The sequence below is a fragment of the Protomyctophum parallelum genome, assembly GCF_964188405.1.
Source record: "Protomyctophum parallelum genome assembly, chromosome: 5".
NCBI classification, from domain to species: Eukaryota; Metazoa; Chordata; class Actinopteri; order Myctophiformes; family Myctophidae; genus Protomyctophum; species Protomyctophum parallelum.
In genome coordinates this window covers 23,764,133-23,836,221 of record NC_139702.1, presented here as the reverse complement: position 1 = coordinate 23,836,221, position 72,089 = coordinate 23,764,133, and the positions used below count along the sequence as shown (strand labels likewise).

Below are 72,089 nucleotides of genomic sequence, written 5' to 3'. Positions count from 1 at the left end.
GTTAATTTTTTTTTCAAAATTTCAAAAAACGATGGGCTATAACCCATGTTTTTTGAAATTTTGAATTTTTTTCAAATCCTCAAAAATGATGAAAAACGGCGTGCTATAGTATGCCGAACGGTAGGGGCTATAGCCCATGTTCAAAAATGATGAAAAACGAGGTTAAAAAAAAATCAAATTTTCAAAAAACGATGGGCTATAACCCATGTTTTTTGAAAATTTGAATTTTTTTCAAATCCTCAAAAATGATGAAAAACGGCGTGCTATAGTATGCCGTAGGGTAGGGACTATAGCCCATGTTCAAAAATGATGAAAAACGAGGTAATTTTTTTTCTCCCAAAATTTCAAAAAACGATGGGCTATAACCCATGTTTTTTGAAATTTTTTAATTTTTTCGAATCCTCAAAAATGATGAAAAACGGCGTGCTATAGTATGCCGAACGGTAGGGGCTATAGCCCATGTTCAAAAATGCCGAAAAACGAGGCTAATTCTTTTTTCAAATTTTCAAAAAACGATGGGCTATAACCCATGTTTTTTAAAATTTAGATTTTTTTTCAAATCCTCAAAAATGATGAAAAACGGCGTGCTATAGTATGCCGAACGGTAGGGGCTATAGCCCATGTTAAAAAATTATGAAAAACGAGGTTAAAAAAAAATTCAAAATTTCAAAAAACGATGGGCTATAACCCATGTTTTTTGAAATTTTGAATTTTTTTCAAATCCTCAAAAATGATGAAAAACGGCGTGCTATAGTATGCCGAACGGTAGGGGCTATAGCCCATGTTCAAAAATGATGAAAAATGAGGTTAAAAAAGAATTCATAATTTCAAAAAACGATGGGCTATAACCCATGTTTTTTGAAATTTTGAATTTTTTTCTAATCCTCAAAAATGATGAAAAACGGTGTGCTATAGTATGCCGAACGGTAGGGGCTATAGCCCATGTTCAAAAATGATGAAAAACGAGGTTAATTTTTTTTTCAAAATTTCAAAAAACGATGGGCTATAACCCATGTTTTTGAAATTTTGAATTTTTTTCAAATCCTCAAAAATGATGAAAAACGGCGTGCTATAGTATGCCGAACGGTAGGGGCTATAGCCCATGTTAAAAAATGATGAAAAACGAGGTTAAAAAAAAAATCAAAATTTAAAAAAACGATGGGCTATAACCCATGTTTTTTGAAATTTTGAAATGTTTTCAAGTCCTCAAAAATGATGAAAAACGGCGTGCTATAGTTAGGGTTGGGATTCGTTAGGATTTTAACGGTTCCGGATCCTTCCCGGATCCCTCTTAACGGTTCCGGTTCCTAACGGTTCCCTTAACGGATCCTAATATTATTTTTTTCCCCGTTTTTCTGACATAGATTATGCTTATATTATAACTAACCTAACCAAGTACATAATAAACACAAATTAATTAATTAAATTATTGAAAATGCACTTTACAATTATGAGGTGGCACTATTATTTAAACTTCACCACCACCAGCAGCAGCAGCTAGGCACCACAACAATATCATTGTTGCAATTTGTACTGTATATTAAATATACAGTACACAATATTGATATTGTTGTAGTGACAAATGTTGTCTTTAATGTTCAAATTAATTTAATATGAAGGACCCCTTACCCTAATGGAAACAAGCCATAGTGCTTTCTTGGATTATAGCAGACCTTGTATTGAACTGTAGGCTACGTTCCTGTGCTTTTTTTCTGCAAATTGTTTATAAAGTAATCAATCTATGGCGGTATATGCACCTAAACGCTGGGCTCTCAACAGCCACGCAATTAATTTAGAGCCAAATTAAAAGCACGTTAGTAGTTTTTATTTTCCATTACGTTACTAGCCTGGGGAAAGTAAACCAGCCTTGCATCAGATCGTCCCCCGCTGGCTGTGGTGAAGCTGCGGGGAGAGCAGGCACGGCTTTCCGCATGGCTCTCAAACGCGATGTGTAGGCATATTGATTTTGAGATGTTTCCTCTATGTTCACGTGGTACAAGTTGCAACAACCTTTGCTAGCAACTCTCGCATTTATTGCACTTTGCATGCTCACTGCTCAGCCTCAGTCATTTCCCTCTCTGTTAACCACACTTTGGCGACATACTTATACTGTCCCACTCGCTCCACAGCGGTCGCTGAATGCACAGAACAGTGGGCGTATCCTCCCCGACCCCACTCACTCATGTAGGTGGGGTGACGTCACCCCAGGCTCTGCTTGCATGCAGGCACAGACACAGCGGAGCTAAATGACAACTGATGAGATCCGTTTGGGGAACCGTTAATAAAAAAACGATGGAACCGGCTCCGGATCCGCAATGTCGGAACCGGGTCTGAAATGGACCCGGTTCCGAATCCCAACCCTAGCTATAGTATGCCGAACGGTAGGGGCTATAGCCCATGTTCAAAAATTATGAAAAATGAGGTTAAATTTTTTTTTCAAAATTTCAAAAAACGATGGGCTATAACCCATGTTTTTTGAAATTTTGAATTTTTTTCAAATCCTCAAAAATGATGAAAAACGGCGTGCTATAGTATGCCGAACGGTAGGGGCTATAGCCCATGTTCAAAATGATGAAAAACTAGGTTAATTTTTTTTCAAAATTTCAAAAAAACGATGGGCTATAACCCATGTTTTTTGACATTTTGAATTTTTTTCAAATCCTCAAAAATGATGAAAAACGGCGTGCTATAGTATGCCGTATGGTAGGGGCTATAACCCATGTTCAAAAATGATGAAAAACGAGGCTAATTTTTTTTTCAAATTTTCAAAAAACGATGGGCTATAATATAACCCATGTTTTTGAAATTTTGAAATTTTTTCAAATCCTCAAAAATGATGAAAAACGGCGTGCTATAGTATGCCGAACGGTAGGGGCTATAGCCCATGTTAAAAAATGATGAAAAACGAGGTTAAAAAAAATTTCAAAATTTCAAAAAACGATGGGCTATAACCCATGTTTTTTGAAATTTTGATTTTTTTTCAAATCCTCAAAAATGATGAAAAACGGCGTGCTATAGTATGCCGAACGGTAGGGGCTATAGCCCATGTTCAAAAATGATGAAAAACGAGGTAAAAAAAATTCAAAAAAATTCAAAAAACGATGGGCTATAACCCATGTTTTTTGAAATTTTGAATTTTTTTCAAATCCTCAAAAATGATGAAAAACGGCGTGCTATAGTATGCCGAACGGTAGGGGCTATATAGCCCATGTTCAAAAATTATGAAAAATGAGGTTACATTTTTTTTTCAAAATTTCAAAAAACGATGGGCTATAACCCATGTTTTTTGAAATTTTGATTTTTTTCTAATCCTCAAAAATTATGAAAAACGGTGTGCTATAGTATGCCGAACGGTAGGGGCTATAGCCCATGTTCAAAATGATGAAAAACTAGGTTAATTTTTTTTTCAAAATTTCAAAAAACGATGGGCTATAACCCATGTTTTTTGAAATTTTGAATTTTTTTCAAATCCTCAAAAATGATAAAAAACGGCGTGCTATAGTATGCCATACGGTAGGGGCTATAGCCCATGTTCAAAAATGATGAGAAACGAGGTTAAAAAAAAAAAATCAAAATTTCAAAAAACGATGGGCTATAACCCATGTTTTTTGAAATTTTGAATTTTTTTCAAATCCTCAAAAATGATGAAAAACGGCGTGCTATAGTATGCCGAACGGTAGGGGCTATAGCCCATGTTCAAAAATGATGAAAAATGAGGTTAAAAAATAATTCAACATTTCAAAAAACGATGGGCTATAACCCATGTTTTTTTAAATTTTGAATTTTTTTCTAATCCTCAAAAATGATGAAAAACGGTGTGCTATAGTATGCCGAACGGTAGGGGCTATAGCCCATGTTCAAAAATGATGAAAAACGATGTTAATTTTTTTTTCAAAATTTCAAAAAACGATGGGCTATAACCCATGTTTTTTGAAATTTTGAATTTTTTTCAAATCCTCAAAAATGATGAAAAACGGCGTGCTATAGTATGCCGTAGGGTAGGGACTATAGCCCATGTTCAAAAATGATGAAAAACGAGGTAATTTTTTTTCTCCCAAAATTTCAAAAAACGATGGGCTATAACCCATGTTTTTTGAAATTTTTAAATTTTTTCGAATCCTCAAAAATGATGAAAAACGGCGTGCTATAGTATGCCGAACGGTAGGGGCTATAGCCCATGTTCAAAAATGCCGAAAAACGAGGCTAATTCTTTTTTCAAATTTTCAAAAAACGATGGGCTATAACCCATGTTTTTTAAATTTTTGATTTTTTTTCAAATCCTCAAAAATGATGAAAAACGGCGTGCTATAGTATGCCGAACGGTAGGGGCTATAGCCCATGTTCAAAAATGATGAAAAACGAGGCAATTTTTTTTTCAAAATTTCAAAAAACGATGGGCTATAACCCATGTTTTTTGAAATTTTGAATTTTTTTCAAATCCTCAAAAATGATGAAAAACGGCGTGCTATAGTATGCCGAACGGTAGGGGCTATATAGCCCATGTTCAAAAATTATGAAAAATGAGGTTAAATTTTTTTTTCAAAATTTCAAAAAACGATGGGCTATAACCCATGTTTTTTTAAATTTTGATTTTTTTCTAATCCTCAAAAATTATGAAAAACGGTGTGCTATAGTATGCCGAACGGTAGGGGCTATAGCCCATGTTCAAAAATGATGAAAAACGAGGCTAATTTTTTTTTCAAATTTTCAAAAAACGATGGGCTATAACCCATGTTTTTGAAATTTTGAATTTTTTTCAAATCCTCAAAAATGATGAAAAACGGCGTGCTATAGTATGCCGAACGGTAGGGGCTATAGCCCATGTTAAAAAATGATGAAAAACGAGGTTAAAAAAAATTTCAAAATTTCAAAAAACGATGGGCTATAACCCATGTTTTTTGAAATTTTGAATTTTTTTCAAATCCTCAAAAATGATGAAAAACGGCGTGCTATAGTATGCCGAACGGTAGGGGCTATAGCCCATGTTCAAAAATGATGAAAAATGAGGTTAAAAAAGAATTCATAATTTCAAAAAACGATGGGCTATAACCCATGTTTTTTGAAATTTTGAATTTTTTTCTAATCCTCAAAAATGATGAAAAACGGTGTGCTATAGTATGCCGAACGGTAGGGGCTATAGCCCATGTTCAAAAATGATGAAAAACGAGGTTAATTTTTTTTTCAAAATTTCAAAAAACGATGGGCTATAACCCATGTTTTTGAAATTTTGAATTTTTTTCAAATCCTCAAAAATGATGAAAAACGGCGTGCTATAGTATGCCGAACGGTAGGGGCTATAGCCCATGTTCAAAAATTATGAAAAATGAGGTTAAATTTTTTTTTCAAAATTTCAAAAAACGATGGGCTATAACCCATGTTTTTGAAATTTTGAATTTTTTTCAAATCCTCAAAAATGATGAAAAACGGCGTGCTATAGTATGCCGAACGGTAGGGGCTATAGCCCATGTTCAAAATGATGAAAAACTAGGTTAATTTTTTTTTCAAAATTTCAAAAAACGATGGGCTATAACCCATGTTTTTTGAAATTTTGAAATTTTTTCAAATCCTCAAAAATGATGAAAAACGGCGTGCTATAGTATGCCGAACGGTAGGGGCTATAGCCCATGTTCAAAAATGATGAAAAACGATGTAAATTTTTTTTTCAAAATTTCAAAAAACGATGGGCTATAACCCATGTTTTTTGACATTTTGAATTTTTTTCAAATCCTCAAAAATGATGAAAAACGGCGTGCTATAGTATGCCGTATGGTAGGGGCTATAACCCATGTTCAAAAATGATGAAAAACGAGGCTAATTTTTTTTTCAAATTTTCAAAAAACGATGGGCTATAATATAACCCATGTTTTTGAAATTTTGAATTTTTTTCAAATCCTCAAAAATGATGAAAAACGGCGTGCTATAGTATGCCGAACGGTAGGGGCTATAGCCCATGTTAAAAAATGATGAAAAACGAGGTTAATTTTTTTTTCAAAATTTCAAAAAACGATGGGCTATAACCCATGTTTTTTGAAATTTTGATTTTTTTTTCAAATCCTCAAAAATGATGAAAAACGGCGTGCTATAGTATGCCGAACGGTAGGGGCTATAGCCCATGTTCAAAAATGATGAAAAACGAGGTAAAATAAATTCAAAAAAATTCAAAAAACGATGGGCTATAACCCATGTTTTTTGAAATTTTGAATTTTTTTCAAATCCTCAAAAATGATGAAAAACGGCGTGCTATAGTATGCCGAACGGTAGGGGCTATATAGCCCATGTTCAAAAATTATGAAAAATGAGGTTAATTTTTTTTTTCAAAATTTCAAAAAACGATGGGCTATAACCCATGTTTTTTGAAATTTTGATTTTTTTCTAATCCTCAAAAATTATGAAAAACGGTGTGCTATAGTATGCCGAACGGTAGGGGCTATAGCCCATGTTCAAAATGATGAAAAACTAGGTTAATTTTTTTTTCAAAATTTCAAAAAACGATGGGCTATAACCCATGTTTTTTGAAATTTTGAATTTTTTTCAAATCCTCAAAAATGATAAAAAACGGCGTGCTATAGTATGCCATACGGTAGGGGCTATAGCCCATGTTCAAAAATGATGAGAAACGAGGTTAAAAAAAAAATATCAAAATTTCAAAAAACGATGGGCTATAACCCATGTTTTTTGAAATTTTGAATTTTTTTCAAATCCTCAAAAATGATGAAAAACGGCGTGCTATAGTATGCCGAACGGTAGGGGCTATAGCCCATGTTCAAAAATGATGAAAAATGAGGTTAAAAAATAATTCAACATTTCAAAAAACGATGGGCTATAACCCATGTTTTTTTAAATTTTGAAATTTTTTCTAATCCTCAAAAATGATGAAAAACGGTGTGCTATAGTATGCCGAACGGTAGGGGCTATAGCCCATGTTCAAAAATGATGAAAAACGAGGTAAAATAAATTCAAAAAAATTCAAAAAACGATGGGCTATAACCCATGTTTTTTGAAATTTTTAATTTTTTTCAAATCCTCAAAAATGATGAAAAACGGCGTGCTATAGTATGCCGAACGGTAGGGGCTATATAGCCCATGTTCAAAAATTATGAAAAATGAGGTTAAATTTTTTTTTCAAAATTTCAAAAAACGATGGGCTATAACCCATGTTTTTTGAAATTTTGATTTTTTTCTAATCCTCAAAAATTATGAAAAACGGTGTGCTATAGTATGCCGAACGGTAGGGGCTATAGCCCATGTTCAAAATGATGAAAAACTAGGTTAATTTTTTTTTCAAAATTTCAAAAAACGATGGGCTATAACCCATGTTTTTTGAAATTTTGAATTTTTTTCAAATCCTCAAAAATGATAAAAAACGGCGTGCTATAGTATGCCATACGGTAGGGGCTATAGCCCATGTTCAAAAATGATGAGAAACGAGGTTAAAAAAAAAATATCAAAATTTCAAAAAACGATGGGCTATAACCCATGTTTTTTTAAATTTTGAAATTTTTTCTAATCCTCAAAAATGATGAAAAACGGTGTGCTATAGTATGCCGAACGGTAGGGGCTATAGCCCATGTTCAAAAATGATGAAAAACGATGTTAATTTTTTTTTCAAAATTTCAAAAAACGATGGGCTATAACCCATGTTTTTTGAAATTTTGAATTTTTTTCAAATCCTCAAAAATGATGAAAAACGGCGTGCTATAGTATGCCGAACGGTAGGGGCTATAGCCCATGTTCAAAAATGATGAAAAACGAGGTTAAAAAAAAATCAGATTTTCAAAAAACGATGGGCTATAACCCATGTTTTTTGAAATTTTGAATTTTTTTCAAATCCTCAAAAATGATGAAAAACGGCGTGCTATAGTATGCCGTAGGGTAGGGACTATAGCCCATGTTCAAAAATGATGAAAAACGAGGTAATTTCTTTTCTCCCAAAATTTCAAAAAACTATGGGCTATAACCCATGTTTTTTGAAATTTTGAATTTTTTTCGAATCCTCAAAAATGATGAAAAACGGCGTGCTATAGTATGCCGAACGGTAGGGGCTATAGCCCATGTTCAAAAATGACGAAAAACGAGGCTAATTCTTTTTTCAAAATTTCAAAAAACGATGGGCTATAACCCATGTTTTTTTAAATTTTGATATTTTTTCAAATCCTCAAAAATGATGAAAAACGGCGTGCTATAGTATGCCGAACGGTAGGGGCTATAGCCCATGTTCAAAAATGATGAAAAACGAGGTTATTTTTTTTTTTTTTAATTCAAAAAACGATGGGCTATAACCCATGTTTTTTGAAATTTTGAATTTTTTTCAAATCCTCAAAAATGATGAAAAACGGCGTGCTATAGTATGCCGAACGGTAGGGGCTATAGCCCATGTTCAAAAATTATGAAAAACGAGGATTAAAAAAAAAATCAAAAAATCAAAAAACGATGGGCTATAACCCATGTTTTTTTTTTTTTTTTTTTTCATATCCTCAAAAATTATAGCCCATGTTCAAAAATGATGAAAAATGAGGTTAACTATTTTTTTCAAAAAATCAAAAAACGATGGGCTATAACCCATGATTTTTTTTCCCATTTTTTTCAAATCCTCAAAAATGATGAAAAACGGCGTGCTACAGTATGCCGTACAATATGGGCTATTAGACGAGCGTCTAAAATGGGATAAAATACGTCTAAAAATAGACGTGTTTTAGACGTCTATTTTTAGACGTTTTTTAGACGTCTATTTTCAGACGTTTTTTATCCCATTTGTAGACGCACGTCTAATAGCCGGCTATTGCTCAGTGGGATGGTCAAAAATTATGAAAAACGAGGATTAAAAAAAAAATCAAAAAATCAAAAAACGATGGGCTATAACCCATGTTTTTTTTTTCATTTATTTCAAATCCTAAAAAGTGATGAAAAACGGCGTTCTACACTATGCCGTACGATATGGGCTATTAGACGAGCATCTAAAATGGGATAAAAAACGTCTAAAAATAGACGTCTAAAATACGTCAAAAAATAGACGTGTTTTAGACGTCTATTTTTAGACGTTTTTTAGACGTCTATTTTTAGACGTTTTTTATCCCATTTGTAGACGCACGTCTAATAGCCGGCTATTGCTCAGTGGGATGGTCAAAAATTATGAAAAACGAGGATTAAAAAAAAATCAAAAAATCAAAAAACGATGGGCTATAACCCATGTTTTTTTTTTTTTTTTTTCATATCCTCAAAAATTATGAAAAACGGCGTGCTATAGTATGCCATACGATATGGGCTATAGCCCATGTTCAAAAATGATGAAAAACGAGGTTAATTATTTTTTTTTTTTAAATCAAAAAACGATGGGCTATAACCCATGATTTTTTTTTTTTTTTTTTTCAAATCCTCAAAAATATTTTTAGACGTTTTTTATCCCATTTGTAGACGCACGTCTAATAGACGACGTTGACGACGACGACGACGTTGACGACGTTGACGTCGACGACGAAGACGTTGACGACGACGACGATGACGACGACGTTGACGACGACGACGTTGACGACGACGACGTTGACGACGACGACGACGACGTTGACGACGACGTTGACGACGACGACGACGACGACGTTGACGACGACGACGTTGACGACGTAGACGACGTTGACGACGTAGACGACGTTGACGAGGACGACGTTGACGACGTAGACGACGTTGACGACGTTGACGACGACGTAGACGACGTTGACGACGACGACGACGACGACGACGTTTAAGACGACGACGACGACGACGACGTTGACGACGACGACGTTGACGACGACGACGTAGACGACGACGACGACGTTGACGACGACGACGACGACGTTGACGACGACGACGACGACGACGACGTTTAAGACGACGACGACGACGACGACGTTGACGACGACGACGTTGACGACGTTGACGACGACGACGTAGACGACGACGACGACGTTGACGACGACGACGACGACGTTGACGACGTTGACGACGTTGACGACGTTGACGACGACGACGTTGACGACGACGACGACGACGACGACGACGTTGACGACGACGACGTAGACGACGACGACGACGACGTTGACGACGACGACGACGACGTTGACGACGTTGACGACGTAGACGACGACGTAGACGACGACGACGTTGACGTTGACGTTGACGACGACGACGTTGACGACGACGACGACGACGACGTTGACGACGACGACGACGACGACGTTGACGACGTACGGTATGGGCTATAGCCCATGGTCAAAAATGATGAAAAACGAGGATAAAAATATAATTCAAAAATTCAAAAAACGATGGGCTATAACCCATGTTTTTGAAAACATGGTTGATGACGACGACGACGACGACGACGACGACGACGACGACGACGACGACGACGTTGACGACGACGACGACGTTGACGACGACGACGACGACGTTGACGACGACGACGACGTTGACGACGACGTTGACGACGACGACGTTGACGACGACGACGACGACGACGACGTAGACGACGACGTTGACGACGACGACGTAGACGACGACGTAGACGACGACGACGTAGACGACGACGTTGACGACGACGTTGACGACGACGTTGACGACGACGACGACAACGACGACGTTGACGACGACGACGACGACGTTGACGACGTACGGTATGGGCTATAGCCCATGGTCAAAAATGATGAAAAACGAGGATAAAAAAATAATTCAAAAATTCAAAGAACGATGGGCTATAACCCATGTTTTTTGGGGTTTTTTTTATTTTTTCAAATCCTCAAAAATGATGAAAAACGCCAGGCTATAGTATGCCGTACGGTAAAACGAGGTTAATTATTATTTTTTTTAAATCAAAAAACGATGGGCTATAACCCATGTTTTTGATTTTTTTTTTTTTTTTCAAATCCTCAAAAATGATGAAAAACGGCGTGCTATAGTATGCCGTACGGTATGGGCTATAGCCCATGTTCAAAAATGATGAAAAACGAGGTTAATTATTTTTTTCAAAAATTCAAAAAACGATGGGCTATAACCCATGTTTTTGAAATTTTGAATTTTTATCAAATCCTCATAAATGATGAAAAACGGCGTGCTATAGTATGCCGTATGGTATGGGCTATAGCCCATGTTCAAAAATGATGAAAAACGAGGTTAATTATTTTTTTCAAAAATTCAAAAAACGATGGGCTATAACCCATGTTTTTGAAATTTTGAATTTTTATCAAATCCTCAAAAATGATGAAAAACGGCGTGCTATAGTATGCCGTACGGTATGGGCTATAGCCCATGTTCAAAAATGTAGTATGTAGTATAAAAATGTAGTATGCCGTACGGCAGGGGTCCCCAAACTACGGCAGGGGTCCCCAAACTACGGCCCGCGGGCCGCCTACGGCCCGCCACGTCATTTTATGTGGCCCGCCTGCCTCAAGCAGCCAAAATATAGGATTTTATTTTTATTTAGCACTGGATGAGAGCAAATAATTAGAATAATAAATTAAGATTAATTTGTATTATTGCTCTTGTATTGCTATTGGAGACACTGGGGAGGCACTGGGGAGGCACTGGGGAGACACTGGGGAGACACTCAGGGGACACTGGGGAGGCACTGGGGAGGTACTGGACATTTCATATCACACTGTTCACACACACACACCATGATTCACTAGGCCCCTCAAAAAAGAAAAAACAGCTTGGCATGGCGCGATTTATTTCAAGCATGGCGCAGCGCCATGCCAACAACATTGTGCAGGAAACCCTGGCACTGCTGCATGTACAGTACATGCACTATGCAGCCCTGTAGTGCTGCATGAACAGTACGTGCACTGGTTATTAATATTTGGTTATGTGTGGCTTTCTGGAAAAAAAATAATGTTTACGTTTAGGCACCCCTGCGATCGTCACACTTTTTCTGTTACAAACTGACCCCGGCCCCCATCAGAGAAGGGAAAAGTTATGTGGCCCTCACAGGAAAAAGTTTGGCGACCCCTGCCGTACGGTATGGGCTATGGCCCATGTTCAAAAATGATGAAAAACGAGGTTAAAAAAAAAAAAAAAAAAGCGATGGGCTATAACCCATGTTTTTTTTTCTTTTTTCATTTTTTTCAAATCCTCAAAAAGGATGAAAAACGGCGTGCTATAGTATGCCGTACGGTATGGGCTATAGCCCATGTTCAAAAATGATGAAAAACGAGGTTAAAAAAATAAATAAAAAAATAAAAAAACGATGGGCTGTTTTTTTTCTTTTTCAAATCCTTAAAAATGATGAAAAACGGCGTGCTATAGTATGCCGTACGGTATGGGCCATAGCCCATGGTCAAAAATGATGAAAAACGAGGTTATAAAAAAGAATCTAAAATTCAAAAAACAATGGGCTATAACCCATGTTTTTTTTTTCTTTCATTTTTTTCAAATCCTCAAAAATGATGAAAAACGGCGTGCTATAGTATGCCGTACGGTATGGGCTATAGCCCATGTTCAAAAATGATGAAAAACGAGGTAATTTTTTTTATCAGAAATTCAAAAAACTATGGGCTATAACCTATGTTGTTTTGTTTTTTTTTATCCTCAAAAATGATGAAAAACGGCGTGCTATAGTATGCCGTACGGTATGGGCTATAGCTCATGTTCAAAAATGATGAAAAACGAGGTAGTTTTTTTTTCTCCAAAAATTAAAAAAACTATGGGCTATAACCCATGTTTTTTTTTTTTTCAAATCCTCAAAAATGATGAAAAACGGCGTGCTATAGTATGCCGTACGGTATGGGCTATAGCCCATGTTCAAAAATGATGAAAAACGAGGTAATTCTTTTAAAATAATAAATCAAAAAACGATGGGCTATAACCCATGTTTTTTTTTTTTTTTAACTTTTTTTTTCAAATCCTCAAAAATGATGAAAAACGGCGTGCTATAGTTTGCCGTACGGTATGGCCTATAGCCCATGTTCAAAAATGATGAAAAACGAGGTAAAAAGAAAATCAGAAATTCAAAAAACTATGGGCTATGACCTATGTTTTTATTTTTTTTCAAATCCTCAAAAATGATGAAAAACGGCGTGCTATAGTATGCCGTACGGTATGGGCTATAGCCCATGTTCAAAAATGATGAAAAACGAGGTTTAAAAAATAAATCAAAAAATCAAAAAACGATGGGCTGTTTTTTTATTTTTTCAAATCCTCAAAAATGATGAAAAACGGCATGCTATAGTATGCCGTACGGTATGGGATATAGCCCATGTTAAAAAATGATGAAAAACGAGGTTAATTTATTTTTTTAATCAAAAAACGATGGGCTATAACCCATGTTTTTTTTTTTTTTCAAATCCTTAAAAATGATGAAAAACGGCGTGCTATAGTATGCCGTACGGTATGGGCCATAGCCCATGGTCAAAAATGATGAAAAACGAGGTTATAAAAAAGAATCTAAAATTCAAAAAACAATGGGCTATAACCCATGTTTTTTTTTTCTTTCATTTTTTTCAAATCCTCAAAAATGATGAAAAACGGCGTGTTATAGTATGCCGTACGGTATGGGCTATAGCCCATGTTCAAAAATGATGAAAAACGAGGTAATTTTTTTTATCAGAAATTCAAAAAACTATGGGCTATAACCTATGTTGTTTTTTTTTTTCAAATCCTCAAAAATGATGAAAAACGGCGTGCTATAGTATGCCGTACGGTATGGGCTATAGCTCATGTTCAAAAATGATGAAAAACGAGGTAGTTTTTTTTTCTCCAAAAATTTAAAAAACTATGGGCTATAACCCATGTTTTTTTTTTCTTCAAATCCTCAAAAATGATGAAAAACGGTGTGCTATAGTATGCCGTACGGTATGGGCTATAGCCCATGTTAAAAAATGATGAAAAACGAGGTAATTCTTTTTAAATAATAAATCAAAAAACGATGGGCTATAACCCATGTTTTTTTTTTGTTTTTGTTTTTTTCAAATCCTCAAAAATGATGAAAAACGAGGTTAAAAAAAAAAAAAAAAAAAAAAAAAAACGATGGGCTGTTTTTTTTCTTTTTCAAATCCTTAAAAATGATGAAAAACGGCGTGCTATAGTATGCCGTACGGTATGGGCCATAGCCCATGGTCAAAAATGATGAAAAACGAGGTTATAAAAAAGAATCTAAAATTCAAAAAACAATGGGCTATAACCCATGTTTTTTTTTTCTTTCATTTTTTTCAAATCCTCAAAAATGATGAAAAACGGCGTGCTATAGTATGCCGTACGGTATGGGCTATAGCCCATGTTCAAAAATGATGAAAAACGAGGTAATTTTTTTTATCAGAAATTCAAAAAACTATGGGCTATAACCTATGTTGTTTTTTTTTTTTTTAATCCTCAAAAATGATGAAAAACGGCGTGCTATAGTATGCCGTACGGTATGGGCTATAGCTCATGTTCAAAAATGATGAAAAACGAGGTAGTTTTTTTTTCTCCAAAAATTAAAAAAACTATGGGCTATAACCCATGTTTTGTTTTTTTTCAAATCCTCAAAAATGATGAAAAACGGCGTGCTATAGTATGCCGTACGGTATGGGCTATAGCCCATGTTCAAAAATGATGAAAAACGAGGTAATTCTTTTAAAATAATAAATCAAAAAACGATGGGCTATAACCCATGTTTTTTTTTTTTTAACTTTTTTTTTCAAATCCTCAAAAATGATGAAAAACGGCGTGCTATAGTTTGCCGTACGGTATGGCCTATAGCCCATGTTCAAAAATGATGAAAAACGAGGTAAAAAAAAAATCAGAAATTCAAAAAACTATGGGCTATGACCTATGTTTTTATTTTTTTTCAAATCCTCAAAAATGATGAAAAACGGCGTGCTATAGTATGCCGTACGGTATGGGCTATAGCCCATGTTCAAAAATGATGAAAAACGAGGTTTAAAAAATAAATCAAAAAATCAAAAAACGATGGGCTGTTTTTTTATTTTTTCAAATCCTCAAAAATGATGAAAAACGGCATGCTATAGTATGCCGTACGGTATGGGATATAGCCCATGTTAAAAAATGATGAAAAACGAGGTTAATTTATTTTTTTAATCAAAAAACGATGGGCTATAACCCATGTTTTTTTTTTTTTCAAATCCTTAAAAATGATGAAAAACGGCGTGCTATAGTATGCCGTACGGTATGGGCCATAGCCCATGGTCAAAAATGATGAAAAACGAGGTTATAAAAAAGAATCTAAAATTCAAAAAACAATGGGCTATAACCCATGTTTTTTTTTTCTTTCATTTTTTTCAAATCCTCAAAAATGATGAAAAACGGCGTGTTATAGTATGCCGTACGGTATGGGCTATAGCCCATGTTCAAAAATGATGAAAAACGAGGTAATTTTTTTTATCAGAAATTCAAAAAACTATGGGCTATAACCTATGTTGTTTTTTTTTTTCAAATCCTCAAAAATGATGAAAAACGGCGTGCTATAGTATGCCGTACGGTATGGGCTATAGCTCATGTTCAAAAATGATGAAAAACGAGGTAGTTTTTTTTTCTCCAAAAATTTAAAAAACTATGGGCTATAACCCATGTTTTTTTTTTCTTCAAATCCTCAAAAATGATGAAAAACGGCGTGCTATAGTATGCCGTACGGTATGGGCTATAGCCCATGTTAAAAAATGATGAAAAACGAGGTAATTCTTTTTAAATAATAAATCAAAAAACGATGGGCTATAACCCATGTTTTATTTTTGTTTTTGTTTTTTTCAAATCCTCAAAAATGATGAAAAACGAGGTTAAAAAAATAAATAAAAAAATCAAAAAACGATGGGCTGTTTTTTTTCTTTTTCAAATCCTTAAAAATGATGAAAAACGGCGTGATATAGTATGCCGTACGGTATGGGCCATAGCCCATGGTCAAAAATGATGAAAAACGAGGTTATAAAAAAGAATCTAAAATTCAAAAAACAATGGGCTATAACCCATGTTTTTTTTTTCTTTCATTTTTTTCAAATCCTCAAAAATGATGAAAAACGGCGTGCTATAGTATGCCGTACGGTATGGGCTATAGCCCATGTTCAAAAATGATGAAAAACGAGGTAATTTTTTTTATCAGAAATTCAAAAAACTATGGGCTATAACCTATGTTGTTTTTTTTTTTTTAATCCTCAAAAATGATGAAAAACGGCGTGCTATAGTATGCCGTACGGTATGGGCTATAGCCCATGTTCAAAAATGATGAAAAACGAGGTTTAAAAAATAAATCAAAAAATCAAAAAACGATGGGCTGTTTTTTTATTTTTTCAAATCCTCAAAAATGATGAAAAACGGCATGCTATAGTATGCCGTACGGTATGGGATATAGCCCATGTTAAAAAATGATGAAAAACGAGGTTAATTTATTTTTTTAATCAAAAAACGATGGGCTATAACCCATGTTTTTTTTTTTTTTCAAATCCTTAAAAATGATGAAAAACGGCGTGCTATAGTATGCCGTACGGTATGGGCCATAGCCCATGGTCAAAAATGATGAAAAACGAGGTTATAAAAAAGAATCTAAAATTCAAAAAACAATGGGCTAGCCTATAACCCATGTTTTTTTTTTCTTTCATTTTTTTCAAATCCTCAAAAATGATGAAAAACGGCGTGTTATAGTATGCCGTACGGTATGGGCTATAGCCCATGTTCAAAAATGATGAAAAACGAGGTAATTTTTTTTATCAGAAATTCAAAAAACTATGGGCTATAACCTATGTTGTTTTTTTTTTTCAAATCCTCAAAAATGATGAAAAACGGCGTGCTATAGTATGCCGTACGGTATGGGCTATAGCTCATGTTCAAAAATGATGAAAAACGAGGTAGTTTTTTTTTCTCCAAAAATTTTAAAAACTATGGGCTATAACCCATGTTTTTTTTTTCTTCAAATCCTCAAAAATGATGAAAAACGGCGTGCTATAGTATGCCGTACGGTATGGGCTATAGCCCATGTTAAAAAATGATGAAAAACGAGGTAATTCTTTTTAAATAATAAATCAAAAAACGATGGGCTATAACCCATGTTTTTTTTTTGTTTTTGTTTTTTTCAAATCCTCAAAAATGATGAAAAACGGCGTGCTATAGTTTATGGCCTATAGCCCATGTTAAAAAATGATGAAAAACGAGGTAAAAAAAAAATCTAAAATTCAAAAAACAATGGGCTATAACCCATGTTTTTTTTTTTTTTCATTTTTTTCAAATCCTTAAAAATGATGAAAAACTGCGTGCTATAGTATGCCGTATGGTATGGGCCATAGCCCATGGTCAAAAATGATGAAAAACGAGGTTATAAAAAAAAATCTAAAATTCAAAAAACAATGGGCTATAACCCATGTTTTGTTTCTTTTCATTTTTTTCAAATCCTCAAAAATGATGAAAAACGGCGTGCTATAGTATGCCGTACGATATGGGCTATAGCCCATGTTCAAAAATGATAAAAAACAAGGTTAAATCTTTCTAAAATTCAAAAAACGCTGGGCTATAACCCATGTTTTTTTTTTTTTTATCCTCAAAAATGATGAAAAATGGCGTGCTATTGTATGCCGTACGGTAAAAAATGATGAAAAACGAGGATAAAAAAAAAAAAAAAAAAAACGATGGGCTAGCTATAACCCATGTTTTTTTTTGATGACGCCTCACAATCAAAGTGTGTGTGTGTGTGTGTGTGTGTGTGTGTGTGTGTGTGTGTGTGTGTGTGTGTGTGTGTGTGTGTGTGTGTACAGGTGTAGAATTACAAAGTACAAGCACAAACTCAATACAAAGACTGTTAACTGTGAGTGGACGACCCAATTAAGCATTACACTTGTGTACAACAGGGTCCACATTGTTCAATTCATCAAATTGACACACGCTCAGAACCCCTACTGCAAAGACGCGCACACGCACAAGCATACGCACAAGCACTTATTATTTTAATTGAATTTATATATTGAATGCCTATAATATAGGCCTTCAATGCAGCCGGATAACGTCAGTTATTATTGAGTCATATTATTATGACTATGTATGCAAAAAGTAGAAAAGTAGCAAAAAGTGCTGGGAGTCTGGTGCAACGCACACTCGCACAGGTCCTGCGCTGAACCTGGTCCTGGTGAGAGCAGGAGTGGACCTGGTGAGAGGAGTCGTCAACCCTTGAACCCACAGAGCCTAGTCCTTCCACGCGCCAGATAAGACCTCCCAGTCCCAGCAGAGTAGTTCTGGAGCGGCGGTCCCTAATGGCACTGATCGTGGGTAGCTACTGGAACGTATTAAAGTCGGGACTTGATCACCCCGGCTGGGTCACTTCACTCACCTGACCTGAGTGAGGGCACTGAGGGGTATGCTGTTGCCAGACCCATACATCACTGAGGATACGTCCCAGGTGCATACATGCGATGTTTTTTAGTTCACTAGTACTACACTACACTATCTATCAGGCAGTCACAGGTCATGTCTCTAAAGTACTCTGAAAGTGTTCTTCTCATTGAATTGAATATAGGACAGGGGTTTGAACTTGAATCCCTGTGCTTAAAGGGGAATAGCCTACCACTCATTTTCAACATTTTACTATGTCATATACCTTAGTTGTGTGGAAATAATTAAAAAAAAAGTCCCCCCCCATTCTGTGTTGCCTAGAACTGGAGGTCTGGAAAAATATCAGTAACATTATGAAGTACATATTTGTGATGTCACCGAGATGTACTTCATGTTACTGATTTTTTTCAGACCTCCAACTGAAAGCATAATGATTAGACCACTACACCACCACTCAGCCTCACTTTGCTGTGTTTTACCGTTGAAGCATATTTTTGTATGTTAGCCTTTAGATTAAGCTTCATTTAAATACTGATTTGTACATGGAATGTATATGATCATTAGACTACCACATCATCATCCAGTCACTCTTATCAGATATATTACTGTTGAAGAAATGCTCATTTAAAGCTGCATTATGTGACTTCTACACTGGATTTACTAGTTGATTTAGGGGGAAAGTATCCAAGCACTATATCACTAGAAAAAAATAAAAATAATAAAAAATAAAAACACAAAGTGAATCCTACTGAAAACCACCTGTTTTTTTTTATTTCATAACGGACACACAAAAAATAATCTACAAAAGACCAAATTAAGTAACCAGTTATTGTGAAATGTAATTTGTACCCCCCCCCTCAAGAAAAGCACAATTAACTGCTCCAGTCTAATGACAAAATAGGGTTTTCTTCACAATGACACTCTGAAAGACCACAGAGACATGAACACTCATGGATTAGATTTGGAGAATATCCGTTTAACACACACGGTCTGACCAATAACACCCCATCTACATTAACTACGGAACAATCTTTGGCGCCATTCTTGGTGCAGTTGGTCAGTCCACAACACATGGAGGATAAGAGAACTGGTCGATGGCCATTCTTTTACTAGGAAAAGCAGGTTATAAGAAGGTAAAAACGGTATCGTTAACAGAGGTATTCAGCGCAAAGGGGAAGGTTATTTCTAAGAAAAGTAGTGTCCCGTTTGACATACATACACATTCACAACTCCCAGAAATGCACCGACAGTCGAGGAGAGGTTCAAAGCCAAGCGACAACTTGCACTTTTGCATTGAAGCGTTTTACAGTCCTGCATAGATCTTTTCAAACTTTTATTTTTTTTATACAAACTAAGGCGCTGTGTTATATTGAGTTTTGAGTCTGTTGAGTTGACATAAGCAGAGAAAAGTAAAATAAAATAAAAATCTGAATTCACAAAAAAAATTCAAGTAGGCTACAGTCTCACATTTCTCCCCTCTCTTGTAACTTACTCCCCTAACCAGAAGAGGAGTAGTACTTTGCAATTCAAGTTTTTCGTTTTCGTTTTCGTTTTAATCCCCCCCCACCCCCTCCCTCCCCCCCAGGAAAAGTCCAGTGTGATACAGCACCAAAGACACGCAGAGCAAGAGAGGACACGGACACACACACACACACACACACACACACACACACACACACACACACAGAAGTGGGTATGCCATCTCAACCACTGGTACAAAGTAACCTGGAAAATACAGTATATCATCTATATATGCACACCCACACACATTCAAATCAATACCTGCTCTTTCACGCGCAGATACTTTTTTTTGTCCCTGTGTAAAATCACAAATAATTTATCAATATTAATATAAGCTACTACTTAACAGTCATTTGTGGGAGCAGAGGTGAACTCCAACAATAAAATTCTATGGACAACGATTCCCACATCGGAGGACAGGAAAAAAAAATAAGAAATGAATTTCTTTAAATCTTGTTTTTTCATGTTTGTACTAAGAGAACAAAAGAGTTCCACTATTCCACATATGCTTAAATACAAAATCATATTAAGTAGCGTACGACTACCGTCTTGTACCGCCATCTAGCTTGCACTCATTCCACAGTGATCAAGGTCGTCGTATGTAAACATGTTGACATAAAATTAAAAAAGAAAATTATAAAAAATAAGCAGAACAAAAATAAATGTTTCATCATTCACCCCAATGACTTATTCTAATACCCAGTAATTAGAAAATACATTTAAATGAATTCATCTTCTGTCATAGTGAGGGTACATTAATTAATATAATTATTATTTTTTTGTTCTCCCGTTTTATTTATCCATATGTCCATTTTTAGGTCCTGTATTACATAAGCATGATTCATGTTAGTCCATCAAAGTGAAGATTCCTATTGGTGGGGTGTCTTGAGGAAGCGCTGATGTCACCTATCAGGTCGCGGCATCTCCTGCCCTTATTGGTCAGTGGGACTTTCGCTTCATGTCTCCACCCTGGCTTTGGTTCGCATCTGATTGGAAGAGAGGACACCATCATTAAAACAGAAACGGGTTTCTGAAAAACATATCGTCCAGCTGAAACCAGCCAACTCCATTTCTCAGGTTATTAAAGTATTAAAAAGCGCTTCGGCAAAAACATCCCAACTCCATTGGATAGTCAAACTGTCTGCCAAACCAGGTCTCTACACAAGTCTCTTTTTGAAATCGGCTGTCATAACATCTTATACACACTATACGATTGATCTCAGACAAGGAATCACACTGCAAGAGTTCACCAAGATGCGATCCAGATTCCAGACCTGATACATAGGCTACATTTGTTTGTTCATTTTGACGTGACGTCTCCCGTGATACATGCGCGAGACAGCCACAGGACGCTTCTCTCTCGCCCTTACACACGGCAAAAAGTATGTGACAGCCTACGCGCGCTAGAGCGAGACAGGATGCGAATGATTTTCATTAAATAATTCCACAGCCAAATACATATAATTTTGGGGACCTTGATATGAATAAGAACCCCCAATAAAGAAAGTTTTCAGAAAACTCGTAGGATTTAGAAGAATATTGTAGAATCGTGTCCTCAGGTCGTAATGGCTTATGGTGAAATTGTATGCCATTCAGACGGTGGATATGATTGTGTAACTATAACCATATCATGTGAAAAATTGAAATAAATGCTTCTATCATGCTATGGTACAGCAAAGGAAACACAGGCATGCCAAACAAGCACCCAAAAACGCAAGCCGCTTGTACCAACAGGTCAATTTGACATACTGAAGGGAACGGTGACAGGACAGATGGAGAGGGTGGGAAGGAGGAACTGGGTAGGAAGGAACTTCTAAAGGAGGAGGAGTGAGGATTACCTGAGAAAGCAAGCTGCAAGTGAGGAGGTAGGGCAGCCTGCGCCCCCGACTGGAGACTCTTATATAGATCTGAGGAGAGATGGAGGGAGGAAGGCACAGATGAGAGGGGGTGGCGAGAAAAGGCGGTATAATGTGAACATGAGGAATGAATGTATAAGAGTGAGATGGTTGCGAATACAAAGGGAGAGGTCACCAGGATGGGCACAAAAGAGAGATGAAAGGAACTGGGAAAAATGGTGGTCACAGTGAGAATTCCAGAGCGCCACAGTGGAAGGTAGTGCTGTTATACTTCAGTAACGGTGTGGGACACAGATACACGGAACTCATTGAGTTGCAATGAGTTGACTTGGTGTGGTCTAACTTAAAAACACTTTTGTCCCAACCAGACCCTTTAGTGTGGTTTGGGCTTAAGGGTCTAAATGCTAGGCCGCTAGCATCTGCTAGAGCAAAAAAGAACAGAAAAGTGACAATGAGTGTGCGTGTGGTACTGATACAATTGTAAACAGCAGAAGTTTTGAAGTGAAATAAAAGGAAACAAATAAAAATCTAAATAAGCAGGGTTCAATCTGTAAATGGTGAATGGTGCATTCATATAGCGCCTTTATCCAAGGCACTTCACATTGTGCATTACATTCACGCATTCACACACACATTCATACACCGATTGCGGCGGAAGCCATGCAAGGAACCAACCAGCACATCGGGAGCAATTTAGGGTTCAGTTTCTTGGCCTGAGTCGTGGCATTAAAGGAAAGGTCATGGAGTTTGTTTTGTATGTTATCTGGTCACAGTAAGTCTGATTTGGACATTTTTCATTATAAAATAAATTACTATTACTAGTACTACTAAAAGTAGTGAAAATAGCAGATCTACACACTCAACACTGTGTGTAGATTTTTTGACATACATGGTGTCCACCTGCAGCAATGTTTCAGTAAGGCAACAAGCCTTAAAAAGAACAACAAAACTAAAGAAAACATTGGGAAGAGTCACGCAGTGCATTTTTCTTTAGCATAAAAGTACTGCTATTTATATCAGAGATTTGAAAATAAAATCGGCCAGTAATATCAATGCAATGTCTGTAAAAAATGCCAGGAAACAAAGAAAACACTCTAAGTTCCTCCACTGCTCCTGTCTGTGCAATATCTAATATACAATGTACTATATCTTTTTGTATTTATTTTTTACTCTCATCTGTTGTATAGTTGTCTGTTCTAATGCACAAATTCAAATTCCTCATTTTTTATACCTAGATAATAAACTGATTCCAAGTCAATTCAATGTCAATGATTCGATTAGTTTCCCTTTCCCTCCTTGTCGCAAGAGGGAAATTGTCTGTGTAACAACCAGGTGAAAGCAATGTATCATAACCCACAAAGTAACCCACAAAACCTATTCGTTTCCAGCTAATCTATTAATTATAAAACGTTGTTGTGAAGCAGTTTTAAGGGTTTCTCTGGTTTTTTACACAGACAAAGTTTTGATTTAATAAGAGCTTGAGCTTCTTTTTTTTATCTCTAAAGCTCAGGCATGAAGTAGTTCATCCCACTACACAATCGGTGCCGGAAGTTCTTCAAAATAGGAGCTCTGGGGTGCCAGAGTTGTTTGAGCGCTTTTACTCTGAAACCCACGACCCGGAAACAATCTACTAAAAAACTTTACTTTATATTGCTAGCTTACATTGCGATAATTTTAATTTATACGATATATGATCCAAAAAGCGTTCATATTTTGCGGGAGAGACGGATGAGGAGCAGAAATGAAGCGCCAGTATATCGATCCGTTCATAACCACGGAGAGCGCCCTGGATTAGGAGAGACGAGTCATTCTTTCCGCCACGGCAACGGTAAGCTAATATGAGCCCAGAGTGTAGCATACGGTAGCCGAAAGGCAAACTGAAAAAAAAAAAGGAAAAATTCTGAATATTCTTATTGCGTCGGTAGGTGGCGCTATAACGTGTGGCAACGTCGTATGTACGGAATCGGTTAAAAGACTGTTAGCATGACTGTTCCCTGTTGAGCTCTTCTTCTACCCACCCATTAGCTCATTGGGCGATAGGGAGTATCCTGAGTTGGCACTGGCGGCCGTGCCCATGGAGCCGGCCCCCGGTGCTCCGGGAGTGGTGAAGTTAAGCAGCGAGGGGAACTGGAAGGGCAGTGTGACTGGCACCAGGCCGCCCAACATCCCAAAGCTCAGTGGCAGAGCAGTGGGGTTGCCCAGGAGGGCACTGCCAGCTGACGTTACCTGGAAGAAGAATGGACGGGTTATGCTTAAAGTGGGTGTTAAGTGATATTATTTTGCTAAAGAAAACAGTGTTAAAAAGGTAGTGATGGTAGTCCCCGGACCACTCACTGGTTGAAAACCACTGTCCTAGTGGAAAAGAGCCAAAAACATAAAACGGCATGCTAAACTTCATATTGTCCACCACTACAACATGCCATCTCACCTGTGAGAGGTGTGAGGCTACAGAGGATGTTGTGGACAGGGTACCGGACGACGACACTCGCCCGCCACCTCCCGCCTTGGACCCCTGGCCTGCCCCGCCCGTGGCGGCCCTCTGCCTCTGACCGTGATTGGCCGACGAGACCAACGAGGAAGGGGAGGTGGTGAGCTCTTGGCGACTGCTGGCACAGGACACGACTCCTCCTCCCATGCTGTGATTGCTGGAGCTGCTGCTGCCGTTGTTGACGCTGCTGCTGCTGGCGACTGACTGAGCTTTCTGGCCTCCTGCGAATAGGCCCGTCACAATTATTACATCGCCTAATCACAATTATTTGAGATAATCACAATTATAATCGTCAATCATTTCCATGTAGACAAATATCCATACATTTTCAAACATTTCTCAAAAATAGCAGAAATAGCTACAAGCTTACAACATATCACTTTGTGACGTGCTGTAAGCTTGTAGATCAACTATTTCGGCTATTTTGTAAATTATTTGGAAAGAAAAATATATATTAAAAATGATTAAATGATTGTCAGTGATTTCTTTGTATATTATACTATTATATTGTGATTTGTCATATCATTTCAAATTGTAACTTTGTAACAATGTTCAATGCAAAAAAACTTTAAATCGTTAATCGCAATTATTATTATTTTTGTGATAATTAAGCGTCAAGGACAACTTTAGTTTTATCCAAACCAAGGCTCATGTTTTAGGTTGTTATTAGAGAAAGTAAAAGGTGAGTGTAATTTCTTTTTCATTTGCTGCTTTCTTTCGTTTTAGGGATTTTAGCTGTTTTTTGACAGGGGGCGGGGGCATTCGAGCATGGGGCTAAATATGTATTTCTTTACAAAATGTTAAAGCGATTTATTTTTTTATTCTTTACTATAGTCCTAAGGCCTAACAAAAAAAAACTTTGGTTTCCGGTTGCCGACCGACTCTATTAAATATGCGCGACTCATATTATTTTATTGGCATTTGGTGGGAAAAAAAAAAAAAAAAAAAAAAAGCTCAGAATACGACCGAGTCCGAGTCCGACCGAGTCTTTGATCATTAAAATTATCTTTGATGAGACCATCGGGACGCGCAAAGTCAAAATAAAGTTTTCTTTCGTCTAAAATATCACGTGCGCAAATGTTTTGGAATGCGTCATCGCGAGGTGCATGGTAGGCTACTTGAGGTTGTAACTCACGTTCCATTTCCAACATTCTAATGGTTTCCAGCGATTTCCAGGGGTGAGTAAACATCTTTGAATCAAAGTAGCAGCGATCCTCTGAAGTGACGGAGCATGTCCAATACTGTCCTCGTTAACAAAGTGCAACTTTTTCATCATTCACCGTTGGCTAACGTTGTGCAACAGTCCAGAACAGAGCTATACAATATTATGAAAACTGTCAACTTGGCTATAATCTACTAGGCTACTGTAGGCCTACATTAATCATTGCCTCTCAAACCCACATACCACGCGTAATGTGCGTTGCCTAACCAAAATAACAGACATACAAACTATCAACATGCCGCTCGATTGCGTGTCGACAGCTTGCAGATCTGTTCTTTTGGGCACACATGAGGCGCGCTGCGCTGCGATGCGGAAATTAGATTGCTGTAGTCTACAGCGCTACGATTTGGAAACCAAATAGCTGTAGCCTACAGTGGACTGTAACATTGCTTGGTCAACTATATTACGTGTATGCAGTGAACATTAACATTAGCGCTTTCATAGTTATATGGAGCATTTACCGTGGTGACGTTGATTTAGGTTATTCACCCAGCTGGGTACAACGAGACAGCAGTGTCTCGTTAAGCCCCGACGCTTCCAAAACGAGCTATTGCTGATTAATCGATGGGCGTATAGAACATTTAAGCATATGGCAAGTTAACTTAAGTTATATACTTTGATGCTGAACACTATTCGCAAACCAGAGGCCAGACAGCGGTAGCAAGTTCAACAACCAACTTCTAATCTGTTTGACCAACCACCGTTCTAACACTATTCACTTTTAAGCTGCATACTGTATATCAGTATTTAGAATGGACTTAATAGTTAAAGCTCCTCATTCTGAATTGAGCTCATCTCATACCCTGGGGTAAAATGTTTTATTATTTTCAAATCCTGGTATAATTCATTCACCAGTCAGTATTCTTTGTTTTCCAACTCCTCATGCCATTGGTTGGTTTAAGTTAATTTGTTTGATCCAGGGATAGCCAGTAGCTCTCTGCTTCAAAACACAAGTTCATGTTTCAGCTTTATTACTTGAAGATTTTTTTTACATTTGTATTTATTTTTGGTATGTGAGTGATGCAGCACTTTACTTTGGTTTGGAGCTAAATGTTTAGCTGTAGGCATACAGTGTTATGTGTACTTGAACCATTCATTATTTAAAAGATGGTATTTCAGGCAAATATTGAAGTTATTAAAAAAGAAGCCTATCCATCATTGCCGTAGGAAAAAAAATAAAAAAATCCCATCCTTCCCACGAAAAAAAAAAAAAAAAAAAAAAAAAAAAAAATTCCTTGCTACCCATCCTTCCCACGAAAAATAAAATAAAAAAATAAAATAAAATAAAATCCCTACCTACTCAGCCCAAAAATGACAGCCAATCGGAAACCAAAGTTTTTTTTTTTTAGGCCTAATAGACCCCAAGAAATTACATTTGGCCACCAAAGATCACGGGATCTACTGAATGTGTCAAACTGGCATATTGAGCCTATGACACACAGGGTGCCATTTTGAAGATCCGTTTTACAATGCGGTAATACATAAATTGCCCTCGCTCTGCGCACAATCGTATAATGAAAGGCATATCGGCTCGTGTTGAACGCACACACATATGGCATACGGCGTTCCTGAATATTTTAGCATTGTGGGAGTGTCCATATGTTAATTATTTTCGCTTTGCGCAATTTGCTATTAAGCCCCTTGACCTAAAAACACTCAGCGCATAACGATTAGACGTGGGTCTGACCACCTCATAAACGCAAAAAGCACTGTTTGATTTTACACTTGAGCGGCTCTGGGAGTCTGCTGGTGTGTTGCCATGTCTGTTTATTATAAGCGGCTTCTTTTTCTGTAAAGTTGCTTGTAAATATTGGTAGTTGTAGCCTACTAGTTGTGGTTGCTTTTCTTGTTTCTAAAGTGGTTATTTGGGCTTTTCTCCTAATGTTGTTTAAACCAGTGATCCTCACACAGCACATACCCATGTCCCAGATGAATGCATTTGCACAACTAAGGATGGCTAATCCAAAAATTTAATAAAAAATTTCCAAGATTACTTTTGAAAATAGCAGATCTATACCAGCTCATAATGCATCACATTCATTCATTAAAACTATGAACTCTGACTGCAGGGGGATATATATAATGATCATTATAACAATGTGCAAGAACATATTTAAAAAGAAGGAAGAACTTTATATTTGTGGACAATCAAAATATGTTTTTTTATTTTAATGTGGTGTCATTAAAATTAATCTGGATATGGCACTCACTATCTAGAAAATAAAAACATGGCACTTCATTTAAAATAGGTTACAGTCAGACCCCTGTTATATGCGCTTATTTTTATAGACCTATTTATTTGTTTCTATGAGACATGGCAACAGCCTCTTTTTGCGTCTTTTTTTTGTAAAATGTTGAGATTAGAAACGGCCATAATTCTTTCATTTCTCAACCTTAAAAATAAATAAAAACATCTCCATAATCCGTGGGAAGTTTGCTTTCATATGCTGTATCACACCCGATTCAAGTCTTCTTCAATAAAATGCTAAGAGCGAAGACCATATACCATCGGGGCCACAGGCACAGCATTAAGCAGCAGCATTCAACTCATTCCTTCATCATGACTTGAATGAAATCAAATATAATAAACGTTATTTTACTGGTGTTTTTCAATAGAAACAAATTATTTTGAGGCATAAAGGTGACAGCATGCAGTGCAATAGGAATAATTAACCCAAATGTGACAAAGTCATGTCATGTCTTCTATGGTGCCAGCCTGAAGAAATGTAATACCACGATCCCCAAAGTGCGCATTCCGTATGTGACATCAGCTGACTGGTAAAGAGAATAGTACGGACATGTTGATTGGGTACGTCTCAAACACTCCTTAAACACACCCATGACTAATTCAAGGCCGTTTTGCGCAATCCACGGGGTGTCGAAAGCGCTTCTTAACATGCCCAAAATTGCAATATGACATACCACACGCCCCCAGCTCATAAAACTGTAATATGATTAGTAATATTATTTGAACTGCTTAATGGAGCCCACAGTGTGGCTACCCCCCAGTTGGCTACCATCACATTCAGTAGATCCTGTGATCTTCTATGGCCAGATGTAATTTCTTGGGGTCTAGTAGGACTATAGTAAATAAAAAAATAAATCGCTATAACATTTTGTAAAGAAATACATATTTAGCCCCATGCTCGAATGCCCCCGCCCCCCTGTCAAAAACAGCTCAAATCCCTAAAACGAAAGAAAGCAGCAAATGAAAAAGAATTAACACTCATCTTTTACTTTCTCTAATAACAACCTAAAACATGAGCCTTGGTTGAAAAAAACTAAAGTTTTCCTTTAAATTTGTAATGGTGACACAGCCATACCTGCAAAGCTGTAGTTGCCCTGGCTCTGCTGCTTCCCTCCCTGGCTGAACGGAGGCCGGAAGCCGCCGGGGGATTTGGCGGAAGAGGAGTACTGGTGGGAGAGTGAGTGAGAGGGCGAGGAGCCCGGGGAGGGCGAAGAGGACGAGGACGAGGGGGGCGTTGGGGTGGCGGCGGGAGGCCGTGGGGTGAGCTTGATGATGGGCGAGGCGTTGCTGCTGTGGGACGACTTGGTGAGCGTGGCCTGCATGGGGGTGATGAAGTTGGCCTGGTGGAGCTGGTGATGGTGCTGTTGGTGCTGGGGGGTCTGCTGCTGCTGACCGGGCAGAGGAGGGTGAGCTTTACCCTGCGGGGACGAGTGGGAGTGGGCTGCCACCGGGGAGAACGTCTGCAAGCACGGGTGGGAGTGGGAGTTGGAGCGGGCGGAGGATGTGGGGACGCCGCAGCTCATGGCGCCGCCGTTGATGCTGCTGATGACACCGGCTTTATTGGCACCGTTCTTGGTCAGTCCGTGGGGGTTGTTGCTCGCCACCTGAGAGCTGGCGAAGCCCTTCTGGTGGGGGGGCAGGAGAGGGGAAGAGGTGGGAGGAGGGCGCTGTTTGGGGGGCGACGGGGAGGGCTGCGGGTGTAGTCTGTTGCTCCCTCCCGGCAGCGCGGAGCCCTGCCGGTGGGTGGGCGTCACCATGGTGATGTGTCTCTGATTTTGGCCGGCGCCGGCAGGTCCCTTGACGAGCCCATAGCTGACGTCCATGGGCCTGGAGGACAGTGACGACAAGCCCGCCATCTGCAGGCGAGCCATGGAGGCCGAGGTGGAAGCAGTGGAGGAGGAGGGGGAGGAGGTAGAAACGGCGGAAGGTGGAGTGGGACCCGCCGGGGGAACGCTCTCCGTCTTGAAGAGGGAATGTTGCACCGAGGAAGTGGCCGAGGAGGCAGACGGCTGTGTGCTCAAGGAAGAGTAGTGGGGGGCAACGGAGGGAGGGGACGAGGCGGGCATCTGGAGGGGTGGGGGGGACAGGGGGCTGTCCGAGTGGCCCATGCCCTTGGAGGAGCCGCCGCCGCCAAACAGGGCTAAGGCGTGGGAGATGGAGTCCAGCGAGGGAGCGGTCAGGTCCTCGTCCAGGGAGTCCGACAGACAGATGGGCTCCGAGGGGGAGGAGGAGGGCCGGTGTGGCATGGAGGTTCCCATGGAGAGAGGCCTCTGGATCCACAGGCCATCCTGGGGAACAGGAGGCAGCACGCGTTTAGATATGCAAGGAACAGACCCAGCATTATCCCATTGATTTGATTGAATATTTATGTACCTGCGCATAATACAGTATATTCAGTCTGTTTTAAAGATGTCAAAAGCATACAAGATGAAAAGACAAGTCCTTCTCCGACCCAAACTATTAACCATTAACCCATTTAAAGAAAGGCTTGGCGCGTGTAATCTAAGGAGGAGGAGGATATACAAAGCTCTTCATTTCTGACTTCAACATGCCTCTCGTTCAAAATATGAAGCGAGCAATGATCTCTAGAGTAAACCAAATCCATTGAAAAACTAGTCATTTGCACATTAAAACTATTAATTAAGCATTTTTAAATGATGCTCTACAACACACATTGTTTGTGTAACAAATAAATACAAAATTACATGAAAACTGTATCTAATGCTATTCACTGGAGTGCATGGCCTTTACAAATTTAGATTGTAAATGATGATTTTTTGATGAAGCCTTATGATAGGAAGTAGAAAGGAACTGGTTCTTGTACATTGGTGCCTGGTCTATCTGGCAGTCCATCACCGCCACCTAGCGACCTGGCATGACATGTACACTACAGCGTATGCAGCGTTTACTACATGTAAAATAAAATAAAAGAGATCGCAACAGGACTTTGCCGTTTTATCTGGAGACCGTTGCCGTCTAAAAGTGGCTATAGTGCAGGGTTACATGGTTAAAAATTCCATCCTCATAATGTTGTGGTAGTATGACACGGTAGATAACAATATGAGAACATGTAAATGGACTTTGATAGTTTGCCCATCTATATTGCATCTGAGGAAGAGGACACTGAATGAGGAACCTACTAAGTTAGTACTCACCTTGGCTTTAGCCTTTGGCCCTGGCACCATTCTCCTCTTGACTCTGGGTGGAGAAATATAAGCTGGGTATTTAGCTACCTAAACTATAGTTTAAACCATATTCCATCACTCTCTTCATAAAGAAGCAACTTAAGACTTATTAGACATAGATAGAAAGAGAAGTCCCACAGCTCAACAGATCAGAAAGAATAAGATCTGGGCACTTCAGGAGAGAATACCCAAATAAAACACTGGAGCACTCGACTGGTCTGCAGTCTGCCCATATCCATTCTTTTTGCAGGGGTGACTCACGCTTCGACTCGTGTGGTTTGACTGAGCAAGATGCAAGTCAAAACATCTCTCTTGAAGTGCCCAGGCCTGTCACAATTATTACATAACCGCTAGAGGTCTGGTTAGGATGTCCCACCCTTCCCTCGTTTATCCTTTTATCTTTTTAACCCTGTACTGTTGTTGTATCTGTTATGTTTTTCTTTTTTTTTCTTAATAAAGTCTGTTCCTAGTGTTCCTATGTAAAGTGCTTTGGGGATTTAGAAAAGCGCTATATAAATTTGAGCTATTATTATTATTATTTTGTCAATTTGGAAAGAAAAGAATATACACAAATATTAAATGTGTCCGTGATCTTTGTATATTTAAGTTATCTGCCCTATGCAATTTGTGATTATACAAACAGAAATACAAATTGTAACGTTCCATTGTTCAATGCAAAAAAAATAAACCATTTAATCATTCATCTCAATTATTAGTTTGACATGTATAATCGTTGACTGCCCTAGAAGTGCCCAGGTGTTATTCTTACGGACTCAGACCTTAACCCATTCAAAACGGGAACCCCTTTTGGTGTTTCAAGCATTATGTTATACTTTAGCTGTTGAAAAATAGCAGATCTGCAAGCTCATAAAAGCTTGTAGATCTGAAATGTCGTGAAAATGTGGCGCAAATCTTTGAATGTTTTTAACTCAAATATTTTCTTCTGGGGGGGTTCCTGGAACAACATATTTTCCAATGGGGGTCCACGGCCAAATACAGATAATTATGTGGGTCCTTGACATGAAAAAGGTTGAGCACCACTTACATAGAAACATAGTTTAAGAAAACTGTCATTTTTTCGGCCTCAAAATGGGTTAAATTTAGGAAGTTCATTTAGGAAGGTGAATACTTACAGGTTTCCAGTGAGGTGAGCGTGTACCATACGACTCTCCTTCAACAGGATCCTGAGGAGAGAGGAGGGGGGCACAGAATGATGAGAATGAATGAAACTTTATTGACAGCCGTAGCCAGTAGAAGACAAACAACAATTAAAAAACATACAAAACAGTTACAAACTAGAAAAAGTGCCCTTCCGGGCACAGGTCTCCACCAGGTTATCCACAGATCCGTGCAGTTAGAGGTAAAAACACTTTTCGGCCAGTTATAGCGCCACCTTGAGGCTGAGTTGAAATTGTTCATGTGGCATTTCGTCCTCGGCCTAGTGGGAATGTGGGTGCACAATTTCACGGAAATCACGCGATGTGTTCATGATTTGCAGCATTTTGTTTGAAACTGAGCACTCCTGTGAACTTTGGAAGCCAATCTTAACCAATCAGGATGGAGTCTGATAAATCTGAAAGACCCGTTTCGTTGAATGGCTCTAGAGAGACTGTGTACCAATTTGCGTGATGTTTGGACAAAATGTGTAGGTGTACTGTGCAAAAACTTGTTTTGCACAAAGCGGCCTCCTGGTGGCGCTATAACAGGCCGTTCTGGAAAGTTTGGGGCAGAGGTTCATGGTTGGCATCCAGGGAGTGTGTGTGCAAAATATGGCATCGACCGGGTTAATGGTGGCCGAGATTAGCTGTTCACGGACACACGGACACACGGACGGACGGACGGACGGACGGACACGCGGACGGACGGAGTGCAAAACATACTCTCCCCACATGCCTTCGGCCTGGTGGAGACAATAAATACATTGGTTCATAAAACTCTAAAAACTCTCTTGTAAAAAAATAAGAAAATCTATAAGAGGCACTCGTACCAATGTTTCCACATCAGGGAGCGGTATCTAACAGTGCTAAACCTAGGATTAGTCAACACCTTAATCAGAGATCATCATAAGAGATCATGGATCAGACATTTCTTGATTTCAGGTTAAAAATGGAATGGAAAAAATGCAAACATATTATCATAATGTCTGGAGTTTTATTTTTTATTTTTACAAGCTTCTAATAATTGTTTTCTTTAAGTTTGTATAATTTTTATGGAAATATTATTTGCTGAACTAGATTTCATAAAAGCCTGGCAGAAATATAGCTTTAACATAGGAAAAAGCTGTATCACAGATTTTATCTTGTAGTTTAAAGGCCTCTACACCCAAAGGCTTTTGATGGCATTCTGTGCAATGTGTCCGGTGCCTTTGGGGGTAGTCAGGCATTAGCAGGGCCCGATCAAGTAATGTTTAATATTTCCCGGATCATTGGAAGGAGAACATCTCAATCGGCAGGCAGCACTAAGACAGCACAGAATGGCCGACACAGTCAGCCATTTATTTGTAAAGGTTGAATTTTGTGCTCCCTATATGATCTGGATCAGCAGCGGGAAAGGAGTCAGGAAAGCTCAAAGCAGACCACCATGTTTAAGTCTTCACTTTCGCAGTTTAACACGTTGAATCCAAACCCCCAGTAAGGCTATCCAACGAAATGTGGAATTGCGTCACATACGTAAGCCCGGACCTCAATTTAGGCTAGGCTAAACTTCCCAATGCAGGGATGTGTTAAAAAACTCAAAGAGCTTCATTCATTACATAATCAGTAGCCTTATTGTGAGGCATATAAATTATGTTAGAATATAATGCTCTGCGAAAATGGGCTACAATACGTCTCATTGTGACATGATCAGCTATTTTCGAAATTGCTTTGTCAAAAATGTTTTAATTACATGTGCACACACACACACACACACCTGGCCTGCATCCATCCCTTGGGCCACAGTGGTTTGACTTCATTCTCCATGAAGGCCTTGAGGTATTCCTCCACAGTGAGAGAGCACTGGTTAATCTCCAGTTCATAGCAGCTCAGTTTCACTCGCACCAAGCTGCACAGAAGACTCCTACACACACACACACACACACACACACACACGTCATACGATGGTGTCCCGTAGCAGATCTACAAGCTCACAGCATATCACATTGTGATGCATTATGAGCTTGTAGATTGGCTATTTTGTTTGACTAAATCAGGGCTTTACTACACGTTGCCTGTGATGCTGAACATAGACCATAATTTGTTAAACAAATTATGGTCTATGTTGCCGATGACTGAAAAACATTAAGATATTCTGCTAGCTGTAATGCTCCAATCAATGCACACAAACATTTAAAAATCCCCATGTTTTTGAAAGTGTAAATCTTTCTAATGTGTGGCTAAAAAAGGATTCATGAAAAGGTCATAAATTGGACGCAAACATGACGCTATGAGCAAACAGCACATGATGCCTGAACCTGCTGATGGGGGTAATTGAGTGATTACGGTACCTCAGTTTGTCATCCCAGACAAACTTCTTCCGTGGGCCCATCACCCTCTTCCCTGGTTTCTCCTCATCATCTTCCTCTGATCCATTCTTCTCACCTTCCTCTGACTGCTGCCTGCAAGACAAACACACAACACACACAAACAATGAATTAGTGTTAGATTTTGACAGCAAATTTGGATTTAGTTTTAGTCTTAGTATTTTGAATAAAATAAAATTTAGTTTTAGTCATATTTTAGTCACCTGAAGAGTTTTAGTCAACTAAATAATTAAATATACGATTTTGGTCGACTAAAATGTATTTTGGTGGGCCTTGATGCCATCATTATTCCCTAAATTGTACTATTGGTTGCATGAAAATAGCCGTGCATTTTGAGGTGTACATCTTCTATTTTCAGTATGCAACCAAACATAAAATGATTTGTAATTCAGTTCACTTCAACTGGATCTTTTCTCCACTAGTAGTCCCTCCCAAACATTTTAGTCTAGTTTTTATTTATTGACAAAATTGTCAGTATATTTAGTCTTAGTTTTAGTCATCATAGCTTAGTTTTTATGTAGTTTTCATAAGATAGTCGATTTTTTTGTGTCATATTATTAGTTGACGAAATCAACACTACACTTATCCCATGCTCTGCAGTCAATCCAAACGTATTATCATGCACAGAGCATTCTATTGGTAGTCAGCAGTGAAAGTGAGATGATGATGTAGGCTTGGGATGTAACAACTATGAGTCACAGTACGCGGGCCAAGGATTAAAGCAAAAAAAGAATACATAATAATCTCAAGATATACACTATATACATGATATACAATATACTGTATGTCAGGGTAAGTCCCAATTTGTGAAACAGCGTGTCTGGCACTCAAGTTTCATAAACTATTAGACAATAAAATTATATTTCAGTATTACCTAATTTACCATTACAACCTTAAGTTACCATAGTTCTAGATACAGGTTGTTGCACCAAGACAACTGTATATAGGGTTCAAGACAAGTGTAACCTGGTGACTGGGTTCTGTCATCATGGAAAAGCATGTTTTTGCCGATATTTGTGTTTGTTTGTTACTGCACAGAGAAAGAAGGAGGAAGTTTCCTACTTGGCAGCCTTGGCCAGGCAGTCCATGTTGTAGCGGGCTATCTGCTCCGGCATCACGCTGCAAACTGCCAACTTCAGCTTCAACAGCGGCGTCCGCAGACGGTCATCCTGAAACACAGGTACAAAGAGTCAAGACAAGAGGGCGAAAGAGAGAGAGGAAAGGAGCGAGAGAAGGAACAAGGACACATTAACCCATTAAGACCTGAGGATGATTCTACAAAAGTCTTCTAAAATCCTAAACGTTTTGTGGTTTCCATATCAGTGGTGCTCAAACCTTTTCATGTCATGGACCCACCCACAATGATATGTATTTGTCCACAGACGACCATCTCAAAATATCTTTTTTCAAAAAAATTGAAAATATTCTGAAGCAAAGATTGAGTTAAAATGGATTTAAAAAAATCTTGCTATTTTTTAATAGCCAAAGGATAAAATAATGGTTTAAGTGGTTAAAGTCTTAAGTGACAGTTTCCTTCCCGGTCTTGATGGGTTAAGAGAGAGGAGAGTGAGCGAGAGAGAGGAGAGCGAGAGCGAGAGAGATGAGTTTTCTTTTTTTTTTTTTTAAAGAAGAAATATCCAGGGCAGAGGGACAGGAGAGATAGAAGAAGATACATTTGGTACATGTAGAGAACAGGAAGAAGAGAAGGACAGAGTGAGAGAGGACATAAGGAGAGAGAAGTGTAGACATAACAGAGGAAGAGGAAGGTTATGTGGATGAATTGAATGTGATTGAATGTCACCGTAGTGGCCCATGATCAAAGACATTTTGGTTCATACATATTTTGTCAGCAGACCTACTACGTACATGTAGACACCGAAGCACTAGTATCGAGGCAGAGAGTTTGTGTGTGAATTCACCGAAGGAACTCGTGCAACCAGCAATCATCCCGACTAACAATGACAAAGCGTGTAACCGAGTCATGAGACTGGCAATTCCTGCTGCACGCACTTCCCTTGACCTTTCCAAATTTAGTTTGTTCTATTAAATGCCCTCTGAGAGAAAGGCTTACGGTCAACCCAGTAAAAACAGAAAAGAAACTCCACAACAAGGGTTGCACATGTCATTTTCCCTTGGCTGAGCAGGACTGACCTGGATGTTGAGGCTCAACTTCTTGAGGCGTTTGAGGAGGGCCTCCTTGTTGCAGGGCACAAAGGCCTCCAAGTGGGAGTAGATGGCAGAACGCACCTCCTGTGGTTGTTCCTGCACCTGCAGCTCAATGCTGGTGACAGAGCGGGACAAGGCATCACTTATTTAAAGGGATATAGAGAGGAAAATGTGACATTTCAGGGGTCACAGAGGGATAGGCCTCTCACAATTATTGCATAATCGCGAAATTGCAATTATTTTTCGCATTATCGCTAATCGTTTTCCATGTTGAAAAATGTCCATAAATTTGCAGAAATAGCAGATTTACAAGCTTACAGCACGTAACAAAGTGACGTGTTGCAAGTTTGTAGATCAACTGTTTTCGCTATTTTATAATTTTTTTGGAAAAGGAATGGAATGGTTCAGTGATTGTTTTGTATATTCAAGTTATTTGTCATATCTGCCCTGTGCAATTTGTGGAATTTGTGATTACAAAGCCTAAAAAGGCAAACGGAAATATAAATTGTAACGTTCCAATGTTCAATGCATGCAATGCATTGGACAGCCCTACAGAGGGACAGTGGAAAAATAAGTATAACTGATAAATGCATGTCCAAGATTATGATAGGGGCATGAGAGAATGAGGATGAAATGAGAATCAAATGCACGACATCCAAAACGGAACCAAATATTAAGCCAAGGAAAACAAAACTGTCTCAAGCGACATCAACAGACGGCAAAAGAGCAGGAGAAAGAGAGAGCGAGAGGAGAGAGAGAAAGAGCAGAGAACTTGGCTAATAGTGCTTTAAAGGCTGTCACACTCACTCCAGTAAGATGTTATTCATGTCCAGGGTGAAGAATTTCTTCCTGCCCTCTTGATCAAACTGACGGGAGGCCTGCGGGAGAACAAGCTGAGTCAGCAACCATTCCATACATCCACGCATACAGTGGCATATACACTACACACACATAACCCCAACATTCTGTTATCTCACAGGGGCAACCAGATCTAGCCCCCCACCCACTCCTCTGCAAGACAGCAATAAGACAAATCACACAAGAGATCCATGTTAAACATATCATGCTGAAATTCAGCCATACACCCTTTTCTACCCCCGTCTTTCCAAATGTATTCCTCAGTTCCTTATCCGCGTTTGCTTCGTGCCTTACATTTGCACTACTTTCCTTTTTATAAAAAAAGGTCTTCAAAGTCATGGTTCCCTGGCAAGGGGCCAATTAGAAAGCAGAGGAAAATCGATTGTTGTGCATTGTGAGCTTGTAGATCAGCTATGTATTTTTAAGCCTTTGCAATAGGGAGACGCAGCCAGAGATAAAGGCTATTAGGGGGTCTTTGGTGTGGAAAGGTCTCACTGGGAACCCCTGACTTAAAGTGGAATCCATGGAGTCTTTTCAACTCCGACAGTTGAACATAAAAACACAAGGTTTCTCTTGTGCCACAGAATTGAGGAACACATTTACTGACTGGATCAATTTTAACTGCAGCCATATGACTAATAAAACAGGACCACATGATTTCACAAACTCAAGTCTAGAAATAAGCAACAGTCGACTCACCGTGCGTAGGTCCTCGATGCGTTTGATAAGAGGAGCGGGCAGTCCATCAGGCAGTGGAGTGAAATGACCACTGGAAGCCCCCAGACCCCGTGCCTGGCCACCACCTCCTGCTGCTGCTGCTGCCGCTTTGTTTGCTGGGACTCCAACTCCCAGAAGGCCGTTCTCCCTAGCCGTTGCTATAACGTGCTGCGGGGCAGAGTGAGAGTCCAGCAAGCTGAAGTCCAGATCGCCTAGCAGGTCCTGCAGTTCCTTCTCGTTGGCCGATCCCAGCAGTGACACCATGGCGGGGTCCGAGGTGAGGTCGGCCAAAGAGATGTCGCTGTTGGCCACGTTGCCATGGAGATGAGAGGAGTTGGACGCCAGCGGGTTGGTGGAAGCGACCGAGTGTGGGTTGTTGACCAGGCTCGTGTGCAACGCGTTGGGGTTCCTCTTCCTCATCTCCTCCTTCTCCCGCGTGAAGCGACGGAGCATGGCCGCCAGGCACAGCGAGTCCTTCATCAGCTTCTTCCTCTTCTTCTTCTCCGGCCGGTGGAGGCTGAGGGGCAGTAGTAGTACTCTGTTGAAGAAAAGGGTAAATATTAATGACATTTCGCTCAACACAAGACACGGCCCGGGACTCTGGGAGCACTTTGATCGTATCGGGGATTGTCACCTCGGATGAGGAACAATAAATGAAAACATGCAACTATACTGTTGAAACCTGCGACAGGCTGCCGTCTCATGGTACGGCTCCAATTGCTTTGTTATTGTTTGGCGACAAGGTGCCTGTACAGTTTTGAAAACAGCAACATTGATTTCGTTTTTGAACAAGCCATTACAAAAATATATACCAGTATATATTAAAAACGAAAAAAAAAAAAAAAACTATTTTTGAGTCGAGAAACTCGAGATGAGTATGAGTCGAAAATCGACTTTATATCACATCCCTAGTGAGGGCACAGATCATAAGAACATAGTATCGCAAAGATGTACTGCACATGGTAGGGCATTATTACTGTGTCAAAGATGGAGAAATATTATGTTAACAAATAAGTCATCTAAAATGTTCTGTTCCAGGAACAGAACAATTTTGTCAGAGAAACCTTGAGCATTTTCACCGGGAACGGCAGCTAAAGACAACAATATAGCTGATCTGTTTTTAGTTCTCCCCAACAAATGTTTTCCAATTTGTGAAGCTTTTGTTTGTTTCAACTTTCAAGTAGATAAAGATGCTACTTATCTGGTGTAATAAGAAAATAATAGAGGAAACAAACATACAGAATGCATTTGCATTGTTCTCTATATTGATTATGGATATCATAATCTTTTATAGAGAGAGAAAAAAGATCTGTTGATGCTGGCTTATCTGTCTTCCTGTGCTCCAAAATATTGAAATTTTTATTGGCCTAGCAAAATACAGTATCGGAGGGCCTATGATATAGTCAAACAAAAATGTATACCGCCAAATTATTAAACGTTTTAACCGACAGAACATACTCCATTATTAGAGGCATTCAACCAAAGCCCTCAGTGCTCTGCTCACCCTTGTTTAGGTACTCTATTCTTCCTGGGTTTCTTCTCTTCCAAACTGTTCACTTCTTTCTTCTTCCTCCTTTTAATCACCACCCCATCATCATCATTATCATCGTCATCTTCACCAATGAGAATCTGAAATAAGAACACAGAACAGAACAGCCTTTGTCAACTCCAGCAAGTAGCAAAACAAAAGAACGTCACAGTGGGTTATGTACAGTTCCTTACAGAATAGGCCAAACTTTGTGTGTAGGCCAGCATTTCTGTAGAGTCTCTTGGCATGATGCTTCGGCCCTGTCAGCCATCTTTAGACCATTAACTATCTGCTGCCTGTAACCAACACAAATTACATTTTGGCCATGTGGTTGTTCATACAGTGGGCTAAGCCCACCAAACCAAAGAAGTAGGAAGGGGATACACACAGTTTTTTGTGTGTGTGCATATGTACATGGGTAGGGTTCCAACATATTTCTGCCAACCTTATTTCATTACGTTTGCCTGACTTGTGTGAAGTGCAGTACAATTTCACAAGGCCAAATTTATTGCCATATATTTTCAAAGGAGTCTTTTTTTCTTTCTAAAGTAACATAAGTCGATTTAATGATCACATGCTTTCTTTTGACCAGCTACAACTATGACTTGGCAATAAGTACATTTGTGATGTGTGTATAATTATTTGAACATCGCTGAAAAGACCAAATCTACCCCATAATGATATTGAAGAGGCTTTGATATTGAAGAGGCTTTGGATGTATAGTGGTTAATTGGAGTAGTCAGCTGTGGGGTGGGGGTAGGGAACTGTGCATTTGTTTGTTTAACTGTATGTAATGTGTTTTGTTTAACTGTATGTAATGTGTTTTATTTTCGTTTTAGTTTTGTCATTATTATTTTTGTTCTGTATTTATTGTCAAATCATTTTGTGATAAGATTTTGTTTGTATTTGTGCTGCCATGGGGATGTGGGGGGGAAAAATATATGTAAATTGTTTTGAAAATAATTCTTTGTACTTCTTTGTCAATAAAAATTCTGTGGCTGGAAACGCTTTTCCATGATAGCAGAAAGAAACACATTAATTTTCTTAGTGTTAGTGTCTAGTCTCACCTTGGCCCCCTCTTCTCCCTCGGTGTCAGAGGAGGGTCTGAACTGCAGTGTGCCTGTATTGATGTAGAATCCTCCTAACTTAGTGGTCAGAGAGGCAGGCACAAGCTCATCATACTGAAAAAACAAGTGCATATAAGAACATGTGTTTTATGCAAAGATTTAGTCAATATTACAGGGGAAAATCAACAAAATAAGAAATCCTTAAATAACAGAACAACCTTAACACCTTTCGAAGTCATTCCACCATCAATGAAGACAGGCATGGCAATATATCATAATTACTTATCAAATGCTTTATAATGCCATTTCCCACATCAAACTGAAGAATAACCAAACATGTTGCAAAATGACTATTTTGTTGTTTAACTGTAATCCGAACAACAAAAAGCAACATGCTTTCGTAGATTGGAAAATACACAAAATAAATGATGACGGGGAGGCAGGAATATCTTAATAGGCATCAAAACACAACATTAAAACAAAACTAGTTTTGGAGGAATTTGGGTCCGACAGACAGTATTCAAAGACAAATTGTAAATGAAAGAAATAAAAAAAGTCTAAATCCATACAAAGAAACAAATTGCAGCAGCTACAAAGTTTTAAACCCTGAATACTGAACAACCATCAAATGAAAAACAATAACACATTCCAGGGTAGATATGAGGAAGACAAATTTATGACGTGGCGGTTATGATTTATGTCGTGATTTCAGACTGGCACATTCAGTTCAGCCAACATGCACATGAAGTTTCAAATGTAACTGAAAAAATCACACACGTGTGAACTGAGTGGTGCAATTCCCCCCCCCCCCCCCTCTCTCTCTCTCTCTCTCTCTCTCTCTCTCTCTCTCTCACTCTCTCTCATTAGAGTCACTACCCCTCTCACTGTTTCTGGCGCCCCCTACTGCTATTATTAAGTCACATACTCATGCTCACACAGACAGACACACACACAAACAAACAAACAAGTACAAGGACATTGCAAGCTGGTTGTAGGAGTGGTTTGCACCACTCAAAAACAAATCCAATCACAGAAATAAGCTACAAATGGCATCCGGACGGAATTCCGACAAAGTATTAATCCGACATGCGGGAAGAACGGTCGGACTACCGCTCGAACATGCGCTGCTCCCGTGCTTATGGTTAGGTTAGGGATAGAGCTAGGTTGTCTGTCTAATGACTGTCGGACCAAAACGCGTGTCGGAACTTAGTACTGCATCTGCACCCATATAAAAAGACTTATGTCGGCCCAGGCCGTAGCGTAACGGTCTGGGCACCGGACTGGTAATCCAGTCGCAGTGTGCCGCGGGTTCGACTCCCGGACCCGACACGGCCTTTACTGCATGTCATCCCCCCATCTCTCTCCCGTTTCCTGTCAGCCTACTGTCTGTCCCTTCAAAAATCAATAAAAGGTGTAAGCCGCAAAAAAATATCTTAAAAAAAAAGAAAAAAAAGACTTATGTCAATACATTTATTATAATTAAATGTATAATATTCCAACTTATTGGACATTTTTGATTGAAACAATAATCATGATCAGGTCGAAATCAGGTCTGGTGATTCTCACCCTTTAGAGTTAAGCCTAATTTGAGTGTTTTTCACGATGGTGTGAACTGCTGGAAATAACCAATTTTCAGGAAATCGTATCGTAAAACATATTTTTTTAATTTTATTTTGGGCCTTTAATGCCTATATAGTACAGTAGGCTGACATGAAATGGGGAGAAAGAGATGGGGAGTCACACAGCAAAGGCCGCCAGGAGTGGGACTCGAACCTGCGACGTGCTGTCAGGCTACATTGTAAGCTTAGGAGTCCGGACGGCTACACAAGCAGTCCGAGCCAACATCACGTTTTATAACCATGCATATTAGGTTTTAGCTGTCAAAAATATATTACAATTTGAACATGAAGGAGAATGGCATGGATGTTGATGGAGTAGGAGATACTCACAGCTTCTGAGTTGTCAATAAATGGGTCAGTCTCATCATAACCAAAGCCTATATCAACCAGGTCTTGCATTCTGTCTTTCTTCTTCCCCCCTGTGTTGCTCTACAAAATGAAAATGTCAAAACACAGTACAAATATTGAAACAGACATTCCATTAAGATGACGAGGTAAACAATCCTTGAAGAATAGAAAATAGAATTTACAATTTAGCAGACGCTCTTAATCCAGAACGATTTACAGTAAGCAAGAACAACACATGGTAAAAAATCAAATACATAAAGAAATAGTCATCCAGAATCATATTGGCCTGAGGCCGATTCTAAATATCCTTCTAAATCCTGACCTAAGTTCTCTGAAAAACTTCTAATATTTATATAGCAGCATCAATTCTTTGTAATTTTTGAATACTGTACATACTGTACAGACCCCCAAAATGGGTTCCCGGCCTGAAGGGGTAAAACACCAAAAGGGGTTCCCGCCCAGAATGGGTTAAAGGAAGCTAAGAACCTAGCATCTGTCTAACAGTAGAAAATCTGTACAGTAAAGCTATGAGTATACACTATGACTTCACTATAGAGTGCTATATCTACATAAAATGCTATCTAACTTATATAAGTTTAGCCTTTGCATACGCCTGTAAGGTCGTCGAGGCTAGTGCAAGTGCTACGGGCTAAAAATAGATTTCCATTCATAAGAATAAGTCATGAATTTAAAGATATAATGCATACAATGGAACATAAGAATACAATAACGTTATTGATTGCAACCTCAACATAATGGTTCGTTTTTAAAGTAAGTGAACACTGAAAATATTTTCGGGAACCCCTATAGGTCTGTCTTATTAAGGGCATCTGATTGAATATATAAATAAGACTAGAACTGCACTCTGTCGAGTGCATACTTGCTTGTTGCACAAACGTAGGCCATAAATGGCCTACCAGTGCGCAAGCAGAGCGCGCAAGTACTTTCGACCGCTATACAAACTGTCAAATCTCAGTTTCTCTGTGAAGGAACGTTTGAAATGTTGATTAGGTTTCACTATTTGCTACCTACCTACTTTATGCATGTTACGTAATGACTACTACATAATGACTACCTGATATGGCAGTGGTGCCAGATTACATACATGAGAGCATTACCTTTAATTCTCCCAACACTAAAACATATCGTCATTACGTCACCATCGAAAACCAATTACACTCTGGCAATGGGTCTTTAATCCACATCTTTAATACGTCATCATTGAGAGCTAGTTATACATATACTATGTATATATATGTAATTTGTAAGTTGATTTGCGGTATATTTTATGTTTACGTCATCATTGAGAGCTAGTTATACATATATATGTAATTTGTAAGTTGATTAGCGGTATACTGTGGTTACTTTGCGCCAAAAACAGTCCCAGCCAACCCGCCACTTTTGATGCGTATGCAAATAAAACAGCAAGTTGTGCCTGATTTGCTGGGACCAGATTACATACATGACCATATTTCTTACGTCATCATTGAGAGCTAGTCATACATATACTATATATATGTGATTTGTAAGTTGATTAGCGGTATACTGTGGTTACTTTGCGCCAAAAACCGTCCCAGCCAACCCGCCACTTTTGATGCGTATGCAAATAAAACAGCAAATTGTGCCTGATTTGCTGGGACCAGAATACAAACATGACCATATTTCTTACGTCATCATTGAGAGCTAGTCATACATATACTATATATATGTAATTTGTAAGTTGATTAGCGGTATACTGTGGTTACTTTGCGCCAAAATCCGTCCCAGCCAACCAGCCACTTTTGATGCGTATGCAAATAAAACAGCAAATTGTGCCTGATTTGCTGGGACCAGGTTACATACATGTATACACAGGAACATTACCTTTAATCCTCCCAACACTAAAACATATTGTCATTACGTCACAATCGAAGACCAATTACACTCTGGCATTGGGTCCTTTAATCCACATATTTCTTACGTCATCATTGAGAGCTAGTTATACATATACACACCATGTACTCTGGTCCCAGCAAATCAGGCACAATTTGCTATTTTATTTTACAAATTACATATATATAGTATATGTACAGTATGACTAGCTCTCAATGATGACGTAAGACATATGGTCATGTATGTAATCTGGTCCCATCAAATCAGGCACAATTTGCCGTTTTATTTGCATACGCATCAAAAGTGGCGGGTTGGCTGGGACGGTGCATACGGACCGGGCGAAACTATTACTTGCGCGCTCTGCTTGCGCAAGTAATAATAATTAAACCATAAAAGAACAATCAACACAATATTTTACCCACATTCCCACAACATAATTGGCTAACAAATCTAACAAAAACGAGACGCATAAAGCATACACGTTGAATGCCATAAACATAATAATATACATAGAATTGGTCAATTTGTGGTTGGTTGTATAACAGACAGATCACAGATTATAAAGTTCATGAATAAATAAATAACTTACATATTTGTCTTCAAACTTTTTTGCCAAGGCCTCAACCTGCAGTCTCTCTCTCTCGTCATCATTGAAGGGGTCACTGGAATTAAGGCCTGGATTCTGAATTGGAGGGTCCTGAATTGGAGGTTTGGGCCTATTCTTTTTCTGTAATAAAGACAAGACCATTAATGAATACCACTTAATGTCAGTTGAAAACTTAAAACGTCATATAAGTCATATAAAACCCTTTACGAACAAAGTGCAAATAATGGTTGAAATTAAACACAAAATGCTTTAACATGTGAGGACCACATTCCTCTGCATCTAAATATATACATAATGTTAACTCAACTCAAATGCATAAAATGTGTGTACATATCCAAGTTTTGCCAAATAAAAATGCCCACTGTGGAAACACATTAATTGCTTTAAAAACCAGTATTATCTATAACTGAACTGTGCAAACAAAACACTGTCATTATCTGATAGCACAGCAGCAGTGACATTTGCCTTGGCTCCTACATCCTGGTACTTCTTCCATCAGCAATGCTCTCTCTAATCTATCACCCGCAGCCAGAGGGCCAAACTGCATGTGGCATTTTCAAGAGCTGTAATGGCTGTATGACTAGGCTGTTGCTGGGCAAGTGTGTAGGACACAGACACAGGTAGCAGGGCGAGATAAGCATGACAGTGTCATGTGCGGTGTGGAGGACGAGGTCTGTGTAACAACTGAACTAACTAAAGCACAATGTCTGTACACAAGCTGAAGTTGCAACTACACTCTGAGGGTGGACGGGGCTCGGATGGATGAATGGTGAAACTGGTGTCCTTTTGTGTGAAGTCCATGAATGGACATTTCCACCACCACGCTAGTTCATGGAAGGACAAGGTGCACTTCCCCCCCTCTCTAAAGCCATGACAAGTCACTCGCACTTCGCCTTGCATTAAAATGAACTCCAGACTCCCAGTCAGATCCCTGGCCCTAAAAAGAGAGCTCATACCTGGATGTTTTTGACGAGTTCGCCGTAATTAAACTCGGCGGACGCGTGATCGCTGGGCTCGCGGAGAGAGAGGTTCAGCCGCATCGTAATCTTCCTCGCCTCAGCCTTGTTGTCCCTGTCGAGGCGACCATTTCCAACAGCTACTCCTGCTCCTGCCCCGGCGGTCGCTGTCGCGTCGACCTCCTCCTCCTCCTCCCCGTCGTCTTCTTCATCAAAGTTGACGTCGTCGTCGGCCTCCTCCTCCTCCAGCCGGCGTTTCCTAGATTCCGTGGCTGATCCAGCTGCGAAGGCCGAGAGGGTGACAAATTGTACTTTTCTCGGCTCGGCCATTTGGACGAGCTCTCTGCCTCCTGCTCCGGACAGACAGCGACAGCGAAGAGCTGCTGCTGCTACTTCAGCCGAAACTAGTCCGAATGTTGTGGACTTGGGGGTGTGGGGGGGGTGTTTTCGGCTACTTTGGTGCCTAGATGGATGTCACGGACGCTTCCGCGCCACGCGAGGCGAATTCCACGGGGTGTGATGGTCGGGGAAAAGTTGTTTTTTCGTTGGCTGCTTGCATCCTCCAAATTTTGCTATGATGGGACCTCAGACATTCACAGGAGCCATCTTGGATTTTCGGGAGTAAATAAAATATCTAGTGAGGTCACACTGGGCCTGCGCGTGTACGGCCCCCGAACGGAAACGGCGTAACGCGAATGCGCGTGTCCAATCACCACCCGCCCCCTCCGTCCCTAAACCCCGCCCCTATCACAACACAAGATAAGACAATCACAAGATGGGACCATTATTATTATTATCACCACCTTTTACGAATGTGCGTCTGGGTGAAGGCCACGCAGTCGAAGCAAAGTCTATTCAGCACAATCTGCAGTGCTGATCAAATATGTATTTGTAATCTAGATTACATACTTTAGACTGCAGACCCCCATTTGAAAGGTTTTGTGCTAGTAGTGACCCCCATAAAGTGAGTTTTTTTAGAAGAGATCTAGACTAAATACACAGGTCTAAAATGATGTACTAAATCATTTAGTACATAATTTTACACCTGTAGGTGGAGAGATAACAGTGGGTGCAGGTGGATAGTCAAACCTATGTTCGGAGTACCGTATATTCGGTGAAATAATAGTGAACTGTTTCTCATTCCCTCAAGGACCCCTGGTGGTCCCCAGACCCCACTTTGAGAATCACTGGTCTATACCGCACACGTATAGACAGAGACACAGGCCTAGTGTTTGTTTTGGACTGCAGAACAGGGGCTGGCTTTGATGCCATGCTTATCCCATCTATTCAGGGAAATGCTGAATTGTGCATTTTCCTGCAAAGGCCCACACATTAAATCCCAAACGGAAGCACACAAGACAAACGACCAACTTTCTCAGTGTACCACCCAGATCCAACTGATTTGCATACATTGAAGATCACCTGTTGGTATGGACGTTTTAGTCCAATGTTGACCTACAAATGTTTTAAAAAGCTAATCGGAAATAACCATAAAAGCAATACAAAAATGCAATTAAATTCTTCATATTCAGTCATATTTTCATTACAAATATACTTTATTTATGCAAATGCGATAAAAAATGACACATTTTAATACAAAACAGTACAATAGATTGACCATAGATAATTAATCATACCTCTTTTTAACATCTTTGTTAAAACATAATTACAGCTCAATTTTACTGTGCTTCAGTCAGCATTGAGATATAATTGCAATTCATGTGACAAATGACCTAACAGACTCTAATGCATATTTATACAGGTAGGCTAACTGTTATTTTTGAAAGGGCTAATTTCATAAGAGGCGTGCTATTATGAGAGAAGAACTCTGTTATCTTTGGCCCATTTCCGCAGAGCTCTGATGATGTACTCCACCTGAGGGTTTCCAGAGCTCCGCAAGAGGGGCAGCACTTCTTTCAGTGTCTCCCTAGGAAGCGAAAAGGACAAGGGAACAAAGCGAAGAACTTCTTTCATAATATTGCAATTGTTTTGATATCACACAAACAAACCAAAAGAACAAGGTTCAGAATTTTGTGATTTACAACTATGAAAAAGGATATTTCAAACAAGTGTATGAACCAACATCAAAAACCCAAATAACAACAAAGAAATAACATACTTGGACTCTCTGCCTGCCAATATGAGCTGGAAGATTCCGACACAGGCCCCTCGCTTGCCCTCCCAGTAGTTGGAACCTGGGTCCAGTTTCTCCAGTGCGTCAAATGCTTTGGCTGCATAGTAGAACTGACCCATCTGAAACCATAGGATGTCATTCAACAATAGGGAATTAAGCCTCAAATGTCCTTCTCAAATATCAAATTATTGTATATTGTAATAGCTTGATGCACAATGTAAATTTGTTTTATTGTTTAAGTGAAAAAGGATATGATCCTAAGCCGTCTCAATTTTGAGTCTCAGAGGAACATGAAAGTTTCTGAAAACTTGGGTTACTGTATGAGTCTAATGTAGAACTACACAGGTCACAAAGACCATGGTGGTGAGTTACTGTATGAGCCTAATGTAGAACTACACAGGTCACAAAGACCATGGTGGTGAGTGAGTATTGCATGCATGCGATTCCGTTACATTATAACAGGGACATCACAGAAACAACCAAGTTTAGCTCAGCTATAATTTCCATGTTAATGACGAAATGACAGAATTTACGCTTTCATGACAGATATGCCCAAAAGATGACAGGTGACTCAGCAAACACAGGATGACATCACCTTGTAGCAATAGATAAATGTTTTGTTACAATGCCCTCCAACTCCTCTCTCTGGTGTGATATCCTCTAGTCTAGAGACCAATAACATTTATAAAAGTGATGGGTTGCGCTCATCAGAATGGCAAGAGTGAGTTAACGTTTTACTTCTTATCCACGTCTTTACAATGAAGGACAGAAGTTTTGGCTATCCAGCCTTCGTCACCTTGTAGCAGTCATTGGCAATGAGTTGCAGCAGACTGAAGGAATCTGAAGAGGTGCCCATGGTCAGGTACAGCTCCCAGGCTAGTCGGCCCTTCTGGTTCATTATGTCTGAAAAACAAGTGGAAAGATCTGTAAATAACCACTTGAGCCGTGGCAGTCAAATAGTAAACTCAGCAAGGCAGATGGCTTCTTGGTTAGAGTGGGTGACAATATTATCACACGAAAAGATCAAATTACCTACCTAGGTTCCATCCTGGAGGCCAATCTTTCCGGTGATAAAATGGCCACCAACGTAATCAAAAAAGTCAATCAAAGAACAAGATTCCTTTACAGGATCTCCTCACTGGTCAGCAAAAACACCTTGAAGACCTTAACAGGAGCCCTCGTATAAGGTTTCTTTGACTATGCATCCACCTCTTGGTACCACAGCACCTCAAAGGCCCTTAAAACAAGGCTCCAGACCTCCCAAAACAAACTGGTCAGGCTCCTACTTGGCCTCACCCCCCGAACCCACCTCACCCCTGCCCACTTTGACAGGCTGGGATGGCTTAGGGTCGTCGACAGAGTACAGCATCTTGCAATGGGTCTGGTCCACAAGATTCGATACACCACCAAGATACCCATGTACCTGTCTAAATACTTCCTTAATGTAAACGAAGTCCACACCCACAACACCAGAGGGAGTGCAACAAACCATGTACAACCCAGATTCGGCACAAACAAGGGACTAAATTATTTTCGCTCCTATGCCACCAAAATGTGGAACGCCCTACCAACAGTCATTAAGACATGTGAATCCCTTGACTCCTTCAAAACCAAAGTCGTTCTTCGATTTAAAAAGAATAGCAGACCTCAAGCTCATAGCGTGCCACCGAGTGGCGCGCTATGAGCTTGTAGATCTGCTATTTTTCAATAGCTAAAGCAAAACATAATGCTAACACCAAAAGGGGTTCCCGCCCCAAAATGGGTAAGATTTTATACTTCATTGTACAATGTTGTCCTGTGTCAAAAATGTCAGATCTACAAGCACAAAACGGATAGATATTGCTGCTATTTACAACAATAAAAAATAAATAAAACTTTTGAATAATTCAGAATTCAGAAGGATGTTAATCAATAGCAAATTGTTAATACAATACATTGAAATTTTAGAATGCATGCAGATGCTGCATGTATTCCATAAATATGGATGATGCAAGTAGAAATCTCTCTCAGTAAATATTCCAATTCTCTACTGCTTTTTAGTCTAAAGCCTGATTTTGTAGCTTGTAGATCTACTATTTTCAGTGTGTGACACAGCTTCGTATGAATGAAGGCTTTAGACTAGGCAGAATCCATGTGGTCCTGAATTCTTTATGAGCTTGCAGCCACTAATCTGAGGTTGACATCTGATTCGTATCTCAGTATTGATGGACAAGTAAGCGTGCGCATAATTTACTATTGCTGCGCTGTTGCCGTTTTGTTTTATCATTATTTAGCTGACCTTGAGATGTCTATCAATGATTTTAGCTTCACTGCCCAAACAGTAAAATCTATGTTTTCACATAAATCCCAGAAACAAAATTATATACAAAATGCGGAAACAATCCTGTAGTTATTTTTTACACCATTCGGAAAGCAACTCTCAACTATCTGTATCATTTCAGAACTGATTTGAACAATTCACTCATTAATTTGGAGACAGAGCTACCATATGATCCTTCTAACATCAGACCTTTTGTTTTAACCTATAAGGTATGATGCTCAGGCAGGCCCTCCTCCCTGCTGCAACACGGTAACTTTGTATTTTCTCTACCTTTTCGGACACGGGAAGGCTCACCGGAACAGGGCCACCCGCCTGGGCATGTTCCTGGGGGTCTGGATGTTCCTGGGACCCCTTTGGGACTGCCACGTGGTAACGGTCATTTCTCGACAATTTCGGACGTGGGAAGACTCACCGGAACCGGGCCGGCCCCCTGGGTGCGTTTTGGTCATTTTATAACCTTACTTTACCTAACTGTGTATATATTTTAAGTCTCTAATTATAAGTTAACTAGTGTTATTATTATCATAATGAACTACTTTAAACCTGGCAGCCATCTTTTGGGCATGTATAGATTAAGCTAAAAAAATTAATAAAAAGAAAAAAAGAAATCAGGACATTCAAATCAATTAATTCAAATCTTCACAACTAGCAAAAATGGACTATCTACAATGCTGTAGGTTGGCTATTTTCACTATTTGTGAAACTGAGTGATTAATATTGTTGAAGTGTATTAATGTATTATACATACAGCAGCGTGCCAGCCAGCTGAGGTACACATAGTCACTTTTAATCTTCTCACTCTGGATCAGCAGAAAAACCTTTAAACAGACATGAACAATGAGCATCAAAACACCAGCAACACTGTTCAAAACACTGTTAATAATTTATTTATCCATTAATTTTTTCCAAAACACATATGGGCATTACCTCCTCTGCCTCTTTGTAATTGCCAAGTGCTGCTTTAGCCTGAGCATAGTTGAAATTGAATGTGTCGTCGTTATAGAAATAGCTCTGCAAAAAGATTGAAAATAAGGGCCAGTACATCCACAACAAGAGCACACACAGAAAGTCTGTTTAGTTTTTGGTAATTGAAAACTAGAAAAATATGGTTTTTGAAAATGAAATAACCCATGCACTGTGGAATACACTGTGCCCACCATGCACCACTCTAGAGATATGAATAGATCCTTTTCGAGCAGTGTGTGGGAGTGCTTATTACACTTCTTTGTACTCAATTCCGTCTCACTTAGACATAATATAAGTCAGTAATATCTCAGCAGCTCTTCAATGGATGTGCAGTACAATGTAAGCATGTTCTGTAGCGAGCAAGGCCAACCTTGACAGAGTTTAGATATATCAGCACATCTTCAAACTGTCGCAATAAGAAGAAACAGGCAGCCATGCACTGTCGGCCAGGTATTGTATCTGAAAAGTGAAAGACATAGTGTTACGCATGTGAACACGGCAACACGCGCACACAGTATCTGAAATTGAAGGACCCTCTTTATATTCAGCCTACCACATTCACTTGCTGAGCCACCGACCAACTGGAAGAATTGCTGAGCAATTTTCAGGTGGTCCCTCTGAAAGGGGTGAACACAGTACACACATTAGTAGTGCACTCAACTCAATTAGGGCCACAATGTAAAATCCTCAGGGTTCGTTTAATTCTGAGAGTGTAATTATTTTAAACTTTATTCAGGGTTAAATTAACACGAAGGACTTTGTTCATTTTCAGTTACCTCCTGATTTGCATGCAATACTCACTGATCCAATGTCTTGTCCCAATGCAGCATTTACCACGCCTTTCAAAATATATTCCTGAAAATGTAAGAAATAATTAACTAGGCTCTAAATCTAGTCAATGTTTTAGTTGAGAATTTCAACACGAGAAGTCTTTTTTCTGACATCTTGCTCTGGTCTAACTACAGTATAACGTCACAGAAATCCATCCCATGGGATGAGAGCAAAATGGCCACCCTGTGAATACTGGCCAGTGAAGGAAATTCTTGAGACAAACTTTAGAACTACCTGTGGTGTGGTTGGCACCAAGTCTTTGATGAGGTTATAAGCCTCTTGTACATCATCTGGAAATGAAGAATGAAGGAATTGAAGGATATGGACCACATATACATTGTGGCGATCATTGCCACTCCCACCCACTGACTATGTTTTTATCAGTTCATTCACATGTTAACGCCCAGTGTTTTTAATTTGCTGCTTGGCCGCACTCGCAGGAAATTCTATTTCATGAATGGAATGACGCAGTCACTCACTCCACCCGAGTGACTTGTCTGAGCTGAGATGGGTTTATTTGTGATGGGAGGATTTAAGTTCGCTTTGAGATCCCAAAGTGCACACAAACAGAGCAGAAAATGGCACGGGTGGATTTAAAAACACTGGGCATTAACATGTGAATGAACTGATTAAAACCTAGTCAGTGGCGATGCTCCACTACTGGGGAACCTTGACATGTAAAGGTTTGAGAACCACTGCATTAACACCACTGACTTGAATAATACAGCGTTATGGATGCACAGATAATTACATGACACAACATGCTCCATGCGAGACCTCTTTGTGTGTGTGTGGAAAAATCAAGCATAAGTACACTTTGGTAGTGGTTTGGGTTGTGTACTGTAGTTATCCGGTCATGATGTAACTACCGGTAGTCCAATTGGAAAGAAAATAAAAATCAATCAAATAAATTTGACTAAATTTTGACTGTAAAGTGAAACAACTCTCCAAATCACTTTTTTAGCACATACACAAATGGAAACAAATAAGATAATGGCAATATATAACATCACAAAACCCTGTTCTGCATTTTTATTTGTATTACAACTATTTTATGTCAACTTCCTGTTGACTATTAAGATCTGGAGTGACGGATCCTGTCCGGCTTTCCTTCCTATAGCTAAATCAACAGTAAGTGAAAAATTTATATAATAAGAGGTTTTGTGATATTATATATTGGCAAAATCAGCTTTGTTTGCAATTGTTTCTGTTTCTGTCTTTTTTTTAATGATCAATTTCTAATCAATGGAGCAAGATATCCTTCCAATTGGACTCGCAACATTATGACTTGCGAACTACGCAACGAAACCTCTAGCAAAGTCTTGTTGTGCTTTAATAACAGTTAACTACTTAGTTGACTACTTAGTTGACTGGGGTGCCCCAGTACTCTGTATTTGGCCCAGTCCTTTTCCCCACTACACCAAATGTATTCAACCACACAATAAGTTGCGTTTCTACGTGTTGTGAGCTTGCAGATCGGCCATTTTCACCAAATGGCCTATTTATGCAGAAAGTTGGCCTTTTATGCCCAGTAGAGGGGTTTTATGTGGTCAACAATATTAGCCAACAATTCATGGTGTATGGGTATTCTGCGGTCACAGACCTTGTCTGAGATAGTAGATGACGAGGTTTAGTCTGGCCTCTGGGATCACATCTATGAGTGGAGGGAGCACCTGTAAGGCCCCTTCACCCCCACGGAACACCACCTGTAGCACAGGACAGAGGACACACAGGTGTGGGACATGTCACTGTTGGTCGGAAACATTGTACGGATATGTCTAAAATGGTTGCTTTTCAGGAAATTGAACCTGTGTCCAATGTAGCTATTATTTAGTTAGTAACAATACTCTCCATTGGTTAAAATATTTATGAATAGTAATTAAATAATAATAGACAATCTACAGGCTCACAACCCATCACATTTTATTGCAAGCTTGTAGATTGGCTATTATCACTACTAATACTATTGAGATACAAGGTTCTTTTCCCAGCAGCGAACACACACACACACACACACACACACACACACACACACACACACACACACACACACACACACACACACACACACACACACACACACACACACACACACACACACACACACACAGTATTAGAGCCTGTTAAAAGCTTACCAGGTTGTGTCGGATAAGCTCCTTAGCAAACTCGAACGAGCAGGAAGAGATGTCAATGAGGTTCTTCAACTCGGCCTGAGAATGTAGAAATTACATCAAATACATAAGCCTAATGTAGAGGACATAGCGTATATTAGATACATTCAATCCCCTCCAACCAATCATTATTCTGTATTGTCATAACACTTTGTCATTTGCATAGTACTGTATGACTTTTTTGAAATCTCTGCACCAGTCAGGACCCGATGAAAGGCCAGACACTGCATACCTCCGCTGCCTTGCCATTGTAGAGCCTGAAGTGGTTGCAGGCCTTGAGATTAAGGGCGATGGTGGAGTCAGGGATGCTTTGCAGGTAGACAGCCAACACTTCTTGGGACACGTCGTAGTAGTCCAGCTTGTAGTAACATAGTGCCACATACACTTTTAGGGCCAGGAAGTCTCTGAAAGATGACATGTAAGGGGAGGAATTGAATGCCAGTTTGCCACAAAATATGTTTATATTTGATTAGGGTTCATGTCCCTTACTCTGGTGAAGTCTAACGATGGACATTATTGGTCTTTAAACAAAATTGTATGTTCTAATTTAAGTCTATATGGATCAGTGGTCTATCTAGACTCTAGTCTAGATGATTCTGCTTTCTCCTCCATCCTCCATTCCACTTAAAATTTACAATTTACATGTTAAGCATTTAGCAGACACTTTTATCCATCCACAAATGAGTGCACACAAATAAGTAGAGTGCAAAGAAAGAACACTGTAGTGCTTCAAAGAAACACCAGGTAAACATCAAACCAAGCATCTGTCTAAACACATCATGGTTTCACCAAAAATAAAAAGGTCAAAAAAAGCATTGAATAGTTGAACTTGACCCTACAACCCAGGGCAGAACTGGATCTAAAGGGTCTAAAGGGTTCCTGGGGGCATGAGTTAGCTTGCTATTACAAAGGACCTGAGAGAAGAGACACCAGGTAAGCAGTTTATAGGTGTGGAAAAGGGGGTTGACAATGGGGAAATGGCATTCGAGAACCAGTATGACCGCAAGTAGATCATACATTCCCAAAACATGAATGAACATGATGTATTTGAGCTCTTCTGCTGCAGGTTGCATTGATATGTAGATGTTTTAAGCCTCAGAGCGAGGGTAAACAAAAAGTTAATGAAATGTGCTTTTATCAACTGACGTCATGTGGCAGTCAAGTCTATGGACTTTGTCTTATTCATGCTCCCCCAAAAAACAGCACGCGCCCCAAAATCAACAGGCCCCCACTAGTGACGTCACTTAGCAGCTAGTCTCTCAAGACAGACTGTTGCCTCGCGTCAACATCAAATTTCGAGGAACAACAGGGGAGGCGCTGTTTTCCCGAATATTTGACGATGGGATTCTCAGATTGCTTAGCAGCCTATATGGCTGCTACGTCATTTAAGCAATGACGTCATGTGGCAGCCACAGTGGGCTGCCACATGATGCCACATTTGTGAGGGGCCCTAGCTCCTCCTATATTCAGCTATAGTGTCGATTTTTGTCCTAACACAAACATTAAATGCCATTGACAATGAATGGAGAATTTACATCATATGTGGACGAGCAACTCGTCTATTTTGTCCTAACACAAAGATTAAATATTTATTTTTATTTATTTTTATACAGTATGTTTGTGCAGCTTTAATGTTTGTTTTTCAACGATGCTTGTTTAATAAAACGCCATAGACAATAAAGAGAATTTTTATGTTTGTGTTGAGAACTAAAACTTTAGCACCCGTTGCTTAAACAAACATTATGTTGTAATTGAAGTTGTAAGATGATAAGATCGCCCCTCACTTCACACAGGTGTGATTTTTCTTTTTTATGTGACGGAACGTAATGTTGTTGCATGTGCACAGCCCCTATGAGATGCACTGTAATAAGTAAATAAGGACCTTGGGGGCACTCTACTATTTTACATCATTTACAAATTGGTTTGCACAAGATGCTGATGCAAGAATAGATAGTAGTACAGCTGTGACATGGTGTAGGGAGGGATGCACATAATGTACAAAATATTAGCATTATCCTTACTTAACCACTTAAACCCTATGGCCCCTATTTTGCGTGTCTTAAGTCTTATGACTTAACTTAAGACCTGGATGCGTAGCCAATGCTACTTGGATGTTTTGAGTGGCCAAACGGCATTGGCCACGCCTCCAGGTCTTAAGTTAAGACATAGAACTGGTACTTAAGACATGCAAAGTAGGGCCCTATATGCTGTAGGTGTAGGACGGTCATTGACTGGGGTCACCCAGGGGTCTGTAGTAGGGCCCTATATGCTGTAGGTGTAGGACGGTCATTGACTGGGGTCACCCAGGGGTCTGTAGTTGGCCAAATCTCTTTGTCAAAAATCAAACTTGTGTGAAGTGAGGGGAGCTAATATCATCATACATACATTACATTCTGTGCTCAAATCATCACAAATGTCATTCCGGCCAATCCCTTTTGGCGTCTTCACTTTTCTGCACTCACTTTTATCTTCAATGTGTAGTTTGCTCAACCAATCAAATCATCGCTATGGGGTGATCAGCCAATCATCAGCCAATGTTTGTGTTCAAACAGACCCACAAAGCTGGGCATAGGAGGGGCTAGCAAGGTTGTGAGTTTATAGATCTTTTATTTTTGCCGAATGTGTGCCCATAAAGTGATAACACAGACCTGTTCTGCAGGAGGATGCGTTTGTAAATGTCGATGGCCTCCTGGTAGTGCGAGCGCATGTAGTGGATGGACGCCAGGCTCAGCTGGTCCTCCGTCACGTCCTCTAGGTTCTGGTGGAAGCCCATCAGCCTCTTCTCATCGTTGAACTGAAAAGGGCAGGAGGACAAAACGGTCATTAACCTACTTGAACGCCGGCATCCCCATTCTGGGCATGTCATAACAGGCAAACGTCCTGCAGAAATATAGCAGATCTACGTCTACACACTCAAATTGCGTCGCGATGCGTAGGTTGGTTTTTTGGCAATAAACGATTGAACTTTTAATATTGAGATTCCTCATTTACATGATCTGACATTGCTATAAAATAATTGGCCTGAACAGAGATGACACTACTCTTTCTGTCTCAATGGCTCTGACGCGGAATCTAATTATGTATGTCTAATGTGAAGATCCCAGATGTCAGCGCAAATCAGCATTGTTAGGCAACAGTTTATGCTGTGTGTGAGCTCAGACCAGAGCTCGATCTGGAGCGGTGAAAGAGAAAAAGGGAGAGAGTGGGAGGAAAGCAGGGAGGGAGGGAGCTATAGGGATATGGAGGACGTAGGGAGAGAGGGAAAGGGATAGAAGAGAGGGAGAGAGGGGGATAGGAACCTGGCCAATGCTGAGCGCTGAAACCTGAACACGCTGATGACTGAATGCATGAAATGTAGATTCATTCATTACATGCTCTATGTTTGAGAAGCACAGAGGGCGGGGAGAACTTACATTATTTGTCAATTGCGACGCGTTTGTTTTGTAATAATAATAAAAGTCTACAAAGTAACTAGTAACGGTTTTTAAATAATTGTAGTGGAGTAGTTTTCAAATAATTGTAGTGGAGTAAAAGTACAATATTTGCCTCTGAGATGTAGTGGAGTAGAAGTAAAAAGTAAATGTAAATGTACTTAGTTATTTTACACCACTGGTTACACCTATATAGCAACTCAATGCTATGATTTGTGATATATGGTAGGATTTACAACCTTGTGAGCCAAATGGAATTGAAGTCGGTTCTGGAGTGCGGATGCTGGTGCTACAGGGAACAAGAAATAGGATAACAGTATTAGAAAGCAAAGCAGAGAAGGTAAAATACACTTTGCTGGCATCATCACTATATCTTTACCAAGCACAATGGATGGATGCACACTATGTCATGGTGCGCGGGAAAAGAACATCTGCTAAGTATCTGCTAAATATTACTACATAAGAAAATGTGAGTGAGTGCGTGCGTGTCTGTCTGTCTGTCTGTCTGTCTGTCTGTCTGTCTGTCTGTCTGTCTGTCTGTCTGTCTGTCTGTCTGTCTGTCTGTCTGTCTGTCTGTCTGTCTGTCTGTCTGTCTGTCTGTCTGTGTGTGTGTGTGTGTGTGTGTGTGTGTGTCTTAACAATGCATGTGAAGTTAATCAAAGCTGAACACTTGTCATTTTGAATTAATGCCGATATGGTACTTACACTTGGATGCAGCATCCTCTGCCTCTTTATATAGGCCAAGGAAAAATAAAGTACATGCCAAATAGACCCACACATCTGCTGGCGATTCAGGCTGCATGGTCAGAGCCTTGTACTCCTGTCATTATAATAAATAAAAGGGCACATACAAGGGATATGATCAGGACAGCACAAAAGCAAGTGGGTGGCCTGACCTTGAATCTTAACTAGAATAAACTGGAGCTGTGTGGTCACAATAATAGACTGAATAGAGCACTGAAGTCTGATGTCAATATCGCTAGAGGGCGCTATGTCTCATATAAGAACTGTGTTTGAAAACTAAACAAATCATCCCGGCTTCATATGGATATGAAGAATCAACTGACTGTGAAAAAACGCTAATGTAACTGCTGCCGAATTAGTTACATTTTCGCTAGAAACAGACTGTATCAAATATGACTGACTGACTGTCGTAAACGATACAGAGACACCTCCTCGACAATATCACTTATTTTGGGAAATTGGACCACAATTCATATTAACAGTTTTTCTATATGGAGAATAACATTGGGTCATCTTAAAATCGTCTCATAAGACGATTTTAAGATGACCCAATGTTATTCTCCATATAGAAAAACCTCCGCCAATCCCTTGGAACCAAGGGATGAGCGAGGACTTCGGCACTCAAATACTAAACAAAACAGATGAATGTGCACTTGAATGTTGATAGCCAATAATCTCTGTGTTGTACACAGAAAAACACCCATGCAGCAGACACAGAATAATAATAATAACTACCTCCATTGCTTTCCTGTAATCCCCCAAGTGAAAGGCACAGTAGCCGATCCAGAGGCCTGCATGCTCCTCTCTTTCACCAACATCTCTCTGGAACTGTTAATGGCAGATTCATACAATTTGGAGTAAAACAAACAAATAAAAAAATTGACAACCTCCAACATACAAACATGATCTTATCTTGCGGAGTGGTTTTCCACTGGGATGAAACATCATGAGGTCAGGAGAAACAACATTTTTCTATTAACCACTTTCACCCTGGAATCCCACTGTGAGCTTGTAGGTCTTACATTGTTAAATTCATTGTTTTTCCAGAAACCTCTCAGAACACCATACAACATAGTTTTGTTTCACAAAGTCTCGCAATGAAGTGGTACAAAATCAGAAACAGTGAACTACTGGCTGTCATCCTAGAAAAATTCCACAGATTCATCAACTAAGTGTCATCTAGCAAAGTGCTTCAGACGGATGGTTTTCAGGGTCAAAGCTCTTAACCCGCAAAACCTTGCTGTTAAGACTAAATAACTTAATTTCTTTCTTGCAAAAGGGTCATGCTACAAGCTAATAGTAAATTAAGCTTAGTCTAGTCTCTGGATTAATTCTAGTCCAAGGAAGGTACAGTAGGCTTGATTTGCAGTATAGAGTTGAATATAATACAAACATGACACTAATTAGTTAAACACATTAACAACATTATTGAGAACCACTGCCCTAGGCCTATAGGGGTCTATACTTTGTCCCTTCCTCTGTCCCCTCTACACACCAAATCTCTTTGCCCGAAAAGAGCCAATCTACAAGCTCAAAATACATCACCCATTAGGCAATTTTAAAATAGGATAGGATAAGATCACAGCCAGAGAGACAATTATGATCTAAATGTAATACAATTATGCTTTGTAGAGATCTAGTCCTAGTCAATATCTTCCATGCAAAAGAAGCAACTGTATTGTGTGTATGCATTATTACCTCTAAGAGTGTCAAGGCCCCAAGATAGTCTCTCTGTTGCAGGTATTCATCCAGACAGGGGATCTTTTTTGTCTTGTTTTTCTTCTTCTTTTCATTCAAACCGACTGGAGCCTCTCCTCCCACAGCCGGCTTTAAGCGGGAAAGGATCTGTAGAATTATAAAAAAGATTATTCAGCATCAGATCTTTACAAGAGCATTTGCTTATGGACCACTGGGATTTATGTATGTATCAATCTACATGTATATGTATATTTCGGTTATTATCTATTACCTACTATTATTGTTTTGTATTTCTGCCTATTGTGACAAATATGTCTCTGTCTCTGTCTCTCTCAATTTCAATTGATTGCTTTATTGGCATGATCAAATATGTTCTACATTGCCAAAGCACACAGAAACAACAAGTGAACAACAAACATCCCAACTATAATGAACAACAAGCAATACTGAATGAAATGAAACAAATGGAGACAATGATAACAGCAACTAATAGTGACCCTGTTCAGCCCTGGCTCTTCTGTCCACTGGCTGTCCCTGGCTCAGTTGATGACAACTCCACACGTATTTTGCTGCCAAGAATGTGCACTTGGACTGTTCTCCCAGAACATATTGAAGTGATGAGTTATTAGTGGTGGATTCAAATTCTTTATATTTTTCTTTAAATTTAGGGAAGAATGATTCTCTGATGTCTTTATATTTGTCACATTAATTTGTAACAAAGTGTAGCTCCGTCTCCACCTCCCCTTGAGAGCAGAGTGAACACTGCAGTCTGTCTTCTCTAGGCAGTGCGCAGTTCTGTTTGTGTCTGCCTGTTTCTATAGCCAGGCGGTGGTCACTGCTATGGTCACTGAGTCTAGTAGTGTACATAATAGTCAACATCTTCCTCAGTTTTGGATCAGTAACAGTGGTCAGGTAATTTGCCACTGTGTATTCTCGGCCAAAAAGCATTCCAATTTACTTTGGGTTTTTGGCGATATCATTTTCTTGTTGCATTTTGATCATTTGGTTAGCTCTCTCTCACACACACACACACACACACAGTCGCACACACATGCACACACGTTTAGACTTTGTACTGGTAATTTAAGATGTAATGAGATTAATACAATTTTGCATATGGCTGACTGAATATCAGCTTAAGTCAAATTATCTTATAGTTATATCCTACTACATTATTTCACATTACATACTGTCTGTTGCCTATAGCTCTGATTTAACGTTACTCACCATGTCGGGGATGAAGACAGTCCTCCTTGGACTTGCTGGTTTGTTTATCTCTAACCAAGGTAACGTAAATACAAGATAGATGGTAACGAAATCAAATCGAAACACTAAGTCGTACTAACGCACTAGAGTTCATTGTTGCAAACAACAAGTTATACGGCGTATTACTTAAACATTTAGAAGCCAAGGTCCAGCTCATAGCCGATCAATAACAATCCTGTTATTTTTGCTAACATGTGCAAAACAATACGTAGCTAAACAAGCTAATTCCAACTGTGTGCCACTTCCGACCATGTTTTTTCAAAATAAAGACCATGCGCATCAACACGCCACAATGTGGAGCGCTTTTAATTATAAAAAGAAAATCAAACGTTTTATGGTAAAACTATAGTGTGTCAATCAAAGTAAATCTAAAACCCAAACATAAGTAGTAATAACATCCTTGGCATTAAATAACTTTAATTGTGAAACGCTAATACATTTGACGGTCAAAGCAGAAGCAACTAAGCTTGTTGTGAGTACCTTCATGAAGTTGGGATATCAATGTATGAGCTAGGCGGACTGTTGCCTAGCAACGAACATGATGGCGATGGATGGCTGCGCTGTTGTTTTGCTAATGTCAAATAAAACATTCCACTTGAAAATGGCGTGAAGCAAAGTTTATTATCAAAAAACACTCTTAACATTGTTTTGAGTAATTCAACTGTTTTTAAGGGATGACGTCATAGAGCGTGTTTGCACAGCCCCGGTGGCCTAATGGATAAGGCACTGGCCTCCTAAGCCAGGGATTGTGGGTTCGAGTCCCATCCGGGGTGTAATATTTTCGCTACATGTCGCTCACATTCTGATTCATCATAACTAACTGACTTAAGTTATTTGCTTTACTTCCCGTATCGCTCATACATTGTTGGATTGGCCTATACTGTTAATTTGTTATAAATTCTTTATTACTAGTTATTATAACTCCTCAAATCCAGGTGCACGTACAGTACGCATGAATGGAAATAGTACAGCAATTTCAATGCCAAGCTATGCACTAATCACAACTGCGAATTAACATTTCAGTACATCCTGTATTATTCTTTTTTTATTATCCTTATATACATATTCATTGGACTGTTAGCACAGTCTCAGCAGAACATGTCCCACCTAAACCACTACTGCTAAATAAAAGCCTGGTACCGAGGCTACACTAGGCTACTGCTTGCATGAGTGACAAGACAAATAATAATTCTTCTTGATTCTTGACCATAGATGTCACCACTGGGTGGCAGTCTTAATATTGTAATGTTTCATGTCCAAAGCTACTTTAGCTTTTTGGGTCTCACCTCAGATAGAGTCCAGTCAAACTGGATGTGGATGATGCTGAAATCGGTCATTTTTCTTGTCTGCGAGTTATCTTTCTTCACTCTTTTTCTTAAACTATTCTACCCTCTCCGTAAAGATAAAATAAACCTTGCTGCCCGAGGTCTAAATGATCCTAAACTGTCTCTCTCTCTCTCTCTCTCTCTCTCTCTCTCTCTCTCTCCCTCTCCCCCCCTTTCCCCCCCCTCTCTCCCCCTCTCTCTCTCTACCCCCTCTCTCTATCTCAATATGAGGTACAGTTAGATGTGTAGATGACTCACCACTGAGCTCTCTCTCAGGAAAAAATATCCCTTCTGCTCCATGTCTCTCATACAGGACCTGCGTCACTCACAACAGCTTATATTCATTCATTAAGCTAACCCTACCTTACCATTGTCTACTTTAAATGCCTATGCCATTGCCACCTATCACAACAGCAAAACTTTGAGTAAGTGAGTGAGTGAGTGTGTGAGTCATTGATTGAATACTTTATTAACAGTTTGTCCCCCAAAAAGCACAGGAAGTACAATTCTATACAAGGTCTGCTAAAAGGACTAAACCCAAGAAAGCACTATGGCTTGTTTCCATTGGTGTCCTTTGACAGACAAATATGCAATATGCAAAAACATCATATGAACGTAGTAATCAAAAGGGGAAAGAATGTGTACAGGAAACAGTTAGCTGAGGCCCGAACAGAAAATGTAGATCAGCTATTTTGTGGTTAAAGTGGTTAAATGCGGTGGTTAAACACCATCAAACTGTTGAAGGTTCAATCTTTCTATTGTAATCATATTTCTTACATACAACAACTGTTAACTGTGAGTGGACGACACCATAAAGCATTACACTTGTTTACAATAGGGCCCACTATTTTCAATTCATCAAAACAATTAGAGACATACGAATATACAATATACTATATAGTCAAAACAGGAAATCATCATAGAGGAGGTAAAAAGGGAAAAGAAACATACTGTATACAGTGAGGGGAAAAAAGGGTGGGGGAGGATTCAGATTTTACGGGGGCCAGTTTCTATTTGCAGCCGTCCTCAGGTGCCCTTTGAGGGCATTCGCATGTCTTAATGACTGTTGGTAGGGCGTTCCACATTTTGGTGGCATAGGAGCGAAAATAATTTAGTCCCTTGTTTGTGCCGAATCTGGGTTGCACATGGTTTGTTGAACTCCCTCTGGTGTTGTGGGTGTGGACTTCGTTGACATTAAGGACATATTTAGATAGGCACATGGGTATCTTGGTGGTGTATCGAATCTTGTGGACCAGACCCATTGCAAGATGCTGTACTCTGTCGTCAACCCTAAGCCATTCCAGCCTGTAAAAGTGGGCAGGGGTGAGGTGGGTTCGGGGAGTGAGGCCAAGTAGTAGCTTGACCAGTTTGTTTTGGGAAGTCTGGAGCCTAGTTCTAAGGGCCTTTGAGGTACTGTGGTACCAGGAGGTGCATGCATAGTCAAAGAAACGAGGGCTCCTGTTAGGGTCTTCAAGGTGTTTTTGTTGACCAGTGAGGAGATCCTGTATAGGAATCTTGTTCTTTGGTTGACTTTTTTTATTACGTTGGTGGCCATTTTATCACCGGAAAGATTTGCCTCCAGGATGGAACCTAGGTAGGTAATTTCATCTTTTCGTGTGATAACAGTCACCCACTCTAATCAAGAAGTGATTAGCCTTGCTGAGATTACTATTAGAACCAAAGAGAATGGATTCAGTTTTACCCAGGTGTAGAGATAGTTGTTATCATGCTGAATACACTTGTACTCTTAAATGTCCAGCTTGTGCACACACAGACTGCAGCAGGTGCAGGCCTATACTCCAAGACGACTATATTATATCACATTCTCACCATACATCACAGATGTACTGCTTGACTTCAGATGTTAACCTTTCACATCTGTTTTTGTTCAGTTTCATCCTAAATTAACCCAATATTGCTCAGCCATCTCAGACAGGTCTAGATTGTCATTTGTCTGGCTGTTTGCACATTTGGCTTCTATCTATACCCCATGTCCTATAGAACAGTGGTTCCCAAACTGTGTCCACGACTCTCAAATGGGTCCCAACTCAGAGTCCTCAGAGTTACTACTGGCTACTGGCTGCCAAATATTTCTGTGATAGGACCACTTGATATAGAATACTTCCAAGCTAGCCACAACGGTCAACTGGTGATTTGAAATTGAATGGAAGGAATAAAAAAAAGAAATATGGAACACAATGTAATACAATGGGTTCCTTGCTTTGTCTCTTTCTGCAAAGTGGACGTGGCCTTTAAAAACATTGAAGACCTTCAAGTTCCTTTCATGCAGTATTGATAGGATTAAGTAGCTTTCTTCTCTTGGTCATGTGCACATACTTTGGTCATTTGACTATCTATATTAGACAAATCTGCCAGTCCAAAAACAAAAAGCAGTGGCCAGATTATTTTGGTTGTGATTGGAGTTCGCTGCCCCCGAAGTTGTGGCTCACCAATCAGGGCCCAGTATGCAAACATGTGGCGGGTTTATCACCAGAGGCATTTTTTCTCTCTCTTTTATTGGTTCGTTTTTTTTACGGCATAGCTCTCTCTGTAGGCGAACCTTCCACAAGGTGGTCTGTCTGTGTGCCTGTGTTTGTCAAGGACTTACTGTATACTAATATCAGTGCCACATTCCTTGTGCACGGCTCTGTAGGAGAATAGCCAATGTACCTCCATGCATTTAGTTTTTTCATGTTTTATATGTAATATTATCTGAAATATTAAATTTCAATTGTGCAATGGATGTCCAGGAGATCTCTGTGTCTCATCTGTCTGCCTTGCCCACATATGGAGATCTTTGATGTAATCTCAATATGATGTCATACTCTGACATATGGGTATAGGTACACTGACAACAGGTATTGCATAATCAATTGGTATGTGTTTTAACCCCGTATTGGCGAGGGTCAATCCGCCTTGCGTGTCTGTCGGCAGCAAACCGTTGGACTGATCAGTGTTGTCTTGTTGCAAGTTTTTTTCTCATTTTTTACCATCGTTTTATAACTTTTATTACGTTTATGATGGAAGTAAATGGGGCTCAGATCAGGCTGACACATGGGGTATCAGGCTGGACACCCATTAGGTTTCCTTAAGATGGTTTTGTGGTGTTTAGGGTCAGGCTAACGCTATGACGTCCGCTCACTTTTCCTCAACAAAGTCTATAGCCTTGTTGATGAATGCCAATGTCATATCCTTGAGGTAGTGGAAGGTGGGCGTAACGGATTCAGAGTAGAATTTCCATGCCATAGGCCTCAGCCTTTGACACATCTTACTTTCCAGATCCGTTAAACGAGAATCGAGATCCATTGTCTTGACATAAGCTCCGTCCTGCTCTACGTCAAGCCCTTCCAGCTCCCACTTCAAGTACGCTTGCTCTGACTCCAAGGAAGCAATCTTGTACTCCATGTCAGCAATGTTCTTCTGAGCTACTGTGAGCTGCATGAGCACATTCCCATAGTTGATGGCTAGTGTGATGGCTATAACCAGGAGGAGCCATAAGCCATAACATTTGATAACGCAGATGCAGATGGCAGGGGGCGCTTTGGCGTGGCGTGCCTTGGTGCGCCTTGGAGTGCCATGCCTTGCTTGCACTGGTCGAGTAGCAGAGGGGGACTCCTGAAGTTGTTCCTGTGATTGGAACACATGGTGGTCAACTTCCAACTCCTCATCATTGCTGGTGGTGGTGCTGGTGGTGGTGCATGTACTAAAGATCCTCACCCTTTGTCTTCGCATGAATGTAGGGGAGCTTGAAGTTCCTGCCATCTCATTCTCGCTGCTGCTGGAGTATTCGACTGCTGGTTGCGTGGAAACTATTTCTGGTTCACCATTCTCACTGCTGCTGGAGTAATCCACTGCTGGTTGCATGGAAACTCTTTCTGGTTCACCATTCTCGCTGCTGCAGGAGTATTCCACTGCTGGTTGGTGTGCGGTGGAACCTGTTTCTGGTTGGTGTACAGTGGAAACTCTTTCTGGTTCAATGAAGGTATACAGGCAGCTAGAAGACGTTCCAAGGTGCATGTTTAAGTCCCCGTTGGCTTCCGTCTCCTCTTGCTCCACCATGGCATGTTGGTCCTCTCTCACATCTCCTAAAGTCACAATGTCCAAGTGGTCATTGAAGACATCTAAGGATTCCTCTCTCACAGTGTCCGCAGGTGAATCATGACTCAGGTTTTGTAGCCCTGACTCGATCGTCACTGAAGCACTCTCTATTTCTCTCATAGTTTCAGTATCAGACCCCAGGAGGTCAGATTCATTTTCCAGTGCATTCTCCGACCCCATCGTCTCGGTATCCGACCCCTTATTACTCAAGATCGTCCACCCCATGGGTGCCTTTGTGTCAGTCGATGACTCTGACATTGTCTCTGACACCTTTAAGTTATGGGAGCAAACTTCCACTCACGGGTAAGTAATAGGAAAATGGGAATCGAGGAAGGTTCAACTTTCAGTCGCACACATTGTGCCAGTGCTCACTTATATATAGGTCACTGCGAAGGAATGTGACGACACCCTTCGACGTCACCTGCTTACTCATCAACATCCCTTCAATGTCACCCTGACGGGGGAAGGTCCATGACAGCTTAACTAACTATGATGTCACAGTACATGACGTACAGTATTAACGTACAGTAACGGTTACTGACGTCACAGTATTGACGTCAAGTATACTCTGATGACTAGATGACTGACATATATTGATAACGTCACCAAGATCAGTTGTCCCAAATATAGATCTCCAGATTGTCCTCCAAGTACTATGTCATGAATAATAATAAAAAAACACACTTGTGTGAAGTGAGGGGCGCTCTTATCATCATACATCATCACACATCAGCCAATCAAATCATCACATTCCGTGCTACAAACACAAAAAACATGCATAGGAGGGGCTAGCGCCCCTAAAAAAAGGAAGAAACTAGAAATGCCTCTGTCGAGCTGAAAACTTGCGCTTTGCAAGCGGAGCGTGCCATGAGGTGCGCTCACCACTGCTTATACGACTGCTGCTCTGAGTCCTTAAATCTCTCTGCTACACTCTGGGTACGACTGCTGCTCTGAGTCCTAGAGCTCTCTGCTGTCTGTCTGGGTACAACTGCTGCTCTCAGTCCTAGAGCTCTCTGCTGTCTGGGTACGACTGCTGCTCTGAGTCCTAGAGCTCTCTGCTGTCTGTCTGGGTACGACTGCTGCTCTGAGTCCTAGAGCTCTCTGCTGTCTGTCTGGGTACGACTGCTGCTCTGAGTCCTAGAGCTCTCTACTGTCTGTCTGGGTACGACTGCTGCTCTGAGTCCTAGAGCTCTCTGCTGTCTGGGTACGACTGCTGCTCTGAGTCCTATAGAGCTCTCTGCTGTCTGTCTGGGTACGACTGCTGCTCTGAGTCATAGAGCTCTCTGCTATTCTAAATCCTTTAGAACCGTTATTGACCTTATACCAACCTCGAAACATACTTTCATCAACAGTGATCCCTTATTGGCTGGTGCAGTACACCAACATACATACCCAGCCGATCGCAGTACTTGTTCGCTCTTCTTGCGCAAGTAAAAAGAAAAAGAAAAGTTGTGAAAATAGCCAATCTACCAGGTTTCAGCTTGTAAGGTAGTACATCGTAGTAGATCGACTATTCTCACTAGTTAGGACCGGGCAAATGTCTAATTTCTCTTTTGGGTCACATGCTAAAACTTTTGGGAATGACTGACCCATCATATAATGTGAGTGACACCTGCAAGATAAATAGATAATTGGTTTTTGAGACACAGCCTGGTCTACATGTCACTCTGGCATTTCAGTTAATTAGAGTTAATTATTAACTCTGCGGCTTGTTGGCTTGTTGCTGAGGAACTGCAGGGCTAATTGGATATACTAGGAAAAATGCACCCTTGGAGCATTTGGCTCCTTCATACATGAAAGCCCCCCGTAGCCTACCCCCAGACACTACCGGGGGTCTCCTCCCATCTGTCCACATCACTTTCAGTGTAAGTGTTATTGATCATGTACGTACATGTAGTATATATGTACGCAGCCAGCAATGTAGTTTTGTTTCTGAACAGCACAAGTCGTTTGAGAGTTAGTTACGAATGCAGAATGTCATTAAATTAAAGGACCACTTCACCACTTTTCAACCTATCTTCATATAATTGGTCCTCACTAATGTTCATGATAAAATACCACAATTCGTTTCTACTCAGTCTGTGTATCATAGGGATGTGGCAGTTCAGAAACCCGTCCACCAGTGACATCGCTAGGCAGATATCTTTTTAAACAAGATTTTAGTCATGGACCTGCAACGCTGCAACGTGAAGCTGTATCCTAAGAGATATAAAACCCATAGTGAGCATGACGTGAGTCATTACTCATTATTGTTCCCGTCCTATACACAGGTTTAATGTTTGTCTTTAGTTCAAAGTTTGTTTAGTAAACGCATTGACAATGAAGGGTGTGCTGTTTACTTTTCTAGGTAGTTCACCATAGTTCATTCATGTGTAATGGAGACCAATGTTCTTTTGCTTAATTAGTAATTCTCCTCACCTGGTAGCTTCACAAGGGTAGTTATGAGGTGATTAGTTTGGTCAGAGTCAGTTCAGTTCAAGCCAGCACACTGTCAAGAGCTCTCTCACTGCATGTTGGGTTAACGTTAACCCTTTCTCTCAGGCCTTGGACAGGATAAGTCTGTAAGTTTGTGTGTTTTTTGTTAACCTTTATGGCTCTTTAAGCATATCTTGGCTCTTAAAACAATATGCTTGATATTTTCTAAAATGTTGATTGCATTTAGTACAGTGAGTACAACATGTTCTTTTTCATGTGTGATGCATACAAATAACTATGTTTGGTTTATGATTTTACAGTATATGACACCAATGTTGTGTTTTCTATTTTTTCTGTATTGCAGTTTTACAATTTATTCATCAGTAAAGAACCTAAATCAAGTCATGCCTTTTGGAGCTTTATTGGGAACTTTGTTAGCTGTCTGCCAAGCCATACAGACTGTACACCAACGTATAGTAAGGGCAGAACAGTAAAAAGACTTTAAGCACAGCGGGCTTCACAGAAAGACATGGCTCAACACTGCAGTTTATTTTCTTCATCATGTCACATTCAAAAGGTGATGAAGAGCTCAAAACCAATCAGTACTGCTGCAGTAAAAGCACGTGCTAAAGCACAAGCTGCACTTGTCAAACTAGCCTATGCACACAAGGAAGCAGCAATATTAAAACAACAAGCTGATCTACAAGCTAATCTGCTGTTGCTAAAATCAGAGGAAGCTGCAGAAATTGCATCAGCTGAAGCAGACGCACTGCAATCATGTGTTCTAGAAGATGAAGTGCTTCAGCAGCAGCGTCGCCAGGACGAAGTGCTTCAGCGTCGCCAGGACGAAGTGCTTCAGCAGCAGCGTCAGCAGGACGAAGTGCTTCAGCAGCAGCGTCGCCAGGACGAAGTGCTTCAGCGTCGCCAGGACGAAGTGCTTCAGCAGCAGCAGGACGAAGTGCTTCAGCAGCAGCAGGACGAAGTGCTTCAGCAGCAGCGTCGCCAGGACGAAGTGCTTCAGTGTCGCCAGGACGAAGTGCTTCAGCGTCGCCAGGACGAAGTGCTTCAGCGTCGCCAAGACGAAGTGCTTCAGCAGCAGCGTCAGCAGGACGAAGTGCTTCAGCGTCGCCAGGACGAAGTGCTTCAGCAGCAGCGTCGCCAGGACGAAGTGCTTCAGCGTCGCCAGGACGAAGTGCTTCAGCAGCAGCGTCGCCAGGACGAAGTGCTTCAGCAGCAGCAGGACGAAGTGCTTCAGCAGCAGCGTCGCCAGGACGAAGTGCTTCAGCAGCAGCGTCGCCAGGACGAAGTGCTTCAGCAGCAGCGTCGCCAGGACGAAGTGCTTCAGCAGCAGCATCGCCAGGACGAAGTGCTTCAGCAGCAGCGTCGCCAGGACGAAGTGCTTCAGCGTCGCCAGGACGAAGTGCTTCAGCAGCAGCGTCGCCAGGACGAAGTGCTTCAGCGTCGCCAGGACGAAGTGCTTCAGCAGCAGCGTCGCCAGGACGAAGTGCTTCAGCAGCAGCGTCGCCAGGACGAAGTGCTTCAGCGTCGCCAGGACGAAGTGCTTCAGCAGCAGCGTCGCCAGGACGAAGTGCTTCAGCGTCGCCAGGACGAAGTGCTTCAGCAGCAGCGTCGCCAGGACGAAGTGCTTCAGCGTCGCCAGGACGAAGTGCTTCAGCAGCAGCGTCGCCAGGACGAAGTGCTTCAGCGTCGCCAGGACGAAGTGCTTCAGCAGCAGCGTCGCCAGGACGAAGTGCTTCAGCGTCGCCAGGACGAAGTGCTTCAGCAGCAGCAGGACGAAGTGCTTCAGCACCAGCGTCGCCAGGACGAAGTGCTTCAGCAGCAGCGTCGCCAGGACGAAGTGCTTCAGCAGCAGCGTCGCCAGGACGAAGTGCTTCAGCGTCGCCAGGACGAAGTGCTTCAGCGTCGCCAGGACGAAGTGCTTCAGCGTCGCCAGGACGAAGTGCTTCAGCGTCGCCAGGACGAAGTGCTTCAGCGTCAGCAGGACGAAGCGCTTCAGCAGCAGCGTCAGCAGGACGAAGTGCTTCAGCAGCAGCGTCAGCAGGACGAAGTGCTTCAGCAGCGACAGGATGAAGAGCAGCAGCAGCAGTATGAAGCAGAGGAACAAAAGTCTGAAGCAGGCTATTTTAAATTTTCACACCATGTTGCAAAACATCCCATTCTTACCTCTTCATCAGTGCACCAGCTAGCTAACAATGGACAACGATGGAGAAGCTACGGTCAAACAAGAAGCTAGGGAAGAAAGATTCTTAACGGAGCGCCTATCAACTGAGGAAGATCAAGGCGGGGAGAATGAGGAAGTCTTCAACCCACCACTAAGCAATTGCCCTACCACCATTCATGTTAATAAGAAGTTCAACTGCTCTAGTCCTAGTAGAGTCAAGATCCTCTCCGATAGCTTCTGGAAGCAGGAATACCTGGACACTCTACACAGTCTACAGCCTAGGAGGAAATGGCAGGCCGAAAAGCCCAATCTGCAAGTTGGAGATGTCATGCTGTTGGGGGACTCTCGGGTGACGGGGGGTGGGTGGCCTACAGGACTCTTCGTCAAGGCTGATCCCGGTCACGAAAAGAAAGTGAGGAAAGTCGGCGTGAAGGTCATCCGACAAGCTACTCCCAAGGTG

At 40.2% G+C, this 72,089-nt stretch overlaps 2 protein-coding genes across 4 annotated transcripts; both read right to left on the bottom strand.

The window, feature by feature from the left end:
- Positions 1-19,868: 19,868 nt before the first annotated feature.
- ubn2a (ubinuclein 2a) lies at positions 19,869-46,883 on the bottom strand. Of its 3 annotated transcripts, none has more exons than XM_083765879.1 (18): positions 46,049-46,883; positions 45,075-45,212; positions 42,596-42,694; positions 40,647-40,760; positions 39,556-39,680; positions 38,034-38,589; positions 37,284-37,354; positions 36,462-36,591; positions 35,373-35,479; positions 34,275-34,385; positions 33,701-33,847; positions 31,924-31,974; positions 30,761-30,803; positions 28,681-29,893; positions 24,076-24,356; positions 23,666-23,873; positions 21,630-21,698; positions 19,869-20,777 (listed from the first exon to the last, which is right to left on the bottom strand). In XM_083765879.1, exons 1-18 carry the CDS (start codon positions 46,376-46,378, stop codon positions 20,731-20,733), a joined length of 3,840 nt encoding a protein of 1,279 aa, XP_083622005.1. In that variant the 5' UTR covers positions 46,379-46,883; the 3' UTR covers positions 19,869-20,730. The 3 variants fall into 3 exon arrangements, with proteins under 3 accessions (XP_083622005.1, XP_083622006.1, XP_083622007.1); XM_083765880.1 differs by having other exon boundaries at positions 24,076-24,353; XM_083765881.1 differs by having other exon boundaries at positions 40,647-40,724.
- Positions 46,884-47,598: 715 nt separating this feature from the next.
- Positions 47,599-61,811, bottom strand: LOC310859598 (intraflagellar transport protein 56). The gene is made up of 18 exons (XM_083766224.1): positions 61,571-61,811; positions 60,344-60,490; positions 59,381-59,473; positions 58,607-58,721; positions 58,141-58,190; positions 57,119-57,264; positions 54,703-54,874; positions 54,435-54,509; positions 53,903-54,005; positions 52,534-52,589; positions 52,270-52,323; positions 52,022-52,085; positions 51,839-51,927; positions 51,430-51,513; positions 51,251-51,320; positions 48,979-49,085; positions 48,168-48,301; positions 47,599-47,975 (listed from the first exon to the last, which is right to left on the bottom strand). Exons 1-18 carry the CDS (start codon positions 61,571-61,573, stop codon positions 47,861-47,863), a joined length of 1,677 nt encoding a protein of 558 aa, XP_083622350.1. The 5' UTR covers positions 61,574-61,811; the 3' UTR covers positions 47,599-47,860.
- Positions 61,812-72,089: the final 10,278 nt, after the last annotated feature.

Bases quoted from the DNA above. Each gene is read 5' to 3' on its own strand.
- ubn2a (XM_083765879.1), bottom strand. From the start codon at position 46,378: ATGGCCGAGCCGAGAAAAGTACAATTTGTCACCCTCTCGGCCTTCGCA. The intron at 40,761-42,595 runs GTGAGTATCTCC...TTGTTTTTTCAG, and splicing joins TTATTGACAACTCAGAAGCT to TATGATGAGCTTGTGCCTGC. The intron at 36,592-37,283 runs GTGAGTGTGACA...CTCTGTCACCAG, and splicing joins ATGAATAACATCTTACTGGA to CATTGAGCTGCAGGTGCAGG.
- LOC310859598 (XM_083766224.1), bottom strand. The intron at 54,875-57,118 runs GTCTGTGTTATC...GTCATCTTTCAG, and splicing joins CGCATCCTCCTGCAGAACAG to AGACTTCCTGGCCCTAAAAG. The intron at 51,321-51,429 runs GTAATGCCCATA...GTCTGTTTAAAG, and splicing joins ATTACAAAGAGGCAGAGGAG to GTTTTTCTGCTGATCCAGAG.